This window comes from Vombatus ursinus, unplaced genomic scaffold (assembly GCF_900497805.2).
Source record: "Vombatus ursinus unplaced genomic scaffold, bare-nosed wombat genome assembly UNPS02014168.1, whole genome shotgun sequence".
NCBI classification, from domain to species: Eukaryota; Metazoa; Chordata; class Mammalia; order Diprotodontia; family Vombatidae; genus Vombatus; species Vombatus ursinus.
Window position 1 is genome coordinate 1,065,971 of NW_020953946.1, and position 72,089 is coordinate 1,138,059.

At 35.2% G+C, this 72,089-nt stretch overlaps 2 pseudogenes; both read left to right on the top strand.

Annotated features, from left to right (window-relative positions):
• Positions 1–24,851: 24,851 nt before the first annotated feature.
• Positions 24,852–25,206, top strand: LOC114041157 (annotated as a pseudogene).
• Positions 25,207–56,528: 31,322 nt separating this feature from the next.
• On the top strand, positions 56,529–56,873 carry LOC114041178 (annotated as a pseudogene).
• Positions 56,874–72,089: the final 15,216 nt, after the last annotated feature.

The window sequence follows — 72,089 nt, forward strand, 5'->3', positions numbered from 1 at the left end:
AAAGAGTGTGTTTTGTATGTCCCTTGACTATGGTGGGAAACAAGAATTTTGAGTTCAAATTCTTAAGTCTCCTATCTATAAAAAATGCTTTACATCAATTGAGAGGATGCTCATCAATTGAGGAATGGCTGAACAAGTTGTGACATATGAATGTAATGGAATACTATTGTGCTATAAGAAATGATGATTTCAGATTTCAGAAAAACCTGGAAAGATTTACATGAACTGATGCTAAGTAAAGTGAGTAGAACCAGGAAAACATTGTACATAGTAACAGTAACACTGTGCAATGATCAACTTTGATTAACTTAGCCCTTCTCAGCAATACAATGATCCAAGACAATCCAAAATACTCATGATGGAAAATCCTATCATATCCAAGGAAAGAAATGATGTAGTTTGAATGCAGATTGAAGCATGCTATTTTTACCTTTTTTTGTTTTTTTTGTCTTTCCTTCTGTTTCTTCTTTCATGACATAACTAATGTGAAAATATGTCTTACATTATTGAACATGTATAACTTTTATCAAATTGCTTGCCATCTTGGGGAGGGGGAAGGGGAGGCAAGGAGGAAGAAAAATGTGGAACGTGAAATCTTTCCAAAAAATGAATGTTGAAAATTGTCTTTATGTATAACTAGAAAAAAATACTATTTAAAATGTCTTACATCAAATTCTATTGAATATGCATTCAGAGACCTGGATAAGACTTAAAAATTTAAAAAGAAATGTCTCATCCACATGGAGCCTATGTTCTGGTGGGGTTGGGGGAGGGAACATGCACAAGTAATTCTAGCATAAGAAAGGCCATGGAAGGTACAAAAGAAAGGTATAAATTGTGTTGTGAGGTTCCAGGGGATATAAATCACTATGTGCTGGGGAGATTGAGAAATTTAATTCAAATCAATCCACCAAATATTTACATTAAACATCTATGATATCAGAATGTTGGAAAATTATAAAGACTAACCTTGGCTCCAAAGAAGAGAAATGAGAAAGTATCATCTTCTAATCCTTTAAGGAGATGAGAATCCAAAAGGTATGTGTGTGTGTGGGGTGTATAATAGCCATTTTTAAATGTAAGAATTAGTTTTGCTGAATTGCCTTTTCTTACGTACTTGGTTCCCAACTTTCCCTTCATTGGCACTGGCACCATTATATTTCCAATTAACCAGGCTAAAATGTTTGGGATTATCTTTGAATCTTTCCTCCATCATTATAATTATCATCACTGACATTTTGTTATACTTTAAGTTTACAAAGTAGTTTATGTGCACTTTAAAAATTTTAATCTTACAAAAAGGCTGTGAAATATATATACAAATATACATTCTAATTTTACTCTTGACAAAACTAAAGCATTGTAAAGTTAACCGACTTTCCTAAGGACACATAGCTCATAAGTGTCAAGCAAAATACTTGAACCTAAATCTTCCTGACTCCAAGTTCAGGACTGTATTCATTATCCTGTACTGAGGAATGGAACAGTAAGAGGCAGGGGGAAAAAGGAAGAAAAAAGAATGACAACATTTAATCCTGGAAGTAGGTGCCCAATGGAGGTGATTCTGGATGAGAGAGAGACACACAGAGAGAGAGACAGAGACAGAGAGGAGGTTAAAACAAGGCATCTCAGTGAGTTTTATCAGCTCTGGTCAACAAAAAAGGAAAGGAGAGCATACAAGTCCTGAGCTTCAATTGCCCACCAGACCAGCAATTCACACTTCTTATAACCTAGCCTGTGACTCAGCAATATAATCCACTTTTTCTGATCCTCACACCATACACTCCATCTCTAAACTCCCATTATTTTTACTTACTGTTCCCCATGCCTAGAAATCTCTTTCCTCATTTTCTAATTTCCTTGAATTCCTTCTTCTTGGCTAAAATCTATTTTCTGCAAGAAATCTTTCCCAATTCCCCTCTATGCTAGTCATTTGTTGTTGTTCATCCTTTGTTCTCAAAGAGGACCAGTGACATCACAAGGGCGATGTTAACTAGCTGCTTCTCTCTGTTGATAATCTCCAAATTTATCTTGTCCATATATTGTTTGTACATAATTATTTGTGTGCTGTCTCCTCCATTAGACTATAAGCTCCTTAAAAGCAGAGGCTGTTTTACCTTTCTTTATATTCTCAGGACTTAGCACAATGCTTGGCACAAATAGGTGCTTAATAAATGCTTCACTGGCATATCATAAGAATCCTCTCTACAACATCCTTGATCAATTATCATCCAGCATGTGCTCAAGGACCTCCAATAGAACTAACTGATTTTCCCATGAGGTAGCCTGTTCCACCTTGGGGCAACTTTAATTGGAAGTTTTTTTAACTTCAATCAAACTCAAAGCTTCTTTATATTTTGTAATTATTGCTCCTAACTATCCTCTGCAATCACATAGAAAAAGGTCCAATCCCTCTTCTTCATAACAGTTTTCAGGTATTTGAATAGCTGTTATTTGATGCCATCCCTAAATCTTCTGTTCTCCAAACTGAATGGAACCCTAGTTCTAAAGATATGGGATTCTGACATTGGTGAAGATGAATGAATGCCTTGCCCTACATGAATAATGGGGTGGAATTGACTGGAGTGGGAGAGCTTCATTCTCTTCAGTTCTCATTGAGTCTTCTTCATGACTCTTCAAGTCACTTTGGGCTTTTCTGGTTTCTGTCTTTGAGAGCGAAAATAGAAAAGGCCAACTTCACTTCACGATTCTGAAGGAAAGTCTCCAAGAGGACATGAGAGAAGGCAGAAGTTGCTATCATGTTCTTTAAACCTAGCTTGTGACACTAGAGACTACATGGAACTTCCCCTTAGATGAGAGAAATCCAAGACTTTCTTTTGATTGAGCTAAGTTAATTCACTCTCAATGGGAGAGCTCTGTATTCTCTGGTATATATTCTTCTATGTATACCTTTGCTGATTTCTGCTTTGCTACCAATCTAGATAAATGTATTTTCTTGACTAAGTGTTATGTTCACTATGGAATTGGTATTTGGTAGGACAGGTTCAAACCACAGATATAGAACTTGGGGTCCTCCTTCTCCCCACTTAATGACAGTGTTCAGAAGTTAGCTTGAAGCTGATGTCCCACAGACTAACAATATTTGAGGGAGCAGATAAATATTATTCTGGCTTGGTATTGCCTCTCTCTGAGGGTCAAATTTCTGCCTCCAACCTCTTGCTTCCTTTCCCAGAATGAATTAAAGTATCACTTGGAGAAGCAGGGCTGGGAAAGGCTAGAGATGACCACACAACAACACTCTGATGCTACATGTGGAGGGTGGAGCCCCTCACAACACATAGTCCTCACTACAAAAATTAAACTTCATAAATTCTTTCCATCTTCAAATGATCTTCATATCTCTTTATCTTAAGGCATGTTACTATCCTGGAAGCCCTCTTCCAAATGCTCCTTATTCAGATCTTATTCAGGTGTGCGGAACCTGTGGCCTCAATGCCACAAGTGGCCCTCTAGGTCCTCAAGTGCAGCCATTTGACTGAATCCAAACTTCACAGAACAAATCGTCTCAATGAAAGGATTTGTTCTGTAAAACTTGGACTCAGTTAGAAGGCTGCACCCAAGGACCTAGAAGGCCACGTGAGGCCTTGATTCTTAACTAAGACTTCCTTAAACAGTGACACCTGGAACCAAACAGAATATTCCCAATGTACTCTAACCAGAGTGTACTCTAACCTGGTGAAACTATTGTTTCTCTACTTCTAGGTATGATGCCTTTCTGAAAATAGCTTAAGAAGAAATCGTATTGTCACACTGCTGCTTCGAATTGAGCTATACCCTAGCCCCCCCACACCCTTTTCAAATAAATTGTTGTCTAGCCACACCTTCCTCATCTCGTATATCTGAAGTTACTATTTTTTTTTTTGGAACCCAACTGTAAGAATGCATTTATTCCTATTGAATTTCATCTTAGTAGATCCAGTGTAGTGATCCATTTTGCAAAGATCTTTTTGAATTCTGATTCTGTCATGCAGCATGAGAGCTACACTTTCTAGTATTTCCTTATATGCAGATTTAATAAACATTCCATATAAGTCTGAGTTGTTGATGAACTGTTAAATAGCACAGAGTCAAACCCAGCATTGAGGTTCAACATAGGAGACTTCTATCCTGGTTGACAGAAAACCATCAATGACTAATCCAAATTACATGCATATTCCATTCCAGATACATAGCCAATCTCCAGAAGACTACACACTTACTTATTTTAACTAAAACTGCCTCATGGGCAAAAGACAGAAATGACAGCAGGTGACTGATGGATTAATTCAGGAGTAAAGAGGTCCAGTAAGAGAAGTCCAAAAATAAGGTGAACCTAGTAATATGTGTTAAGAACAATATCAGAAAAGGAACCATTTATTTCTACTAGGGACAAGAAGATCTAAGAATCAGTCAATTAATCAGCAAGCCATTATTGAGCTCCTAGCAGGAGTTAAGAGCTGAATATACAACATCAAAAGTGAAACAGTCCTTTCCTCAAGGAGCTCTGTCCTTTACAACATCTCCATAGTCTAATGGTAGACAGTATGGACAGAGGAGATTCCAAATGAATACAAGGGAATTTGGGAAAGAAGGTTACTAGTTGCTGGAGGGATGCAAAAAGGTATCGTATAAAAAGGAGGTACTTGAGTTGAGTTTTGAAGAATACCAAGGGGGCAGCTAGGTGGCACAGTGGATAGAGCACCAACCCTGAAGTCAGGAGGACCTGAGTTCAAATCCGGCCTCAGACCAAACACTTGACACTTACTAGCTGTGTGACCCTGGGCAAGTCACTTAACCCCAATTGCCTAAAATAAAAAAAAAATGAGAAAAAAAAGAATACCAAGGAAGATAAATGGTATAATAGGTAGAGTATTGGAACTGGAGTCAGGGAGACCTGATTTCAAATCCTGCCTCAGACATTTATCAGCTATGTGACCCTGAGCAAGTCACTTAAGTTCTCCTAGTCTCAATTCCTCATTTATAAAATATGAATAATAATGACACTTCCCTTGTAGGTTTATTATGAAGATCATATGAAATAACATGTGTAAGGTGATTTACACCAAGTGCTTTGCACTTAAAAGTGTTATATGAATGATTCTTCTTGTTGTCATTGTTGTTATAAGTGGTAGAGGTGAGAGGGAAAAACATTCCAAGAATGAGAGACAGTCAGTGCAAAGTTATGAAGATGATAGAGGAAGTGCCATCTGTATGGAATAGAAACTAGAACAATGTGGCAAGAAAATAGAATGTATGAAGGGGAAAGTCTACAAATAGGGAGCAAAGCAACAGGTTGTGAATAACTTTAAATGCACACAAAGGAGTTTACATTTGTCCTGGAGGAGCCAGGAGTTTTTATTGATGGGGAGGGCAAGGGAGTATGACACGATTAAATTTCTGCTTTAGTAAAGTCATAAGATGTTTGGATGGTGGATCTGAGTGAGGAATTTGAAATGGAAGACTAAATAGGAGACTACTGCAGTAACACCATGTGATGAGGATCTGAACCATGGTGGTTTGTGTTTGTGTGGACAGGAGACGTATCTAAGAGGTGTGTAAAGAGAAATGATAAGATTTAGTAATCCTAAAGATGGGCAAAAGGAGCTGAAGTTGACAATGCAAAAGTAAAATGCTGTGAGTAAAAGGATATTGGCACCCTCAACAAAAATAAGGGACTTTAGAAGAGGAGTGGGAGCAAGGGTAAGGAAAGATAATGAATGCCACTTTTGACATGTTGAGATTGAGAAGCTTATAGTACATCCTGTTTGATGCAGAATTGGAGCACATGAATGAAACTAGGGCTGAGTCTGGAATTCATCTGAATAGAAATGCTTAAGGCAGATAAGATGATCATGATAATTGTCTACTAGATGCCAGATATGATAGTATTCATACCAGATACTAGATAGTGATCAGTTTCTAGAAGTGATAAGTTTCTGATTTGTTTCTTTTCTTCCACCAAATTGAATAATCTTCAGTTAAGAAAGGATAGTTTAAAAATTAAGAGGAAATTAAAATTAAAAATAAGTGAAAAGATCATTAGAAGGCAATTAGCTATAAAAATGACCTGAAGTCACAACATTTGTGTGAACAACCTTCATCTTCCAGGAGATTACCTCCTATGCCATTCCTTTTTTCAAAAATCTCATTTCTATTGTTCTACTGACTCCTTTCCTCAGAGATACAAATATATTCAGAGTCCCCTATTCTTAAAGAAACAAACAAATCCCTTCACTTAACATACTATTCCCTAAAATTATCAGCCTGTAACTTTTCTCCCTCTTATAAACTCCCAGAAATAATAGTATCCATTAGTGCTTCCATTCCCTCAAGCCACTATGTGCCAAGCATATTATGCATTTATAATTATTTAAAATAGTTTTCCTTTTTATTATTTCCTCATGGATTTTGTTATTGCAATATAGTATCTTCATAATTTGTAGAACTATTATTCTACCTATTATTACTGGTATTATTCTGAAGATTTTTCACTTTGGTAGAGAAAAAAAGAAACATAGTATAAACTGATCACTTCTGGTAGCTGATAATTATCAAGCTCTTCTTAACTTTGTGAAGCATTTCTATTTATTTTTATGGATTTGTTTTGAAAACAGCTGTTTCTGTGAAGCTATTAATAATATGCATGACTTTATTTCCTCATTCTTTTTTTTAAATAGATCATGTCATCTCTTTCCATTTTGACAAATTTGTCTCTAATTTCCTTCTCTTGACTTACTGATTTTACAAAAATTTTTATAACTGTGTCAGATATTAACAGAGAAAGAGAACATTTTTATTTTGCACATTTAGTGATAAAGCTTCTAATATTTTCTCTGAAAATATCACGTTTTGGGTTATACACACATGTATATATGTATATAAACACACTCACTTATATGTACATAGATATTTTAACAAAATTAAAAAGTAGTCCTCTGCCTAGGTACTGTAGAGCTTTTAGCATTAATGAGTATTGTACTTTGTCAAAGGCTTTCTCTGCATATATAGTCAAGTATTTCAGGATATTTTTGGTATGATTAGTTATATTAATTAATATTCCTAATTATATTAATATATTATTGGGGTCCTCCTTCTCCCCACTTAATCACAGTGTTCAGAAGTTAGCTTGAAGCTGATGATGTTCCACAGACTAACAATACTTTAGGGAGCAGATAAATATAATTCTGGCTTGGCATCTCCTCTCTCTGAGGGCCAAATTTCTGCTTTAATATATTAATATTAATTATATAATTATATTAATTAATATTCCTAATGCTAAATCATCTTTGTATGCTTAGTGCAAATACAAGTTGATTATACTGAATAATTTTGGATATAGTCCTGTAATCTTTTTATTTAAATTTTTTGCATGCCTATTCATTACTGATATTAATTAATAGTTCTCTTTCTTTGCCTCTTCCTTTTATGGTTTGGGTATTGGAATTACATTTATCTCATAAAATAGAGTTTAATAGAGTTTTTTCTTTCCTAATTTTCATGAATACATTGTGTGAATAGTTAGAAATTAATTATCCTTTAAATATGTAATAGAATTCATCAAGAAATGTATCTAAGATGAAGTGATTTTTTCCCTTTTGTTGTTAATAGCTAAAGTTCAATTTTATTTTATATAATTTGGTTGTTTGACATATCTATTTTATATTCTATAAATATGAGTATTTTATATTTTTATGAATAATCCTTTTTTAAACATGACATTTAATGATTCACTACAAAAATGTAAATATACAAATTAATGAAACAAAAAATAGAGGTCTAAAATAGCCCAATTTAGTAAAGTAGGATTAATCAAATCACAAATAAAGTCTCAAAGGAAAGATTCTTCTCCTAATGAATTCTACTAAATATTTAATGGACAAATCATACCTACTTTACAAAAAATTAATCTAAATAACTAAGAAAGCAGGTACTTTGCAATACTCTTTCAATGAAACAAATATGGTCTTGATATTCAAACCTGGAAGGGATAAGAGTGAACAAGAGAATTATAGACTTTACTAATGAATATTCACTAGATAAAACTTTACTATTGAATATTCATGCATGATTTTATAAGAAAATCTTAGTCAAGAAGCTACAGCAATATATACATATGTATATATATAATGTAAATATACATTCATATATGTATGTATGAAAATTCACTACTGCCAAGTAGTAGTAGTAGTTGTTGTTGTTATTCAATCATTTGTCACGTCTAACTCTTCATGACCCCAATTGCAGTTTTCTGGGCAAAGATACTGAAATGGTTTGCCACTTCCTTCTCAGTTCATTTTATAGATGAGAAAACTGTACAAACATCCTTTTTAAAATTCAGCAAGGAAAGATCCTCCTTTATGGCATGCCAAGAGCTAACACTATCAAAAAATAAACATTGAAAGCTTCTTTGATAAACACAAGGCAAAGTATGGACACTCCCTATCCCCAGTATAATTTGATACAGCACTAGATAACAGTAGCTGTAGCCATAACAGAAGAGAGAAAAAATTAGAAGTATAAACATTGACAAATAGGAAATATTCTAATCCTTATTTGCAAATGATATGATGGTTTACTTAGGAAACTCCAGAATATTGATTTAAAAAACCCTAAAAGGTTTGTAGCTTCAATAATGTAGAATGACATAAAACAAATTTATAAAACAAAGAATATTTCCTTATAGTACTAACAAAAATCAAGGGAAAACTACAGAAAAATAAATTCTCCTGAAACAACTATAAATGCATGAAGCATTTGAGAGTTAACCTACCAAGACATAGTTAGGATGCATATAAAAAAATACAAAGCACTCTACAGAAATAAAGGAAGATAAATGATTGGAGGGAACATGCCATAACAAAAAGTATAATATTATGTAAATTAATTAATTTGGTGTTATGTCATTCAAAATACCAAATAACACTAGAAAAAAAGTGATTTTGAAAAACTAAAAGATCTCGGGGCATCTAGGTGGCACAGTGGATAGAGCACCAGCCCTGAAGTCAGGAGGACCTGAGTTCAAATCTGGCCTCAAACCTAACACTTGCCACTTACTAGCTGTGTGACCCTAGACAAGTCACTTAACTCCAATTGCCTAAAAAAAAAAAACACAGCAAAAAAAAGATCTCAAAAGAAACAATAAAAAGAAATGAAGAGTAGTTAACATTAGGAGATTTTAAACCATATAAAAAGCATCAATCATCAAAATTGTTGGTAAGTATTTAAAAAAAAAACAAAAAATGTGAATTAATGGAAGAGAATTGAAAAGCAAGAATTAGAATCAACAATACCCAGTGAAGCAATGGTCAAGAAACATAAGAACATAAAATATTTGTAGAAGAATTCCTTATTCAATAAGAACTGCTGGAAAAACTAAAAAGCAATTAGCCAGGAAATAGTTTATACCAGAAACATATACCATACAATACAACAAACTACAATTAGTCAAATATGAAAATTTAGAGAACAGGTGTAATTTTGGGCAAGATTTCATAACCAAATTCATATTGGAAGAATTCATAACCAAAAATAGAGGAAATCAATAGATGTATAGCATAATTATATATGTATATATACATGAATATATATGTATGCATGTACATACACATACATACACATACATATATATGTACATATATTTTATGTGTATATATATCTTTGTGTCTGATGATAGACATCTCTAGGGTGGGAGCAGAGAGAAAAAAAGAGAAATTTACATGATAATTTTGTTTTATATTTGAAAGGTATAACAAGCTGTGAATTATAGATTTGCATTTTGAAGTACAATCATATTTTTGTTGTACTGTGTTATTGAAATGCTTCTTTTTTCAATAAATTAAAAATAAAAAAATAAGAAATTATAAAAATAAAATAATCTTAATTATATACAATTTGAAAAAGGTTTTTTTCCAAATTTTGTTGCATAATCAAGACAATCAGAAAAGAAATATTAAGTGAGGAGAGAATGCATCAAATATCTTTGAAAAAATTATATCATAAATATAAAGAAAATACATATATGTGTATATATGTTTATATATGAAAGACAAAGAATTGTTTCCCAGTAGATGTGAGCAAAAGATGTTTAATTTTTAAAAATCAACAACCTTAAAGAGTAAAAATGTTTCAAATTCTTAAGAGAAATGTAAAACATAACCACTAGGTGAGTTTACTTCACATCTATCACATTCACAAAGATTATTTATTGAAAAGCAGAAATAGTCTATGTTTAAAGCACATGGAGCAGGGAGAGGTACACTACTACTCTCCTCTTGAAATTATAAATTGATTCAACTCTACTGGAAAGCAATTTAGAATTGTGCAAGAAAATTCACTAGACTGTTTATATTCTTTGATCCAGCAATACTACTACCAAGTACATACCTCCAAGGAGATTAGAGTGAAAGAAAATTCTATATATTCTAAAATATTGCAATATCAAATTTTGAAGTAATGTGAGACCTGCAGGTAGAAGGCATAGCAGGAGAATCATAATATCACTAGAAGATATCATTATTATTGCAGTAAAGGAGGCACATATTCCATGTTCTGACACCATGTGTTTCTTATTTGTGCATACTTCCATGTGTATACACAAGTGTATTCTATGTTTTTTTCTCTCCACATGCATTTCCTAACTGTAGCCATTTTTCCCACTGATAGTTTATGTATTTGTGGGAGAGTGTAGTCCAGATCTATAGGGGAAATGTTCTGTTGCTACTTTTCTTTTGCTATCTGATTAAATGCTTTTGCTTTGAAACAATTATATCCTCTGGATGACTAGCAAAAATAAATTCATCCCTGAGGACTCATAAACTATGATTTATTTGAGTAGAAGCAGACCCACAAAATACAGAAAACTTGGGATAGCTTTTCTGTGTACATTGAGTGAGGAGTAGATGACTCAGATACTTAAAGTATAGTACACTGCTTCTATATCATTGGGCAAGAATCAAAAGTGAAAGTACAAGCTCTCAACTTGAGATCTGAAAAGAAAAGAGAAAAAGAAATGAATATATGATTCAAATAATTATACAGGAGTGTTTTCTCTGAAGTCTGGTCTTCCACATTTCTTCGGTATTCAGAAAGTAATTTGTCACTTTATTCAGCAAGGCAAAACAGTCTATTTAGCCAGATAAAGCTACTGGGATAGGGGGAACAAGAGGAAGGGAAAGCTATAAAGAGGAAAGATAGACATGTGTATTTTTGCCCCCAAATCATTTACATTGAATATATGCCATCATTATGAAAAAATGCTCCCTGTTAAAATTCTCTTCCAACTTGTCATCAAGGTGTGGAGGTAAACCTGGATTTTCCAAGGCTATGTCACTAGAGTGAAAGTTTTGACAAATCTTACCAAGCAGGAAAGCATTTGAGTAAAGGCTTAATGACAGAATGTATTTTGAAGATCTACGTAGGAAAATTCATTGAGTGCCATCATCAGTTGACTGGCCACTGGGCAGTTGTGAATATTGGTTGGTTTAGCTACTGAAATTCAGTAGAACTATCTAGTAAAACAAGGAAGGACTAGAAACTATGCTGGTGGAGACAGTACCCACACCAATGAAATCATAGATCTATGAAGTAATGGGAAGAATGTGCACCCATTGCACATTCTGTTTGGTTTCAACAAGAAATTACCTGATTCCCAGTAGAGTGACTCAGATAATGACATGGTGATTTAAGTGCCAGAGGATTTTTATTTCAAATCTCCAAGAAAGATCAAAGATTATAGCAGGGAGATTCTTGGATTTGGCTTTTTTTTTTAAGATCCCTTCTAACTCTGGCCATCCTGGTGATGAGTAGAGACTAAACTAGTGGTTCAAGACCTGGAGGTAGGCCCTTTAAGAGTGTCCTTGAGGTCAAAACTATTTTGTAATAACAGAGATTTTTAATGTCTAATATGGTAATATCAATAAATATAATCCACATAAACAAGAGCTCTTTGGGGGATTGACAATAATTTTAAGAGTCTAAAGGAGTCCTGAGAACAAATAATTTGAGCACTGCTAGACTAGATTCACAAAAAGTGATTCAGTAGGCTTGAGAAAAACCTCTTAAGTGGAAAACTTCCCAAGGGGCATTTAAATCCAGCAGAAATGCCCCTTCATCTAAACAGTGGCTAAGAATGTATTGCATCACTAGTAGAAAAATATACGCTGAACAACCTGGATATAAAAGCACCAAAAAAAGAAACTTCTGTTATGCTCCTGATATCTCTGCCCTCTGTTTGTTTTCCACTCCTGACTGAAGGCAAATTATTCCACTGAAGTGGAGGTAGTGGGTAGCCTGTACCTCATAGTCAGAATAGCATCCTCTCTTATTCAAGGTGATATTTTTTTATATGTCAGTTAATGTCCATTGCTGAGTAGACACTCTGTTCCATGGGAGAGACATACTTCATTCTGCCATATTTACAGGGAGTAGAATTGTTCACTGACTTTCAAGCTTTCCCAGAAATATTCTCTCTTTCTACCCTTCCTCATAAGATCATTGATGAAGAACTCTAAGGGGTCATGAAGATATCATGAAGATACCAGAATTGTAGAGAGCTAGAAGAGACTTTAGAGTCATCTAGCTTCATTTCCTCATTTTATAGGTGGGGAAACTGAGGCCCAGAAAGGTGATATGACTCTTCCATAGTCATACAAATAGAATGGTACATTGACTTTTGAACATCTGATAAATATCTTTCCTTAAAAATGCTGGAGGAAAAACTAAAACTAAAACTAAAGATTTGATTCCAAGAATCTTAAAAGAAGCACAAACCTAATCAGAAGTACTTCTCTGCAGCCAGAGAGAAGCCTGTGGCACTGGGGCAGTCTGAATTGCCTCTCTTATTCAGGAATAAATCACCCATGATTCCAGAACATGTCAGTTCTGTAAACCTGTCATTCATGATCTGCAAATTGTTAGACATTAGAATACAGAAGAACATGGCTTTGATACACAGACCTTTGATATAGGTGCTGCAACTTCAACACCAAAGAGGTATGGTTTCTGCAAGCAGGTGGGTTGAAATTTCTTGCCAAGAAAAGCCTCCACTCTTATTCCTTGAAGACTTCTCAGCAAGGATTAGAATATACATATTTCATGCAAAAAATCAGACATAAAAACAAAATGGCTCTTATTTATGAGTGGGGAAATTCAAAACCTGGAGCTGCAACCTCTACTTAATGCCGAGGCCATGAAAATGCAATGATCTACAGAAATTCACACATTCATCTCTGGGGGCATTGTTACAGGCTCATAAAAAGTCAAATTGCTGTTACTTGAGCTTGCAAATAATTCATACGTATCATTTGTCTTATAGTCCTAGCATTTTCCTGCTGTGCTGACCACCTACCTACAAATGCGCACTGTAGCACTCCTGCTCTTGACACAGGCACGGGAAGAGAGGAATGTGAAATTGGAGGAGATTCAGATTGCCAACATGAACCTGCCCAGCAAATGCATTCTGACCCCAGTGCAAAATAGTTAATGCTTGCCCGATGCACCAGCTTGTGAGTTGTGAGTCCAATAACCTTTGGGAAAGGTGTTAGCCAAAGCAACACATTGATGAAGAAAGATCCAACCGGATTGGTTTTCTTTTAGTATAAATACACTTCCAAAATCTAATAACTACAGAGAATTGAGAACAATAAAGTCTATCTTGATATGGTCCTTCATGGTTTCTGCTCATATGGACACAAAATCAACTCCACTAAATTGCTTCAAGTCAAACGAAAGGAAACATTTTGATTTCATAAATACCCCACTTTTCTTCCTTCTTTGTGTGGGATCAGAAATCACAGGTTACTGAAAGCAACAGGCTCTAACATACATATGACTATGACTCTCTCCTCTTTTCTTCTCCCCTCCTCTTCCCTCCCCTCCTCTCCCCTGCCACCCCTCCCCTTCCCTTCTCTTTCTTTCCCTTCATTTCCCTTCCCTCTCCTCTTCTCTGTCTCTCTGTCTCTCTCTCTCTCTCCTTCCTCTTTTCTTTTCAATTTCCTTTAAGTGTCCTTCTCTTTTGCACCATTTTAGAGTGTTTGATATATCTGTTTAACATCATTCAATAAAAACCATGCTATTTCGTGGCCAGAAGGGTAGGTATCTCTTATTTCACCCTCTCCTTATTGTGGAGTAAGCCCAGAGAAGCCAATCAGCAACCTTATGTAGAAAACATTAGAGATGTCTTATTTGATCCTCTACATTGCTGCACATATTATTTCTACCTTTTAAAGCTTTAGTTCAAGACAGTGTTTCCTTAGCACATTCTACCCACAGAGAAGGATAAAAAATAACAATGTTTGACTTTCTTTTTTTTTCCTTAGGGAGCTGCAAGGTCCTTGAATCAAAAATGAAAGAAATAAGGTTGGCCCTAAAGGAGAGGCCTCAGGACTGAGCTTCTTCCCTTCCTCTGGATTCAGTCATTGTTGATGCATAGATGGGTTTAACAGTGATGTCAGCCTTAGAGCTGGATTGTTATCTTCAGCACTAAAAGAAAAGCATTAAACTTTTATTGAATCAAGGAATATTGTTAGGTGTGGGGAAGGAAAGAGTGAATGTGTCTGTCTATGTGTGTTTGTGTGCACATTACAATGTCTCCTAAGGTTCAGTTTAATTCAACTCTATGCCACCAGAAAAAGGTAATGAGAATATAGCCTTGTTGAATTGCTCCAGTCCTGCTCTTTTTCCCTCCCCCTGAAAACTCTGAAAGGAAAAAAATTGCTGCAAATCAACAATACTAGGATTTCCACTTTGTCATTCAAATGGTGACTGGGACTGCTGAAAACAATTTACTTTCACAGACATTTTCATCATGCAATATCTTACTGGATTTTATTGGGGGGGGGGACCTGTACCATCTTTGCATTTAAAAGAGATAGATGAAGATTCTTATTTGCTGAATGAAATATTGATGTCAATAATTGCCACAGTTCCAAGGAGATATTAGTCCCCTTTTCTTTAAATGCTGCTAAAGAAATCTAGCTGTTGGTTAGTGGAAGGAAGGCAATAGGCCTTCACCAAAAAGTTATGTCATTAAAAACTCAATGAATCTTGAAAAGTGTCTACTTTATGATATGTTTTGTTGTTGTTGTTGCTTTGTTGTTTTATATAAATGCAGTGGTATTTTGATTTGATCTGTGTTTTTATTTGAAAAAGCACCACCCCTTCCAATGGAGGTTTTGTCCTCTTCTGGGTTTTCTCAAGGGACCTAATGCCATCTACTCTGCCATAACCTACTCCAAACTGCTAGCACCATGACCAAGAGGCCAACACTCATCAACCACCAGCTTCCTGAATGCAAAACTCAACAAATGAGCCAGGTTAGTTCTAGGCCTTACCACCATAACTCAAAATGAAGTTTGGAAATTATTTTTCCATTCCTACCTGATGGCCAGAGACCAAAGTGACCTAGAGCCCACAGTGAAATAAGTTCTCCATCTGAAGAATATCTCAAAGCTCAGCATAAAAACAAAGGATCTTCAAAATAGAAATGTTGCATTCATAACACTGGTTTTCTGATTTGCTAGTCTGGAGACCCATTCCAGTGTGGCTTTGCAAATCTAATTTCAACAAAAGCAATACAATCCCCTAAAAGCTTACTGAAGTTTTCTTCAAGATAGGAGGGAAAATGAGAGATTTGTTCCAGTCTGTCTGATTATGTCAAATTATCCTCTAAAATTCATGGCTATTTTATCCTCATTCACACTACATATGTCAATAAACTTTAACCTTACTAAATCATGGTGTTGTAGCCTATGAGAAATGGCCAATTTCCATGGATATTTTATAATCATTCACAATATATTAATATAATTTAAATTTACTAAGCCATGATTTTGGTAGCCAATCGGACATAGCCAGTATGTTGTTACATGTAAATTGAAATGCTAAAATATTCATTTTGCTCAACTTTTAAAAAAATAGACATTTATTACTACTCACTTCCTTTGGTTTAGGGCTTTACGTATTAATGGAAAATCAAAGGAGCAGTAACAGGCATTTCAGTTGCTTAGCCCTTCTTTATTCATTCTTTTCACTCCCTTAAAAATTCATTAGGAAAAAATATAAAATGCAGATTTACTACTGACATTTTAAATTCCAACTCAAGACACACATCTGCACAGTATGAACTTAAGTAAAGATACTGTCTGCTGTAACTAAAAAAAAAAAGTCAAGCCAATCTCTTCCCTTGGAAAGTTGCTTAACCTGTGAAAGAAGCAGGAAGAGGCTATCAAAGGTAATACTGTGAATCTAATCAGATAGTTAATTTTCAAAAGTTGTATGTAATTTTAATGTTTTGTATTTAATGATCAAAATTTCTGCATGGTCATCAAATAAATTTGGTTGAGTATAGGATATAGGGATGTATAGACTTAGAACTTTTTAAGGATAGAAATGAAGTGAGGTTCTTGCCATTCATTTTAAACACAAAAATGAAATCATCCGAAATATTGACAATTTGTTATCAACAGGTCAATGACATGGAATTTAGGAGAATATGTTTTCATGACTATGGGGGTTATGGTCGTGATTAATTTTTGCCATTTAAGTTTTTGAGGTTGATAAGGGAAAGTGACCTAAGTAGATAGAAAATAGTCCTGCTTTTCAACCTCAGGAGTTTTCATGACGTAAACTCATTTTCAGAGAAACCAAAGATCAAATTCATATTTAGATCTGAATGTTGTTTTAAATAAAATAAGGGTAAGAAAAAAGTGCAGACTAGTGGAACAATATGTCAGGCTTTTCTTTTACTATTCCATGTCAGCCTGAGAAGTTCTCAATAAGAAGATATTACAATTTTCAAATGCATAAATTTCTGACAAAGATTAAATTACCTTGGACAAATAGGTAAATGGATTATAATCATCCTGTTGCTACTTGTTGTGTGCTTAAGGCATTTTTTAAACTACTCTGGGGCTTTCTTCATCAATAAAATGAAGGTGGTTATCAGAACATTTCTCAAGGAAAAGGATCATTATAAAAATTAACCAGAGAAAATGGCTATAAAAAGGTATTGAATATGTCTTAAGAATTCTGGTTTATCACTTAGGATTCAACATGAAAGGGTAGCCCAACATTTGCAGCACATTTTGATAGTATACTGTGAAAAAGAACATCTTTTGGATTTATAGTGTGAAATAATATCTGCTAGGAAGATAAAATGAAGAGTCTGACTTTTTATCTCTCTACATAGTTGGTCATGGTAATAACCCTTCACCTTAATGTCATTTTCAGGTATTAATGCTAGCATTTATAGAAATTTGTATTTCTTAAACAGTTTTAGATGTAGGTATATCATCACCATGTTAGCATGTGGTAGGAGAAATATATAAGTTTTCTGAGTATAATTAATTAAATAAATTATGAGTATAAATGATATGAGTGTAAAATATCTAAGCCTAAATTATATTCATTTTCCCATATATCCTTGGAATCTTAGTATATTGCAAAGCGGAAATTATAGACGTGATTTTCATTACCAATTCTATGTTGCATTCTATATATGTGTGTGTATGATGTTTTATTTTTATGTTTCTGATGCACACAGCTTTTCATTATGTAGATGTTTATTGCAGTGTATTACAATAACTTCCAGTAGGTTGTGATTGCAATGGGTGTTCCTATTTGAGGGTTAGGGCTTTTAAAATGACTTTTTTAGTGTTTTGTGAATTGCAAGCATTTCAATAAATAACTACAAAAAATAAAAAAGTGATAAAATATGTCTAAGAGTTGGAAAAATAGAAAATGAGGACAGACAAAAAGAGAAAATTATAGACTTTTTAAAGTCAAAACTAAATTTAAAAAATCCAAAATGTTTAATGACCAGAGTCTGCCAGTTTTTCATATTTCTTAGTTTTCATCAGTGTGTCAAGAATCTCCAACATAATTGACATTTTATCTGTTCTCGGAAGAGTTGAGATATGCTTTGTTTCAGAGATTTCTACAAATTGATATTTCATATGTTTTCATGCTCTCAAGTTTGATCCCTAAAACAGTAATTAGGCCTCTGTCCAAAAATTTAACATATAATTTTGCTACAAATGAAGCAATACCTACTTGTTTATTTTATCACTAGTTCAGTTTAAAGGTTGCTGCTCCAGTATATCTCCCTGCTTCATCAAAAACTTTGTCAGAATCTATAATCCCACACAAAAGTTTTGGGTGCATTGACTAAATTGGCCAAAGAGCTGATATACTTGACCCCTTTCTCCCAGGCCTGAAGTTAGGCAGAGTGGTATGAGAACAAATTAGTCTTCTAGTAGTATACTTGCAGGTTGAAAAGGAATGGAAAAAGAGGTCCCTCCTTTCTCCAAAACAAAGAACTCTTGTAGAGAACTTTGGAGGTGAATTAAGAGGAAGAATTCATAATAAAATTTTAGTGATCTTTCTGTAGGTGTAGCTAATTCCTCCTTAAGGTGGATATCTCAAGTAAATTTAAAAAACGAGTATGAAGTACAGGGAAATTTACTAGAAACATAGTGGCTGGAGATAGAAGATGAAAATAACCTAACACCTCACTGCCCATAAAAGTCTGACAATTAAAATCATCCATAGATGACAAAGAGAGTAACCGAGAATCCTTTGTCTTTTGTAAATTTGCAAAGAGTGGGTGATATACCCATTAGGTAATGGAATGTAAACCAAGGAGAAGAAAAGATTAATTGATAAATACTCATTGACCCAACAATTCTAGCTGAAGGACTGCAGATCACAGTAACACAAGAGTATGTCAATATGTTCTTTCACCATTGCCCCCATATTCAAAAGTGAGAAGAGAAAACATCTGTTCGTTTACTGTAGAAGAAGGCTGTTAGAAAGAACACTAAGTGTTCTTCCTTCTTTTTTAAAAAAATGTAAATTGTTTTCTTTTTTTTCAGTGGAAGAAGATGGTGTAAGGGAACTTTAAGATAAAGTAATACATAGACTGTTAATTCCAGCTGGGATTACGCTATGGTTGGTGTTTGATTTGTAGCCAAAAGAGCAAAGAAAGGGGGGTGGGGAGAAACAACAGTGAAAAATTTTTCAGAGATTGGAAAACATTATAAGCCAGATTCTTCACTCAGTGCCTATGCTACATGATATGAGAAGCAACTTTCTTCCATCACCATAAATCTAAGAATATGACTGCCTTGAAGAATCCTTAATAGAAGCAGAAAAGTTAGAATATTTTAACATATTCCCAATTGTAAAGGGAAGAATTTTGTTTTTTGTCTCAGGAGTCCTTTTCTGAATCTTTACAATAATGTGATCTTTTTTTTTCTATCTGAGCAAAGTGAAATATAGATTTTTTTTAAAGGATAAGAAAATCAAGTAGTACTGAAAATTCAATGATCTGTTATCTCTTCCTTTAATATGCAAATGTGCTTCAACTAGCTTCAGTTTATTCAACTTTATTTCAACCAATGACTATAGAAGATGGTACTTAAATGAGACTTAAAGAAAGCTAGGAATTCTAAGAGGAGGAGGTAAGGAGGAAGTACATTTCAGACATGGGGGCAGCCAGTAAAAGGACAGGGAGATATGAGATGGAGTGGTAAGTATGAGAAACAGTATGAAAACCAGTTCAATTGGGTGAAAGAGTGCATGAAGGGGAGTTATGTATAATAAGGTTGGAAAGATAGGCTGAAGAAAGATTGTGAAGGGCTTTAAATGACAAACATAAGAGTTGATATTTCATGCTAGTGGACAGGGGGCATTGGAGTTTACTGAGTATGGGAGAGATATGTCAAACCTGAAAACACTTTGCTAGCTGTAGAGAGAATGGAAATACATATATACATATGTGTCTATGTATGTATGTTTATGTGTCTGTATAATTAAATGACAATCAATTTTATTTATCTGTGTAGAAGTCAACATCATGGAAAAAATACATTTTTGAAACTAGAACTGAAAGGCATTACTGTATACTGTTAAATGAGACAGTGAAAATATTTCCCTTAATTTAAATACTTTACATTAAATATGACCTTACACAAATAACTCATATTTAAATTTTTATTTTTAAATATTGAAGATTAACCTACATTTATGAAATAAGATTACTGAACAAAAATTAAAGTCTGGACTATAGGCATATACTCATTTATATTCTATTTATTGGACAAAGGTTCAGTTCTTCCTTTTCCCCTTCTGAAGTATTCCACCCTCCATACTATCTTGTTTTCAGTTTGGACAGGGGAATGGTACAGAAAGAAATATCCTGTATTTTCTATGTGGAGGTTCCTAAGAAGAGAGACTAGTTATAACACATTCAGAGTTATCACAACCATCTTTTTCCACACAAAGAACAAACCTAGTAGCATGTAGGATGGAGAAAAGTCTGATGTCTATTCAATGAAAGTTTCTTCCCTATCCATCCTTGGATTTATACTGAGCCACACTTCCTTTCGGACCACTCTCGGCCTAGTTATCAAGCAGAAGGTTACGATCCATGTGCATTTAGTTATAAAGGAAATAGTATTTCCGCCAATCCCATTTCCCCCAAGTTAAGCTCTGTAATGACAGGCTGTTCTTTTTTTCATATGCTAGCTGGGAGGCAGAAGAGAGAAACCAGAAATGGCTATTAAAGCAGAAATGAATGTATAGATCCTTAGATACATTAATAAGAAGACCTATTTCTGAAGAATAAGTCTGTCCGTAACAACAACAACCAACTATTGATTCAAAGGTGTAAATCCTTTCAAATCAAACTACTTACAGTTTCAAGAGGCATGATTGAAAGGCTAAAAGATAAACTTTGTAAAATTCCTTAGTAAAATACGGAATCACTTTTTTCTCTGTCCGAAAGAATTTGACAGCCAGCACACAGCTGTCACCACTTATGAGACCACTCTTATGTGTATGCATGTGCTTTATGGCTGTAAATATCAGTGTAGAATACGACCACAAATTCTTCTAAAAATTAGTTTTTAAGTGAAAGTTCTGCAGGTAGTATACCATTGTGGGGCAATTTCTTGGAAGCATTTTTTTTTTCATGAATCAAAGATGACCATGATTGAAATTATAATATGTAAATGAAAATCAGAGGCCACATGATCTATTGGCATTTTAGATTCAGCAAGTAAATAAAATACTTTTGGTTGAGTCTTTTTTTTTTTGCCCTCTTTTTTAATTATGTAATATGCAGGGCAAAGAAAAAATCATTTAATCCCTTGATATCCAGTTTATTTTTCACTTCTTTTTGACAGTTACCTTATAACCAAGATAAATCTTAAGTCTTTGTTTTCTTAAAGAAATTATATTTGTTTTGCTACAGAAGTTATATTTGTTACAGAAATTATATTCAGCCTTTAAAATAAAACATAGTTTCAAACAATATGAGTAAATTTATAAACTCAGAGACCGAAATGTGCAAAGCTGCTTTTTCTTATAAAATGAAATTGTTTTTTACAATACTTTCATTAGTCTTTTCAGTCAAGTTTTAAATTTAATTTTGCCTAGGTTCACCATTTAGTAATAGATTTGCATTTTAAATGATAAATGAATGCTATGACTTCCTTATATGATGTGCATAGTCACATCCATTTTTACATAATGAACTTTTCTATATATTTCAAGTCTGCTGTTATATACCTGTGTATGTTGATAGTAGATTATATTCCATTATTTATAAAAAGTCAACATAACATTAAAATATAGTGTCTGAAAAGTTTATCATAAAATTGCATATTTATAATTATTTAATTCTCTGTGTCCATATAGACCAGAGAAAACTGCTACATTGAGTAATATTTTTAACTATGTTCTTGGTCCTCCTTGGTTTCATGCTATCTACCTATAAAAGCACTTTGTTTATTTTTAGATATGTGGCAATTATATGGAAATCAAATCAGGGCAAGATTGAGAGTAATCAAACTTCAAGTAGACAAGTTTATAAATTTTAAGATAAATACTTTTTTCTTTTAGTGATAACTCTAAATTTTTTCCTCAAACCTACGCTCACTAACAGTTATTTATATGACCTCTTACCTCTTCAACCACCTAACACTTCAGAACATGTTAGCCCTCTTGCAATTAAGACCAGTAGTGTCTTACATAATCAATGAATGAAAGGATTAATTTATTTCTTTGCATTTGAAAATACTACTTGGCATTTCACCTAACAGAGGATGAACTTTTCCCCAGAAGGAATTTATCTCTTTGGTGGTATAGAGAAGGGGAAAACAAACAAACAAGTTTTTATGCACAACACATATGTACCATGTTTGAAATTTAAATGTAGAGGTAAAAGTGTTCTCGGAGATACTTTTGCAGAATACAGTATCACCTTGTTCATCTCAGTTACTGACAATTTCCTGCTGATAATAACTGATTATCTCAACTACTGACAGTGAACCAAACCGAATTATAATTTAGATCTGAGTCTCCTGTAGTATTGGGGATTTTTGTTTGAGGGTTGTTTTTGTCCTTTGGACTGTTTAAGGCAGCTGAATGGGGATCACTTTATCCCTTCACGTGTGGGACTTCTGTTATTTATGCAGCCTGATCTTATTATTTTCTCCTTTTACAAATTTCATTCAGAGTCTAGGGGGCATCTTGAGCACCTTAATATTCACTTAAATTCTGTTTTGATTGGAAAGAGAAGAGCAAACTCATTTGGAAATGAATTTGTCACTTCAGAGTGCATTTGAGGTTTTCTTGAAATGTGTAAGACTGTGAGAAGTCATCCTCATCACAGAACATGGGAGCTCATCTTAATTATGTTCAATTGCAATACCATACTTACATTAATACATTTTTTATGTTAAAGATATTTTTTTGACCTTTTGAAGTACAGAAATCAATGAGAAGTTGATAAAGCCAAGTTCATTGCTGCCGAAAGTAAAACCAGGCTGATTTGTTTACTTACCTAAGCCTTCATCTGTCAGGCCCATTCTGAAATGATTTATAGACCTCTACCCAATGAAATCATTTAAAGTAGATTAGATTCAGGGAACAATCACCTCTAATATGACAAGCTGATGGAGGCTGACAGGTAACCAAGTTGCTCTGGATGGCAAACAAGTTCCTGAAATTCTGATTAAATTAAAATATTAATGGTACCACTGGGAAAATAAGATTGAATCATGTTAGGCGAATTCAGTATTAGAACCAAAATGCAAATACAGAGTCACTCTGTGTGGGAAGAAAGCCTGCATCGGTACCAGGGGAAGTTACCTTAGTAAGTGAGAAAGCAGGAAGTGAATTCAAATGAAAAGCTTGGTGTCAGGAGCCCATCTTCACCTTTCCAAGGTCTGTGAAACAACAAGGCCTTCCGGGCTCTAGGGGTGGCTGGAAGACTTCTGAGAGCCTTCATATTTTTATGGACTTGCTGCACCATGTTAATGAACATCTCTTGTCTCCTTCAGGTTATAAAGGTTACTCCTTTGCATCCTGGTTTCCTGCTCTTTCTACCTCCCCCCTCCCAATTCTACCTTTGTATTGGTTTAGTTCATGCTTTAAATTTGCCTTGATAAGCTCTAACCTGGCACAGAATAGTTCTAACTGCATCATAATTGCCATATAGAACTGAAACTTTGGGGGCTTATGTATTCAGAGGCTCAGAGTGTGATTTTCAAAATTGATTTGTATAGGGTTTTTTGAGGAGGATTTTTTTTTCTGGTTCAAACAACATATGTGACTCTTCTGCTGGCTGTCAGAGGAAAAAGTTCTCTTTATTAACAAGAGCTTAGTTATACATTTTTGTGCTTTTAATGATATTAGGCACTTTCTAATTGAGTCACCCAAATCTATTGCAAGTTCCAAGTTCTGGACTAGCAAAAATCAAAGGAAATAAAAGCATCATTGTTATCCCAGAAGGGTTTAACTGAAATCACCATATAAGATATCACTGATCATGAGCTCTGAGATGGTAGTGCACCTTTGACTAGAAGGTTTGGTAACATGCGCTAAAAAAAAAAATTGGAAAATTAAATAGGTACTTCCACATATAACAATAAATTATATTTCTTCCCCAAATTTAAAAGAGTGAAATAACATTTTTGTTTGATGAGGAATTATCCCCCGGCCACAACATAAATATATTTCATTTTTATAAGGGGAACTCTTAAATAAACTTTTTTTACATGTACACATTAAAAACAAAAACAATAAAACCTTGGCTTATCCAGATATTTAGAAAGCACAAGGCAATGATAAAACCTTAACTGTAACTTTTAAGCTGTAGGTTTTCATACATATTACAGTTTTAGTATCACTGAATCCAAGTAACAGAAAGTAGTCCTGGTCTAGTTTTCAAAATTATTTTTAGAAACAAATTTACATAGACTCACAGACACTCACACACACGCACACACACACACACAAACATACACACATACACACACCACAAACATCTTTCATTTATATTTGAATATATGGGCAATTAAAATTAAGAGGAATTATTGAAGTAGTCTCAAAACCTTATAAATTCTGGGAAACTTGGCATGGCCAATTCAAAACAGGTACTCCTGAAATTTATGCCCTAGAATTTATAGTCCAATTTAAGGCGCACAGTATTTTCTAATTCCATTAATTTGGAACAATACATGATAGTCCTAATAAGAATCCATCTGTTATTGTTGGAATTTTCCCACCCATAAAATTAGTCTTTAAAAATTTAAAATTGAGACATGTAGATGGCACAGTGGATAGAGCAATGGCCCTGGAGTCAAGAGGATCTGAGTTCAAATCCAGCCTCAGAGACTTGATACTAGCTATGTGACCCTGGGCAAGGTACTTAAGCCCTATTGCCTCACCCACCAAAAAAAAAAAAGAAAATTTAAAATTTATGTGGGACCTCTCTTAGAGGCCAATGAGAACCCTTAAAGAAGGCTCCATCCCCTCAAGCCCTGCCCTTAGGAAGAGCAGCCACAGCCATGGAGGAATATCATCAGCCCCACAATGATGAGCCTGGCTTCAATGCTGATGAAGTACACAATATTGTGGAAGAGCATACAGCTACTATATTGGGTGATGTGGATTATAATACAAATAATGTCAATAAATAGATTGCAATTATACTGAAATAATCCTTAACACATTTGGTAAGTTTAGGGAAGACATATAAATATATTGGTACTTATGCAGTGATGCCAAACAGTAAATCTGGTTTATACACAACCAGCTTGTGTTTTTTTGAATACCATATCTGAAGTAACCTGTACCATAAGATGGGAGAATCAAACCATCAATTACATCATCAATGTTCTTGCCATTGCTATTATCCTATAGCTAAATGGAAATATTAGTATAACAAATTATCAAAAATGTTCTTGAATAAAACTATTCATATTTAATCACCTTATTGTGTTAGAAGTGAAAGTATGTAATTGGCTTCAGAACAGTAAAAAGTGAACATTATAACTAACTAGTCTTATAACTCATAGCATACTTGAAAAATTTTCATAGTTAGAGAAATATCAAACCCAGAAAAATGAAACATTAAGTCTAAATGATATATGTATTCTCACCAGCTTTTCATTAATATGTATCCAGGAAAATGAAGGAATTAAGTTTGGGATAATATTCTCTTGAGTTGGAAAAATAAAATTCTAATCTACCTAAGTCTATATAAATTAAACCAAGTTCTAAGTTCTATAATTATCAGTGCCTTGTTTGGTTATACATGCAAAACACTGTAAGTATTATATGTTGTTTTTCCTTTTTTATCAAGTACTCTTATGTAGTAACTAGAATTGGCTTGTTTTGAAAGTAATTATTTAATGATTTATTGTCCTTTATTCCAAAATGATGATGTAAGAATTGAACAACATTGGTGGATTGATTTCTCTAGTCCAATAAAGTTTACTGTAGAATAATAATAGATATACAAATTTAATAAAAGTTGTCTTTCCAATCATTCATTCCATGTTCAACAAATATTTGTTGATCACTATGTGTACCATACTGTTTAGTTGCCACATTGCTGGTGCCTTTCACCCAGTTTGGAAACTATAACATTTATAATATGGGTTATGGACATGCAGAAAAAAATCTTTTGATCTGCAATTTAGATTACATAAGACAGTGATAATTAATTTTAAGGGGAAAATAAAATGAACAGAAGCTATGCAGAAATTAGCTAAATAAAGTTCTTACTGTAAGTAGATTTTATTTAACATTGCAGACATAACTTTGAGGACTATTTAAAGAAAGTTGGTCAAAATAAAAATGCAAATTTTATTTTGGTCTTATTTTCATAACTAGTAAGTTATGTTTATTGTTATGATTATTAATTGGCATTTGTAACTCACCTACATGAAGTTTAAAATGTATAGAGTAAGTTATAAATGTAAAGTATACTTTCATTAGCAGGTTATATAATAACTCAGTGATTATAAAATGTAGAAAAAATATATTGAGAAGCAAAGGCTTTAAATTAGTATATACACAGATAGGCTACCAAATGCAAATTTAGTCTGCTCTCTAAGCAAGAAAATAAAGTAATAAATGCAAAAAAAAAGAGAAAATTTAAAATAGTGTTCTCACACAATGCTTTCCCACAAAGGTAAAATTGTGAACCCCATTCATAATGAAAGAAGATGTTTGGGAATCTACCAAATTACCATTTTACTCTTTTGCATCTCTGTTGACTTTGGCATACTGTGTAGGCTGAATGGTTGGCTAATGATGTAGTTCAGTTTTGGTTTTAGAGGTTTCTTTTGGACACTAGTCTTTGGTATGAAATAGAATAATATCTTAGCAGAGCTAAGGAAAGCCCAATTTACCTTGTTATAAAAGAAAATGAACTTTCTTTATCCTTGGTTTCCTGTCTCTACGGTGTCATCAATATTTTCCTAGTCAGGCTCTAGCACAACCAAACAAGAAGATGCTAATAATAAAATTTAAAGAGAATATACCTTGAATACTAAAAAAAAAACCTTAATCTCTGGAAAATGACAAAACTGTAAAGGGAAAAAACTTGGAGAAAAACATGAATGAAAGATTCAGTCATTCCTTTTTCCAGTAGCTTATAAAGATGTCCCAATGAATATAGGACCTGTATTCAATGAGAGAAGTCATAGTGTGCAAGCCATACAAATAAACCATGGAAACTGTTTTGATCATGTTGATTCAACCACATGCATAGACACACTGATGTTTTCATGGACAAGACTACTAATGGCATTCAGATCATCTAACTTTAAGTCCATGTCCCTAAACAGTGAAATATAAAATATTCAGATCAAATGAATTCAGAATTTGTAATAAATTAGACATGATATTTGCAAAGCTGGTAAGTGAACTAGTACAAAAATGCTGTAGCTATTGAATCCAAAATAGGAAATACCTACTAGATACTTAAACGTATGGGAAATGGGCAAAAGTGATGGTAAAGGCTAGTTAGGATGGCATATACACAGACTGGGTAAAATAACTATATCAAAGAAAATTATTTGAATTTTCTTCAAACAAGAAAGAAAATAAAGAAAACTAGCAAAAAGAGTGACCATTGTAATACTTAAAGGAGAGACAGGAAATTATTAAGGCATGAATAAGAAATAGAGGAAGGGTCATGGGATAAATGCTATTTGCCATGACTAGAGAATTAGGAAAAGAGAGATTTATAGACAAGGGAGGTAGGGAAGGGGAGTCTATTAACACCTACACTAGTTTACTCCCTTATCAGGAAAAGAAGAATTCAATCCAAGAAACTTTGATGAGAACTTGCCCCAGTATATATGAGATTTAAATATTCATTCGTTAGCTTAATATAATCAAGGCTTTTGTACACTGTATGCTAAGCGGGAAACCCTGGGATTAAGTCTCCATTCTATTACATACACAAGTCATTCTATCTGGGTCTCAGTTTTCTCAAATGTAAAATGAGGAGTTTGGATGACATAATCTCAATGGTTCCTTCCACCTCTGACATAATGTAATACTATACCCCTAGTAGGTGGTTTCAAATATAACCTTTGGACACTAGCAACTATCCAAAAATAAATCATTTATGAACAAAAATGTTTTATTTTTAATCCTAATATAAAACTATAATTTTAGAAAGCCAGCTCTAAAATGTGATCTATAATCTATGAGAAATAAATTATCTTTTTCTATAATAAAAAGCTATTTTGTTTCCCTAACCTCCACCTCCATTTGAAAATAATGAAAAACTCTCAGTTCAAAAATTTTCAAATTAGAATGAAAGTGCTACTCACAAAGATCTCTTACTTTCCATATTTTGAAAGTACATGCATCCCCAAATAAGCTATGATCTTTTTAATTCTATACTGAATACATTGGACATTTATTGAATGCCCTTGGTGCTCAGAGCCCTGTAATTGCCACTGACCAATTGTATACATCTCAGAAAATGTCACTGGCTCATAGAGGTCTATTTCAAAACATCCCTTCAACAGTCAAGGAATAATTTTGTATTCATATGCATGTAACCTTGCTACATAAAATGACCCAACTGGGTCTTCAACTAGCTGTGATTATTTGTGACATTCCCTAATGTTTGGAAATGGATTATTTTACACCAAAACATTAAACATTACAAAATATATGGTACATTTAGGAACAATGTTTTTAAGAATAATTTGTCGTTAGATATCTGAAAATTTTGAACTTAACCTAAAAAAGCAACTCAAGTTTCATATCCCTAATTTATAAATGATTAATCTGTCTTTCCTAAAATACCTTGTTCTCTAATATTAATCATGCAACATAAGTATAGCAAGGTTTCATTTTGATCAGGAAACAGAAAAAGAACTCACCATTTTGGAATAAAGCATGGGGCAGGGGATAGGGCAGTCTGCTATTTGAAAAATCCAGATTATTGAATATTTTTAAAAATAGTTTTAATTATTTTTAAATAGCTCAAATTCTAAACCAAAATATATTGTTCATCTATGAAGCAAAAATAAAATTAGCATGTTAGTTAATATAATATAATTTATAGTCTGACTACATTATGCAATAATTTATTGTAAAAAAAGAAAAAGTTATATAACTTATTGTTTAATAAAAATCACAAAATTTAAGTCACTAAATTATTTCATATTCTGAATAAGCAGAGCCTACATTCATGCAATTTTACTGGAGAGTGAATAAAGTATTAAACTGGAAGTTAGAAGGCTTGAATTTCATTGTTTGCTCTTCCACTGACTGTTTGAATCTATATAATTGTGGTTGAATCCACATAACCAGAGTTTCCATGGCCCAACCTTATAGTTTCACAAGCTGTTAGTCACAAAATATAGTTTCTTCATTCATGAGTGAGTGTTACATAAAAAAAGGGAAAACTGAATATTTCAGTAATATCCAATCTGATCTCATGTACATAGATGTTACCTCTGAAGATAATACATTGACTGGTCTTTAAGAAAAATAATATTAATAAATTAATGGATCACTTTTTTATTTGATCTTCTATTCCCAAAGGTAATTATTTGTTGTAAGTAAAACATTTTTCTTTTATTACTATCCTCTGGAACTAAAGTATTGACCTGGCTTTGATCCTTGGTGTGACATGTAAGACTTGGAGAGTGTCAGCATGTGTGAAATACAAACATATGTTCATTGAAGAAGCACAGTTACAAGAGGCTTTATTTTTAATATATAGCTTGACTTTGAAGGGAAGGTATTCACGCAAGCAGGATTCAGTCTTCAGTTGACTGAGCCCCTATTTAAAGCTTTATTTTGTCCTTTGTGCTCAAAGGGAGGGAAGAGTAAGACGTTTGATTTCAGCAGCTGCAGCTCATTTACCTTTCCAAAACCTCAACAACATCTTTCCCCAGATACATAAGAATGCACTCTCAACATCTTAAACAATGGTCCTACACTACCAAGGACCTTGCCAAGAATGATAAAGTCTTCAAGGTAAGACACATTTTTTTTCTTTCTATATCTCCTGGGAAATATTAATGCGGGCAATAGGGATTAATGCATTTTCTTCATACTAAATCCCAATAAATTTACCCCAACCCACCAAATTAAATGGGTAATTTATATAAGTGGTCCTTGCAAATGAACTGGACTCACATGTCTCAGCTACAGCAGCTACATGAGTTTCCACAGGGAATGGTACAAATACTAGAATTAGAAAGGATCTCAATGACCACTTAGCATAGTCCCTTTGTTTTATAGATGAAGAATCTGTGGCCTATCAAGGTCAAATGACTTGCTCAAGGTCACATAGGTGATAGGTAGAGATCCAGAACTTAAAGCCAAACTCTCTGACTTTAGATGTAATACTTTTCCCACTATAATACACTGCTTACTATTGATCAATTAAAGTTACAGCAAATACAGGGGATGATAAGGAACTGTTGAGCCTATACCCCTCAGACCCACTGTTCCCTATACAGCACTAAGTCCTGTTTTATTCAGTAGAAGACAGTCTGATATTACATTGCTTCAAGTTTATGAATGGGGGGGGACTTATTTTACCCCTTTATAATAATAGATAACACTTATATAATGCTTAAAGGTTTGCAAATCACTTTATTTATATTAAGGCATTTGATCTTTATCAGATTCCATGTGAGTTACATCCTCTGGTATCCAGGGGCAATACTTCCTAAGATGAAGAAGGTACAAAGAAGACCTCAGAGTTAAATAGCTCCAGGAAACCTGCCTGAGAATCCAGCATGATTCTGACATCATGTTCATTAAAATGTTGTGGGGATGGGGAGAGGGATGGCATATAGACACATCCTTCAAGGTTCCAGAGGTAAGGGATTAAGAGCTTTACTAACTTTTCTTAAGGGAACATGATGGCCTGAGAGACTAGAGGTCTCAAAGATGAGAGCCACAAAGAGGAAGCCAATTCCTGGAATTTATCTGCTGAAGTGGTTCCATCTTGAAGTATACAACACAGAGGGCCCAAAGAGAATGGTGCCATGGTCTTAAACTACTTGTAATGGGCAGATGTACAAGAGTCCTAATAAATTCCCTTAGCATCCCTATTTTACCTACCATTAAGCTAGCTAATGAACTTATGGAATTATCGAGAATATCATCACCAGTATCGTCATTCACTGTTTACAGTTGAATTCAATTTATAGTGTTAACATCCTAGTGAGCACATTGGGTTTTTTTATTGCTGAACTGTGCTATCTACCTTGCAATGATAAATGGGAGAAAATAAGCATGTATTAAGAGTCTACTATACGCCAGACACTGTACTAAGCACTTTACAAATATGTTATTTTCACAACAAATCTAAGAGGCAAGTGCTATTTTCCCATTTCACAGTTGAAGAAAGTGAGTCAAACAGAGGTTAAATTACTTGTCAATGGTTACATAGCTAGTAATGGTCTAAGGCCAGATTTAAACTCAGGTCTTTCTGACTTTAGGTTCAATATTCTATTCACTGTGCCACCAGCTGCTTCTTAGAAGATTCCTTAGGTGACTACTGCAGAATTGCCTTCTGCACAGAAGTCAGGATAAATTCCTTCAACAGCCTCTTACCATTGAACCAAATTCAATATGTATAACAGCTTGATAACTCCTTAAGAGTAAGTATTCTTGCATCTCTCTTTGTATTTGTATTTCTTTGTATTTGTGTTCTAGCATAATCCTTAGGAAATAGGAGATGCTTAATGTGTACTCATTGACTGATTAATCACATACTCAACAAGCAATTCCTAATACTCACAATTCAGGCAGAGAGTTATTTCCAGCAGGTGAAGTGGACCACAGAAAATATGTAATATCTGTGAGTCAGTTCAGATATGCCAAGTCTTGCTCAGACTATGGAGTAGGATGCTTCTGCCTGTAGTAGATTCAGAGAGAAACTTCAAGAAGTAACACCTTTACAGGTTACATCATTAGAAATTATCAAAATGGTCCATACAGTGCACTTAATAAATGCTTGTTAGTGGATCAATTCATTGATTGATGAAAATGAAGTTCAGAAACTGGCCACAGTCGTTCACATCTGCCATCCAAAAATCTTAATCATTCACATGACAGCAAAGGCACAGTTTTATTAAATATCTGTCACAAGTTCAGTAGTTGTTTGTTGTTCAGTTTTGTACAACTCTTCATGACCCCATGGAACACAGAACACCTGGCCCTTCTATCCTCCACTATCTCCTCAAGTCTGTCCACAGTAATGTTCATTATTTCCATGATACTGTCTATCCATCTCATCCTCTGACATCCCCTTCTCCTTTTGCCCAATATCATCTTTCCTACATCGGAATCTTTTCTACTGAGTACTGTCTTCTCATTATGTAGCCAAATATTTAAGTTTCAGCTTCAGTATTTGACCTTCAAATGAGTAGCCTGAATAATTTCTTTAGGTATTGACTCATTTGATCTCCTGGCCATCCAAGGGACTTTCAAAAGTCTTTTCTAGCACCGTAATTTGAATGCATCAATTATGTGATGCCCAGTGTACTACAGAATGAGTTATATTAGACAAGATAGTCAAAAGTACAAGATGAAAGTCCTGATATATATATTGGTAAAGTCCACAATATACTTATACTAAGCCATTTCCCAGAGGTGATCAGCCCATCACATATTTTCTTTTTTTTAAACCTATTTCCACATTAGTCATGTTGTGAAAGAAGGATCAAAACAAAAGAGAAAAATCATGTGAAAGAAAAAACAACAAAAGCAACAAAAAACAACAAAAAAAGGGAAAATAATATGCTTCGATCTGCATTGAGACTCCATGGTTCTTGTTCTGGATGTGGATAGCATTTTCCATCATGAGTCTTTTGGAATTGTCTTAGATTATTGTATTGCTGAAAGGAGCTAAATCTATCAAAGCTGATCATCCCACAATGTTGCTGTTATTATGTACAATGTTCTCCTGGTTCTGCTTACTTCTCTCAGCATCATTTCATGTAAGTCCAGGTTTTCTTCTGAAATCCTCCTGCTTATCATTTCTTATAGCACAATAGTATTCCATTACATTCATATGCCACAACTTGTTCAGCCATTCCCCATTGATGGGTATCCCCTCAATTTCCAATTCTTTGTCACCACAAAAAGAGGTGCTATAAATATTTTTGTACATATGAGTCCTTCTCACTTTTTCATGATCTCTTTGGGATACAGACCTAGAAGTGATACTGCTGGTCAAAGGGTATGCATAGTTTTATAGCCATTTTCCAAATTGCTTTACAGAACCCATCACGTATTTTCAAAGATTATAATTCTCTTCTACTTGATATTGATTGCCAAGAGCCATCTTGCTAATACATACTATGGCTCCTTCACAAAGAAGAGTCCACCTATCATTCTAAGCTGCTTAGATAGGAGCTGGTTCAAATCATTAACAACTCAAAATCACGTAGTACTTGAAGGATTGTAATAACTCTATGAGTCAGATAGTGTTGATATTATCATTCAAATTTTACAGATGATAAAAGGAGACTTCTGGGGGTTAAGTGACTTGCCTAATGTTTCACAGCTAATAAGTTTTGCAACAAAGATCAGAAACCAGGTCTCCTGACCCTAAGGCCAGGATCCCTCCAAATGCACCACTCTGTTTCATTGAAAGGTGACCATGTAATTAGAGTAACTCAATACAGGATATTATCAACAAATGTCTAAAGATCTCCCAATGTGCTCTTTGAGGAACTGGGAACTTGCAGGGGGAAGCAAGTTTCATTTCATCTACATCCAGAACAAACCATTCACTTGAAAACTAGAAATGAGCCCTTTGTTCTATAATTTTTTTTTAATCTTGAACATCCAATCAAACAATGTGTCACTGGAGCAACCACACACACACACACACACACACACACACACACACACACACACAGAGTGAACTACATCAATTTTACTGCTACTAAAACTCAATGGTAAGGGGAGACTGGAGACTACAAGTCCACTGAGAATAAGGTACTTAAGCTGTTCTCCTAGCCAGTGACTTGTCAGTCAAGCCCTTGCTGTTCCTTATGGGAAAAGGTCTTTTCATGAAGCTGATTAGATTTATATAGCCTTGGTACTTAGTAAGTATAGCCATGCACTTTAACTGGATAAGTGTTTTCCATTTGCTTAAAAAAAAAGGAAGGGGAATTTTCTTTAACCATATAGAGAATTTAAGCCCTTTTCCAAAAAATGGTAGTTCTAATGGAAATAATTATTAAGTGAACATTGCTTGCAACTCTCCATGGTATATTAAAGAAACAGCATGGAAATAAAGATATTACCATGTTATTAATGTTTATTGTTGAAATATGAATATACAAAATATATGACTGAGTATAGTATTTAAATTGCAAAAACGCAGAGCTGTTTAATAAGGTGGCAGCAGTTCTGGGTTTTTTTCCTCATAATTTTCAATATAATCTAAATTAAGCTATAAAAAATCATTACCTTTAGCCATTTTTAAAATCATCTTACATCTGAAGAAGCCTAACTCACAGCCTACTGAAAATATTACAAGTAATACTGTATTAAGAACATTGATTATTTTCCTTAATCAAATTGCAGTACTATTGAAACTTTAAAGCAAAATTACGGAAAATTATAGACATACCCAATGGGATAGGGAGATGTACTTAATGCATCTGTAAGGGAAATATATTCTCTATTTTAAGGTACACCTTTCAATAAATGATTATTTCCTGCAAGTCATCTCTGGAAGTACATATCTGTGAGCTATAGTGACGAGAACTGAATTGATGGCAGGAGGTTTAATCCAGTTCTGAACAGGAGTTTGTAGAAATTTAGAATATTTCAGGAAGATATACAGTAGTATTTAGGATGCAAAAGCTATTTTTAAGTCATTCTGTGTAGATGACAACAAGAATGAAAAACCATGTTTAATAGTTCTTGTGGTTATATACCACAGCTGTGGAACAAGTTTGGAAGAGAAGTTCTGCCTCTTTTTAAAGTATGTGCCTGGCAATTTGGCACTATGATTAACTCTCTAAACACAAAACACAATGCTATCTGGTTGACTATTCAGGCAAACACAGTGACAATTCACAAAATTAATTCATGGATCACTTAAAAATATTTATTAGGCACTTAGTATATGACAGATACTTTGTTCTGCAAAGAAAGGAAGACAATGGTAGTTGATGGATAGAGTGCTGGACTTGGATGTAGGAAAACTTGAATTCAACTTCTGCCTTAGGCATTTAATAAGGTTTGTATTTCTGGGCAAATCACTTAATCTCTCAACAACTCAATTTCATCATTATTAACATGAGGATAATAATAACATTTAACTCATAAAATCATTATGAGGATCAATACTTATTTTATAGAATTACTATGAGGATCAATTAGATTACCTGTAAAAAGCACTTTGCAAACTTTAAGGTACTATATAAATACTAGCAATATTCTCATAGCCCCTTGAGGCTATTAAGGAATTTGGAATTTAGCTGGGGAGTTGTGATACATACATATTTATTCTATACTTCAGCCAAACTGTTACCTCCAAATCACACTCCACATTTCCCCATCTCCATACCTTTGCTCATGTTATTTCATATATCTGGTTTGTGCTCCTTTCCCACCACTACCTCTAGTTGTCAAAATAATAATTCCTATCCATACTTTAGAGTCTAAACCCCTTAATAAAAGGATTTGTTCTGTGAAGTTTGAATTCAGTAAAAGTGCTGCACTTTAGGACCTAGCAGGCCATATGTGACCATGAGGACACAGGTTCCCCACCCCTGTCTAGACCCTGCTCATATTCTATGAAACTTTCCCAGATCAGGTCAACCAGGAGTAATAGCTCCCTTTTTTTTCAAACTCCCATGGCTCTTTGTTTCTTCTCCACTTATATTATCATATTCTGTTATTGGTTATTTATCTACTTGTCTTTTCCCCTTTATTAGACTGGAAGCTTCATGAATTTAGGTACTAAATATTACTCATTTTTGCAGTCTCCTCAAGACTTATTACAGTGTTTTGCCCTTAGAACTTGGAGGCATCAAAGTTCTTTCATGCAGGTTCTTGAAATATGTGCATTGAGAAAGGGAAGGAAGATGGAAAGTCAGTCTACAACACAAGGCAGTAAATAAACCATAAAACAATCCTCAAAAGTGGGGGACGTAGTAGGCACTTAATAAATGTCTAGCGACTGACTCACAGAATAAATTGAAGCTTGCAAAAGATGCTAAAGACAATAAGGTAAGTGTGTGTATTTGTACTAGGGTGTATTGTCAATAAATTTAGAATAAGAATAAATATGTCAAAATCTTAATAGATAATAAGAAAATGGAATTACTCAATTTCATTTTTTCTTTTTATTATAACTTTTGGTCATGAACAAGATTTTTCACAGTGGAATGGGTAAAATCAATGTGGTTACTTGAAATCACAGGTGGGTAAAGGAATAATAAGAGAGCATATGATAGCTCCAAGTGAGCTCTGGTCTCTTGACCTAGATGCATTACATACATCTCTTGGTGCTAAAAATGCTCACCTGCATATTCACAGAACTCTTATCAATGAATTTTGAGGAATTGTAGAGAGGAGAACCTATGCTAGCAGACTAGAGATAGGAAGATACCCCAATTTCCAAAAAGAGGAAGAGGGTAGAGGGCAAAAACTCTCCATTAGCTTGAGGCCAGTCCTCAGCACAGAGTGAGATTTGTTATTAAAAATAAGGTTTGTGAAATAGTAGTCACTTAGAGTATGGAGTCACTTAGGAAAAAAAAGTCAAGCTAACGTCAATTCCTTTTTTTGATAGAATGGTGAAAGTGAAGATGAGAGGAATACTGTAGAAAAAGTATAACTATTTCAGCAAGACATTTGACAAAGTTGTTCATAATATCCCTGTGTACAACAAGTGAACCTCACATGATCAGGGAAGGTTGGTTAGGGGACTTGAGGGCATCTCATAGGAACCAGCACAAGAGAGTCAATAAATAGAGCACTGAATTTGGAGTCAGAAGACCTGAATTCCAATCTCAACTTTATTACTTCATCAATCAACAGGTATTTATTAAATGCCAACTATGTGTCAGGCACTGTACTAAGTGTTCGGTGTGAAAAGGAAAGGAAAAACAGCCCCTGCTCTAAAGGGGCTCATAGATTAAGCAGGAAACAACATGGAAGCAATGAAGTACAAACAAGATATATAAAGGATAACTTGAAGATAATCAACAGAGAGAAGACACTGGCATAAAGCGGAATTGGGAATAGTTTTTTGTAGAGATGGGATTTCAGCTTGAATTTGGTATCTCTGGTGCAGTGGATAGGGCACTGGGCTTCAAACCAGGAAGACTCATCATCTTCCTGAGTTCAAATCTGACCTTAAATGTTAGCTGTGCAACCCTGCACAAGTCATTTAGTCCTGTTTGCCTCAGTTTCCTCATTTGTAAAATGACCTGGAGAAGAATATGACAAACCACTCCAGTATCTTTGCCAAGAAAATCCCAAATGGGGTCATAAAGAGTCAGCTACAACTGACATTACTCAACAACATTAGCATAATTGACCATATCATTAACAAAAACAACACAAATCATATGATTATTTCAGCAGGTCTAGGAAAAGCCTTCAACAAAGTATGACATCTGTTCTCATAAAAAAAAACACTAGAAAGCATAGAAACTAATGGACTACTACTTACAATGATAAGTAGTATGTATCTAAAACCATCAAGTATTATTTGTAATGCACAGAAACTAGAATTTTTCTCAATAAAGTCAGGATTAAGAGAAGGATGCCCATTATCTCTACTATTACTCAATGTTATAGGAGAAGCATTAGCTTATAGCAATAAAGCAAGAAAAATTGAAAGAATTAGAATAGGCAACAAGGAAACAAAACTAGCACTTTTTGCAGATGATTTGGAGAATGTACAGCTAGTAAGTGTCTGAGGCTACTGAACTCAGGTCCTCCTCTATCCACTGTACCATCAAGCTGCCCATCAATTACGCTAATAGTTTTCCTAATATTGAACCAGTCCTGAATTCCTGATACAACTTTCACCTGGTCATAGTGAAGATCTTTGTGATATATTGTTGTAATCTCCTTGCTAGTATTTTACTTAAAACTTTTGCATCAATATTCTTTAGGAAAATTGTACTATAGCTTTCTTTCTCTGTTTTTGCTCTTTTTGCTTTAGGTAACAGCAGCATATTTGTTCTGTAAAAAGAATTTGGTAGAACTCCTATACCTATTTTTTCCAAGTAGTTTCTGTAATATTTAAATCTTTGGTAGAATTCACTTGTGAATCCATTTGGTCTTGGGGAATTTTCCTTAGGGTTACTTTTCTAAGATTAGGTTATTAAAGTATTCTATTTACTCTTATGTTAATCTGGACAATTCATATTTTTGTAAATATTCACCCATTTCCCTTAGATTTCAGTTTTTTGGCATAAAATTGGCAAAACATCTAAAAATTGTGATAATTTCATCTTCATTGTTGGTATATTTACCCTTTTCATTTTTTATACTGATAATTTGATTTTCTTTTTTTTCTCTTTTTAAAACAAATTAACCAATGGTTTATTAGTTTATTTATGTTAGTGGGTTTTCTTTTAATAAAACCACCTTGTAAGTTCATTTATTAGATCAATGGTTGTTTTGCTTTAAATTTTATTAATCTCTCCTTTGATTCTCAGGATTTCTGATTTGGTATTTAATTGGGGATTTTAATTTATTATTTTTCTAGTTTTTTAATTCATTGATCTGCCCAATTCATTAATCTACTTTTTCTCCTTTAGCTTTAATTTACTTACTTACTTACTTAATTATATTATTTAATTTAATTTAATAGTGGTTAGGGTCCCAACTGAAATACTTCCTAGGAAAGTGTTTTTTGTTTGATTTTGAATAAAGGAATTCTTTGTTGTGTTGTATAAATAAACATATCCAATTACTGTAAATAAATAAACATATCCAAATACTGTAAATAAATCCTCAACAGAATGACTAGTAAAGTTCAGAAGGAAAAAAAAAAAAAAACTAACATCTCATTCAAAGTCCTTTGTGCTCCTTGTGTTGTCCTGGTCAATTTGTTCCATCTTTGGGGCTGGATATCAACCTAGCAAAAGGCAAAGATAGTTTTGCTGCATCACTAAGTTGCTACATCCTTAAAAGTCACAGTATTTATACTCCACATCTCCCCTCCCTATTTAACAGCTTCACTTAGCATGATAACAATGAACACTGTACACTGCTGATGTTCCCCTTCTTTTCCTTTTGGTCTCCAATTTCACATAAAGGAGTAGAAATGACAGTTTTTAGGAAACATCCTGTTGCTCCTCTTACAAAGCTTTGGGTAGTTGGGATTCTTTTCCTTCTACCATTGTATACTCTGGGTCTTCTCATGAACTATTACATTGATTAATACCTTCTCTCCCTCCAACAGTTTATCCTGCAATTCTTTCTCTGGTTCTTGCAAAGTGACTTTTTTGTTTGTTTCCTCAGTTTAGACTCTAAGTCTTCTTATTCTTCCAGAATGGTCACTCTTGCTTTCTTGTATGTTTATTTGTTTCCTCCATCAGTTTAGACTCTATGTCCTCCTTTTCCTTCAGTATGATCTTTCCTGTTTTTGATTCTTTCTTCTGCAGCTGACCTGCTTCTTCCTCTTCTTTCGTTTTGATCATTATTTTTACTTCCTGCAGTGTTTTATTCTCTGTTTCTAACTCTACTTTCAACATTGCCACTCTTGATTTTACATCATCCAACAGCCCAGACCCAATCTTTTCCATTTCTTTTGGCTTTGATTCACATAGTTAGATCTAATTTTGCTTTTGCTTTGTCTGAGATCATGATAACTATTTTTGTCTTTTGTTTACCTCAACTGAAGTATAATAGATTCTGCATCAGCCCCCTTTTTATAGTCAGTGCTTATTTCTCTGTTTCAAGTGTTTTACTTTTAAACAACATATTGCTGCATTCTGGTTTCTAATCCATTCTGCTATACCCTTCTGTTTTATTGGTGAATTCATATGATTCACATTCACAGTTATGATTACTGTGTATCTTTCTCCATCTTAACTTTTTTCCTGTTTATCCTTATCTCTCTGTTTTTACCCTGTCCCTCCTCAAAAAATCTCTTTCACTTCTGACCACTGCCTCCCTTAATCCACCCTCCCTTCTATCAGTCCCTCCTCCTTATCCCCTTCACCTCCTATTTCCCTAGTGGACAAAATGTGTTTTATACCTAACTGAATGTGTGTTACTCCCTCTGACCCAATTCTGATGAAAGTACATTTCAAACATTGTCCATCCTCTCCTTTTTCCCCTTCACTATAAAAGCCCTTTCTTGTGCACCTTTTATGTGAAATAATTTTCCTTTGATTTCATCCTATCATAGTAAACTCACACCTCTGCTTTCTAAATAAACTTTTAACTACTCTAATAATGATAAAGTGCTTAAGAGTAATGTGAATTATTTTCCCACTTAAGAAAGTAAATGGTTTATCCTTACTGAATCCATTATATTTCTCTCTCATATTTACTTTCTTATAATTCTATTGAGTCTTATGTTGAATGTCAGATTTTCTATTCAGCTCTGGTCTTTTCAGCAGGAATGCTTAAGAGTCCTCTATGTCATTAAATATACATTTTTGCTACTGAAGGATTATACTCAGTTTTGCTGGGTAGGTTTTTGTTTGTATATTATCTTTTAAATTTGAGGTTTATTTTGTAACTTAGTTATAATTATCATGCTTGTAAAATTAGCCTTTCTTACAGTAAACTATATATCAGAAAATGGCCTTTTTCCATCTTTTTTAACTTATAAATTAAGATTTTTCTTTTTCTCCACTTATTTTTATAGAGTATAAAGAGTATAATTGTTATTGATTTATTTTTAGTTTTCAACAATCACTTCCATATGCTTTTGAGTTTTAAATTTTTCACCCCTTCCCTCCCAACCTCCCTCCCCAAGACGGTGTGCAATCTGATATAGGTTCTACATATACATTCCTATTAAACATATTTTCACATTAGTCATGTTGTAAGGAAGAATTAGAACCGATAGGAAGAACCACAAGAAAGAGGAAACAAAACAAAACAGAAAAAAAAGAGCAAATAGTATGTTTCAATCTGCATTCAAACTCTGTAGTTCTTTCTCTGGATGTAGATAGTATTTTCCATCATGAGACTTTTGAAGATGTCTTAGATTTTTGCATTGCTGAGAAGGGCTAAGTCTATCGTTAGTCATCACACAATGTGGCTGTTATGGTATACAGCATTCTCCTGGTTCTGCTCACTTCACTCAGCATCAATCTATACAGGTCTTTCCAGGTTTTTCTGAAGTCCTCCTGCTCATCATTTCTTATAGCACAACAGTATTCCATTACATTCATATACTACAGCTTGTTCAGTCATTCCCCAATTGATGGACATCCCCACAATTTCCAATTCTTTGCCACACAAAAAGAACTGCTATAAATATTTTTTGTACGTGTAGAATCTTTTAGTTTTTTATGATCTCTTTGGGATACAACCCTAGAAGTGCTATTGCTGGGTCAAAGGGTCAGTTTTATAGCCCTTTGAGCATAGTTCCAAATTGCTCTCCAAGATGGTTGGATCATTTCACAAGTCCACCAACAATGCATTAGTGTTTCAATTTCCCCACATCTTCTCCAACATTTGTTATTTTCCTGTTTGTCATGTTGGCTAATTCAATAGGTGTGATGTGGTACTGGGTATAGTTTTTTTTAAGGTGTTCTTTGCTTCGTACTTCTTTGCCTCTTCTGCCAAGCTGTTGACTCTTTTTTCAAAATTTTCTTGCATCATTCTCATTTCTTTTCCCAATTTTTCCCCTACCTCTAATTGGATTTTAAAAATCCTTTTTCAGCTCCTGTGAGAATTTTTGGGCTTGTGTCCAATTCCCCCCCCCCTTTTTTTGAGGTTTTGCTACTAGTTGTTTTGACACTGATGTCTTCTGAGTTTGCGTCTTGATCTTCCGTGATCTACTGTCACCATAGTAGATTTTTATGGTCAAATTCTTTTTTAATTGTTTCCTCATTTTTCCAGTCTATTTCTTGACTTTTTACTTTATGTTAACATTGGATTTTGCTCCTGGAGTGAAGGAGGCACTGTCCCATGCTTCAGGTTATTTGTGTTGCCATTATTTCTAGTGGTCCGTGAGTATTCTGTTCCTCCCATGTGTATGATCCAAGGAGCATGTTGGTCATTGCTTTCCTGGCCTGTGGTCTTGCCTTTACCCAGGACAGATCCTTACTCCCTTGAAGCAGCAAGTGCTAATGCTCCTCTTGGCCCTGTAACTGTAACCCAATCCCCTGCTCTGCTGAAGGTTCAAGTGCTAGTGCTCTTTTCTGCCTTGGAACTGAGACCTGGACCCCTGCTGTCTTGTGAGTAACCACACCCCTCTCCTCCTCGGATCTGTGAGCAGGGCACCTACTCGCCGGCAGTCACAAGTTCTATTGTTCTTCTTGGCACTGGAACTGTGATTAGGGCCCCTGCTTCCCTCCTGCTGTAAGTGCTAACACTCCTTTCTGCCTTGGCACTGAGGCTGTGTATAGGCAATGCAACAGGGTCCTGCACCCAGTTCCAGCAAAGGGTCTCCTATCATTTCTTTCTGTCCAGTCGTCCAAATCTCTTACAGTCTCTGGATTGAGAGCTCCTGAAGCTGCTGCTGCTGCCGCTGCTGCTGTTGCAGTTTCCTCAAAGCCTTGCTGCTGTGGTTGCCCTGGTGTGCACTGTATTCTAGATTGACCCACACTGTGCTGTCACAGCCCTCTCTTGCTGACTTCCTAAGTTGTCCTGGCCTGGAAAAATATCTCACCTCAGCATTTTATTGGCTCTGCCACTACAGAATTAAATTTGAGGTGTTACTCAAAGTTGGCTGGAGGGGAATGTTGAGAGAGGTCAGTTGAGTTGCTGCCTGTACTTGACTGTCCTGAATCCACCTTTTCCTTCATTTTCTTCGTCTTACTCTGGGCTCAATAATCAAATCATTTCTAGCATACGGCTGACATTGTTCCTGGAAGAAGTATATCATTTGACTGCCCTATGTATCAATTCACTATCTCTGTGATTCCCCAGATGTTCTTCTCTCTAGACGTTACTGTCATATAAACATTGGCTTCTCCTATTAGAATGTAAGCCTCTTTGGGGCACAGACTATTTAAATTTTGTTTCTGTATCCTCAGAGCATAAAGTAATGGCTGACATATTGTAAGTGATAAAAAGAAAAGTTTTTTCATTCCTTCATTCCACTTTTCCCAGTGCTACAAATTTCCCTGTAGGGGAAAATTATGATCTGTAGTCTTTGTTTGGTCATTAATGTTGGAACAATTACATCAGAAATACTCATCAATGTATTTCATAGCTTTAAGGATGAAATAAAATAAGATATATAAAGTGATTCATAAACCTGTAATCACTAAACAAATATCAACTGTTAAGAACAATAATAGTAATAATTAATTGTCTACTGCTGTGTTATATTTAATACATTGTCTCCTTTCATTGTCTTCTCAATAGTTGGGAGTCTATGTTCCACCTTCCCAAATAAAGCTCTTTAATGGCAGAAATGTTATTTTGCACATCTTTATAGCCTCCACAGCACCAAGTCCAGCACAAATACTCAGAAAGTTTGATGATTTGATTTGATGGCACTTCTTTTCTTGAATTTTCTCAAAACAAATTGGTTGACCCTCTTTATGTACTTAAGTATATTCTAGGGTGGAATATATTTTAAAATCTCCTTTTCAGTGTCACATGCATTGCTTTGGTTAGATATCCTGGTGCATAACCCTTTAGAGTTCTCATGTATTCTGAGGGGGTTGGAGTGTGTTTTTCTCTGCTTTAGGCTCTAGCCTCCCTAATTGTACTTTTCCCATTTTAGGAGGCTAATACCTAGCGCTCTAGTTTTATTTAAACATTAAACACAGTAGCCTCGGCAAAAGAATATTCATTTCAGAGATGTAGCAAGAACCAATGTACCCTTTCTAGCAACTCCTTCCTCACTTTGTTTTCTTGAGATTGGGAGGCTAGGCTCATAACTTAGCTCACTTTCTACATGGGATTTGTCCCAGCAAGTTCAGGTCCAAAGGTGATACTGTTTGACATGACCTCTCCATGCTTCTTAAGGCATCAGTGCTGGACTGGCTGCAAAAAATTGGCAATATTCCAACTCCTGAATTTCCATGGATTGTACCCCTGACCTATGAAATTTCCATGGTCAAAGACTCCACTTTCTGCACCTAGAACAGAAAAGAAGGAAATAAAAGGCAAGTGATCCAGATCTATTTCTCAGGGATGATATCACCTCAATGGGGAAGGAAGACCTAAGGTCCTTCCCTTATACTTACTTTATGGTTTTGCTATGAGAAAAGGAGTCACTTCACTAATCCAGACTTGAGTACAGCAAAGAGGCAATTGGAACTGACTTCTGACCCTTCTGACCCTTTCAAAAATGCTAACAGTTCTGGCTACATAGTCAATGTAAAAAAGTCTCCTACCAACTATATGATAGTTCAACCAGAAATATTGGTGGCTAGGTGATACAGTAGGTAGAGTGCTGGGCCTAGGGTCAGGAAGACTCATTCTCCCAAGTTCAAATCTGACCTTAGACACTTAAAATAGCTATGTGACCCTGGGCAAGTCACTTAATCCTGTTTGCTCAGTTTCCTCATCTGTAAAAAGAGCTGGCGAAGGAAATGGCAAACCACTTCAGCATCTTTTCCAAGAAAACCCCAAAAGGGGCATAAAGAGTTGGACACAACTGAAATGACTGAACAGCAACAGTTGATCTAGTCATCACTATTCTCCCAGAAGCCACTCCCTAACATCATCCATGCGGAGATACCATCTTAGCCAGCAGATGAGATCTGCACATGTGCCAGATCCCCATTGTCCTAGTTCTTCTAGAAATATTAGGAAATAAATATTTCTCCTGTTTAAAAATCCTTTAGAGACTTGTCTCTATAAGAAGAAAGACAGTAGGTCAAGAACAAAAGGCCTTCCCATTAAAATTTGCTTATGGATGGAAACCCAACTTTGAACAGAGTTTTTATCTGGTTAGGATTGTTGCTTTCTCTACCCCCTTAAATTATTGGGCTGTTGATATATCTAAGAGGAGGCATCTTTTACCCCCATTTCCTAAAGCATTTTCTTATGACCTACTTAAGGGAAAGAACTTATGTTCCATTCTGAGAAATTGACCTTCTCTTTTTATTGTGAAAGGATTACACTATTGATTGCAAGGGAAAGAAGCCACTTCAGTCTTTATTGGGGTTTGTTTTTTGTTTTAGTTTTTGCTAGGCAATGGGGTTAAGTGACTTGCCCAGGGTCGCACAGCTAGTAAGTGTTATGTATCCAAGGTCAGATTTGAACTCAGGTCCTCCTGACTCCAGGTCTGGTGCTCTATCTACTGTGCCACCTAGCTGCCCCCATTTCAGTCTTTAAATGGAGTGGTCAAGGAAGCAATTTATCAGTTCTAGTTGAAGATGAAGTGATTCTTATTATTCATTATTCTTCTGAAATGTTATCTCTAATAGCATTATTAATATATTATGACCTTTTTGTTATTAAAGACTCCTATAAATGTTACATTAAATTATTATGAGAAAGAGACATGTCCAAGGTCACAGGACTGCTAGTTTGGGCATTTCTGTCTTTAAGCTAGAATTGTGTGTAGAACAATGCTACAATGATGATGATGATGATGATGATGATGATGAAATCCTAAAGACACAAAGTGAAATGTTCTCAATGAGGAGGAAAAATAGGATTTATATAAAGCTACTGATGTAGGTGCATTAGACAATTTAGAGAATCATAGTTTATGGCAAATATGCCTAAAATACAAAGTATAGTATTAATATTTTTTCAACACTAATTCTGAGTCTAGCTACTTGTGTACATGTCTAATTCTACACTCCACCTATATCCACTAGCTTGTAAATTCCTTGTGGGCAAAAACTTTTTCATTTTTCATTTTTGTGTTCCTAATGCCTAGAGCTGGAAGAAACCTTAGAGGTTATCTAACCACCCTCATCCCCCTCTTTATGGATGAAGAATATGTGACAGTGAGAAGTTACAAGACTTGGCCAAAGAAACACATATAATAAGTAGCAGAGCTGAGGCAGCTAGGTGTTGTAATGGATTAAATGTTAGACCTGGAGGTAGGAAAATATGAATTCAAATCCAACCTGAGACACCTACTAAATAGGTTACCCTAGGCAAGTCACTTAACATTTCTCAGTCTCAATTTCCTGTAGTATGAGGATAATAATGGTACCTACCTCCCAGGGCTGCTGTGAGAATAAAAGGAGGTAATATGTGTAAAGCACTTGGCAAAAATTTAAAGTGCTATTTAAATTCTTGCTATTGTTATTATTATTAACAGCTTCTGAGTCTAGAGTTAGTAGTATTTCCATTGCACCATGATGTTTATGGATGTAAATTTCTAGAACCAAGTGAATATTCCAAATAACTTTTAGTAGGCTCTACACAAAGTGAAAGAAATGTTTTGTTGAGGAAACATTTAAAATATGTCAGAATGATTTGTTTTATTGTTCAGAGTAATGCTTTGAGAATGGTGAAGGGTCTGGTATTTATGTTATACTATATGAGAAAAAAAAGTAAGGAACTGAGGATGCTTAACCTGAAGAAAAGATTTAGGAGGAGATGTCAACTGTCTTCAAGTATTTAAAGAACACCTCCAAAGAAGACTTTTTAGACTTTTCATGGTTGATTCCATAACTAAGAACTAAGAACAGCAGATGAAAGCAGCAAAGAGGACAATTTTAATTTGCTATAATAGAAAAATTTCCTAAAAATTAGAGCCATTCCCAAAGAGGTGTAATTTCTTCAAGAGTATTTCTCCTACTGGAAATCTTTAAACAATGCTGGATGATCACTTGAGTATAGATTAGAGCCTCTGAGGACCATTTCAACTCTGAGATTCTGTGGTTCTGATTCTGCTTAAACAGTGTGCAAAATTTCACGATGGTATAATGAAAATAAAGAATCATACATGTTCAATGACTTCTCAAGCATTTAAAACTATAGTCAGCACATTTTTTTCTTCAACTGATAAAATGATGATTTGCAAATATACTCTATTTATCAAAGTTTACAGACAGAAAGGAGTTGAGTGACTTGTCTGGAAAATAAAGATAAGGTACAACATTTTGACCTCAGAGGTAGTGTAGTGGTATGAACACATATGACCTTAGTTGTGGTTCTGATATTAACTATTTGGGTGGCTTTGAGTAATTTAATTAATCTCCTTAGGTCCCAGGTTTCTCATTTGTGATTAAGTGTGGGGAGTGGACTGGTTTATCAGGTAGCATCTTTTCAGTGAAACCTTTCCTGACATTTCCCCCTTATTCTTCATTCAAAATGTCCTTCCCTTCCTCAATTTTTTCTAGATCATTTTATTAGGATTTCTCCTGTGCCCACCACCCACTCCAGATCCTGTTCCTAGCTTCCAGACTTCCAAATCATGCCCCTGACACTATGTCATCCCCAAGCTTCACTTGCTGCCTGGGGTTTTCTCACTCTGGAACATTCAACTACCACTGTAGCCTTTTCAAACTGGAATATCCCTGTTTAAGGCTCACCCCTTTCTCCTATTTATGAGTTCCCCCTGAAGCCTCTATTTTGTGGAGGAGTCCAAGATGACCTTCAGTAGGTTCTGTTCCTGGCTTCCTGTCCATGACTCCATATGGGGTACCTCCCCTCACCTCCTGCTTTTCTTGTCTTTTTTGTGTGTTGTCTTATCCTATTAGAATATAACTTCCATGAAGACAGGGACTGTCTTTCTTTTTGATTGGACACAGTACCTGGTGCTTATTTAGTTGTTAAAGTTATTAAATGTTTATTTCCTTCCTTCTTTCTTTCTATCACACATTTCCCTTCTATCACAATCTTGCATTATTATTATCTGTTCACATGTCATATCTCTCCTAGTAAACTATAAGCTCAATGGGGTCACAGATTATGTCATTTCTTCAGATTTATAACCCGAGAGACTATCACATTGGTTACATGTATGGGTACTTAGTGAGTGTTCTTGAATATGTTAGATAGAATTCAAACTCTAAAACTCTTTGAACTTAAATAAAATTATGAAATTGCATCAAGCCATTATTAACAAAATAACTCTTAATACAAAGAGACAAATTTGATTTCATACATAATACATGAACCAGAGCATGGAATGTATAATAGAGCATATTTGGGTATAGGTCAGAAGAGAGAGAAATTGAAGGGATTTTGACACTGTGGTACAGACCACATGAACAGAAGGGGGAAGAAGATAAGGGGCACTGAGAAACAAATTATAAGCCTGGCATGGAGGCATTGACCTCTGCTGAAGTTCTCAGTCAAAAGCAAAGCTGCTAATAATTTCTTGTTGCCTTAGCAATAAGATCAACAGTAGAAATTATAAGATCTCTGAGGAAAATTGACTATTCCCCTGCAAGAATTTATGATGGAGATGGGGAAATCCAGGCAGAATCTGACATATATCCTATATGTTTTGGAAAAAGGAAAATTCAAAGACTTCAATTAAAAATTAGTTTCCCATGGTAAAAAAAAATACAACAGGAAAAGTCAGCACAAAAGTAAGAGGAATGAGAGAAAATAATAAAATTTTAAAGACAAAAAGCGAAACACTCCCAATGAAAAGGAAAAAAAAAAAGCAGAAATTATATGAAGTGACTAATTTGGATACAATGAAAACTCACCAACCAAGTCAGATTTTTTTAAGCAATGTAGAGAAGAAGGAAGCAAGGCAAGATAACAGAAGACTGATATAAGAGCATGGCAGTGTTAAAAGTGCTAAAGCTGAAGAGTAGTTGCAGTCAGTGAGGGAGAATAAAAATTACCAAAAAACACAGTATTTGGTTTTTAATGCTACATTGAGAAAAAATAGAAAAAGAAGGATCAAAGAATGAAAACATTTTTCCTTGGGATGAATGGACCAAGGATAAATGACAATAGAGAAGGCAGAGCTGCTCATTCCTTATTCTGTTTCTGTTTTCCTCTGTCAAGGAAAATGACCATTGTACTAGAAATGACAAAGGGAATAAATGACAAACAGGGAATTGATATGCACAATAAATAAGGAGATAGTAAGAGAAGACCAAGCTGAATTGATGATTTCAAGTCACCTGATTTGAATTAATTATAGTATTAGGTACTTGAAGAACTGGTAGATGTGATGACTGAACAGCTGTCAATGGTATTCAAAAAATCATGAAAAATAGGTGAGATACAAAAATATTTGGAAAGGGCAAATGTCTGGATTTTTAAAGAAATGAGAGAGAAGAATAGGGTCTGAAGATTATAAGCCAGTGGACTTAACCTCAGTTCTTTAGAAAATCATAAAATGGATCATCATTGGCAAACATGTAGAAAGAAGAACAGTAATTACGAATTGCTTCTCCAAAAAATAGCTCATAACATTTTTAGCTCACCAGCTTACAAAAACAGACCTCCTTGATCAGGTCATAGTTTTCCAAACTCTGTGCTAGACTATAATCCAATTAGATGGTTCCAGAATATGGTAGATGGTCATACTCAAGAAGTCTCCATTGGAATATCTCAAGGACCTGTGCCTGGCACTGTGCTGTTTAATATTTTTATCAGTGACTTGGAAAAGGCACAGAAGACCTGTTCATCAAATTCCCAGATGACACAAATTTGGAAGAGATAGATGAGAAACTGGGTAATAGAATCAGGATCCCAAAGGACCTTGACAGGCTAGAATATGGGGCTGAAATCCAACAAGATGAAATTTAATGGGGATAAATGCAAATGCTTACACATGAGGCCAAAAACAAAAGCAATCTCAAAAGTACAATGTAGGGTAGGCATGGTTAGTTAGTAGTTCTGAAGGAAAAAATATATATATACATATATATATGTGTGTGTGTGTGTGTGTGTGTGTGTATATTTATATATATACATATATATATATATATATATTCACAGAGAGAGAGAGACAGAGAGACAGAGACAGAGAGAGAGAATCAGTAGATGCAAGCTCCAAGTGAGTCAGCAATGTTAAAAATGAAATCTTGTGTTCCATTAAAAGAAATATAGCTTCCAGGGACAGAAAGATAATAGTATTACTGTATTCTTCCTTTGTCAAATCTTATCTATTGAATTATATTTAGTTCTGGTCATAATTATGTAAGAAGGACATCGATATTCTGGACAGTGTCCAGAAGAGGGCAACCAGGATGATAACAGAAATTTAGTCTGCATCATGATGACTAGTTTAAGGAATTTGGCATGTTGAGCCTAGAAAAGATAATACTCAAGGAAGGACATATCAGGTGTCTTGAACTAAACAGATGGCTTTCAATGGCATGAGGGATTAGACTTTTTCTTTTTGGTCCATAGGGCATAACCAGGTACAATGGGTAGGAATGACAAAGATGCCAACTTCATTTTGATGTCATGAAAATCTTCCTAACATTTAAAAGTATTGCAAAGTCAAATGGTCTTTGCAAAGAAATGATAGGGTTGTCCTCCTTGGAAGTCTTCAAGTAGAGACTTTATTATCACTTGTAAGGTAAAGTATTGTAGAGTTTCCATTTGTATAGAGGTTGGAGCAGATGAACATTTAAATCTCTTCCTACTCTCAAATTCTTTGATTCTGTAAGGGCTCTACCCTCTCATGATCAAGGAGGAAACACTTTTTGAATATAAAGTGTTCTCATCATGGAAGATAAATGAGAGCTTTTCAAGGCTAGAACACATAATTTAGTAAATTAACTCTTCTGGAGAATTGAAAGGTACCTTTGGAGCAAGGATTTTGTCTTATGATTTCCATTAATCAAAGGGAGTGTTTTCTACAATGTTATGCCCCTTTATGTAGACCAGTAGGCTTTGTTGCAAAGGAAAGTGTGCTTGGACATATTTACATTCTTATTTCCTGGGTCCTTGTCATTTTTTAGTATTATGACAACTTTCTGAGACTATTCTAGTAATTGTAGGGTAAAGATGTATAGTGAGAAGGTACCTTAGAGGCTATCTAGTTCAACTTTCATATTTTCACACATGAGGAAATTGAGAGCCAAAGATGTCAAATGGTTTGGCTAATATCACATAGGTAGTAAGAGACAGAACTGAAATTTGAACGAAGATTCTATATTCCAGTGCTCTTTTGACCATCCCGAAAGATAATGAAAGCTACAAATATGGTGTAGGGGAATGGCAGTGGAGTTCATGGAAGAGTTGAAGAAATAATATGAAAATAAAACTAAAATAAGATGACAGCTGATGGGATGTTCAGGTAAAAACTCAAGGAGGAGTCAAAGGTGTCTCCAAAATTACAAGTCAGGCTGACCTAGAGAATGTTGATTCCATCAAAAGAAATGATAAAACTAGGATGTCCATTATCACCACTGTTATTCAATATGATACTAGAAATGTTAGCGTTAGCAATAAGAGAAGAAAAAGAAATTGAAAGTGATAGAATAGGCAAAGAAGAAACAAAGTTATCACTCTTTGTAGATGATATAATGATATACTTAGAGAATCCCAGAGAATCAAGTAAAAAACTACTTGAAATAACAAACATTAGCAAAGTTGCAGGACATAAAATAAACCTACATAAGTCATCCACATTTCTATATATCACTAACAAAGCCCAATAGCAAGAGATAGAAAGAGAAATTCCATTTAAAGTTACCATAGACATTATAAAATATTTAGGAGTCTACCTGCCAAAACAAACCTAGGAACTATATGAACACAATTACAAAACACTTTTCACACAAATAATTAGTCAGATCTAAATAATCGGAAAAACATCAATTGCTCATGAGTAGTATGAGCTAATATAATAAAAATGACAATTTTACCTAAATTAATTTACTTATTTAGTGCCATACCAGTCAAACTACCAAAAATTATTTTATAGAGTTAGAAAAAAATAATAGCAAGATTTATCTGGAAGAACAAAAGATCAGAATATCAAGGGAACTAATGAAAAGAAATACAAGGGAAGGTTGCCTAGCCATACCAGATTTTAAATTGTATTATAAAGCAGCAATCATCAGAACTACTTGGTACTGGCTAAGGAATAGAGTAGTATCTCAGTGGAATAGGTTAGGTACACAAGACACAGTAATCAATGACTATATTAATCTACTGTTTGATAGGCCCAAAGACACCAGCATCTGGGATAAGAACTCACTATTTGACAAAAACTACTGGGAAAACTGGAAACAAGTATGGCAGAAAATAGGCACAGACCAACATCTTACACCATATACCAAAATAAAGTCAAAATTGGTACATAATTTAGATATAAAGCTGATACTATAAGCAAATTGGGAGAGCAAGGAGTAGTTTACCTGTCAGATTTATAGAGAATGGAAGAATTTATGATCAAACAAGAGACAGAGAACATTATGAAATGCAAAATGGATAATTCTGATTCCATACAATTGGAAAGTTTTTGCACAAACAAAGCCAATGCAACCAAGATTAGGAGGGAAGCAAAAAACTGGGAAAGAATTTTTACAACCAGTGTCTCTGATAAAGGTCTCATTTCTAAAATATATAGAGAACTGAGTCAAATTTATAAGAATACAAATCATTCCTCAACTGAGAAATGGTCTAAGGATATGAACAGGCAGTTTTCAGAGGAAGAAATTAAAGCTATCTATAGTCGTATAAAAATGTTTTAAATCACTATTGATTAGAGAAATGCAAATCAAAACAACTCTGAGGTACCACAACACACCTATCAGATTGCCAACATGACAAAATAAGAAAATGATCAATGTTGGAGAAGACGTGGGAAAATTGGAACACTAACGCATTGTTGGTGGAGTTGTGAAATGATCCAACAGTTTTGGAGAGCAATTTGGAACTTTGCCTAAAGGGTTATAAAAATGTACATGCCCTTTGACCCAGCAATACTACTTTTAAATCAAAAAGATCATAAAAATGGGAAAAGGACCGACATTTACAAAAATATTTATAGTAACTCTTTCTGTGGTGGCAAAGAATTTGAAATTGAAGGGATGGCTGAACAAATTGTGGTATATGAATGTAATAGAATATATTGTGCTATAAGAAATGATAAGCAGAAGGACTTCAGAAAAACCTGGAAAGATGTGTATAGACTGATGCTGAGTGAAGTAAGCAGAACGAGGAGAATGCTGTACACAGTAACAGCCACATTGTGCAATGACTAACATTGATAGACTTAGCCCTTCTCAGCAGTGCAAGGATCTAAGATGTCTTCAAAAGTCTCATGATGGAAAATGCAATCCACATCCAGAGAAAGAACTATGGAGTCTGAATGCAGATGTTATTTGCTCTTTTTTTCTTCTGTTTTGTTTTGTTTCTTCTTTCTTGTGGTTCCTCCTATTGGTTCTAATTCTTCTTTACAACCCGACTAATATGAAAATGTGTTTAATAGGAATGTATATGAAGAGTATGTATATGTAGAGCCTATATCAGATTGCACACCTTTGGGGAGGGAGGAAAAGAAAATTTAAAACTCAAAAGCTTATGGAAGTGAATGTTGAAAACTTAAAATAAATTAATTATTTAAAAAAAGAATCAACCCAAATGCCAGCAAGAAGATATTATCTCCTTTGAAAAGACTAGAAGAACTAACTATGTCCTGAATGTTTCGGCCAGATAAGAGCTAAAAGAAATAATTCTATTTTGGTGTGCCTCACTTTGAGTAAGTAAGTAAATCAATGCATAGTGTATGTTCAATGTCAAGTATCAACAAAATTAATTAAAATGATGTTGAAACTATTTATTTTTAAATACATTAATTTTCACAATAAAAAATAAAAATAAATGAGATTTAGGAAGAAAGATTGATTTGGGAGTTTAAATATAAGGTTTGAGGAAATGACAAAGGAGATACCTAACAAGTAGCTGGACATATGGAACTAGAGCTCAGTAGACATTTCAGGGCTAGATTTATCCATCCCTCAGGTTATTTGCCTGGACTTCAAACCATGAGAATGAATAATATTAGCAAAATCTTAAAGAAAAGAAAAAAGGACATCAGACAGCCTAAGTCACAACTGAACAACATCAACAATAATAGAATTATCAAAATGCACTGTCAAAAAAATACTAGATTTAGTAGAAAAACAAAAGCAACTATTAATTTAGAAATGCAGAGAGATAGGACTAGAATATAAATTTGTCAGTAGCCATGTAATTTGGCTAAAATATAGAATGAATAGCAAAAAGCTGAGGGATGAAAAGCCCCCCCCCAAAAAAAAAGAAAAGAAAAAAAAGGCTCACAGCATAAGTGAGATGGAAAAGCAGATTTGAGGATGACTAGATGCCAGGGTGGGGAGAGAAAAAAAAGCATTTTAATGTCCATTTTATCTGAGAGTATTTGAAATAAACATTAGTGATATGAAATAATACCCATAAGAAACATTATATTTCAAAAGGCTTGTTAGCCTAACTATTTTTGCATTTTCACATGAACTTTTGTTGAAATTAAAGGCCAGCTGCTTTGCATTATTTTTGACCGCTAAAGGGTATTTTTGATAATTATCATTAACAAAGAACTGAAACTTAAAAAAAAAATTGTTTTAAACATTTTTTGAGCAGAAGTCAATTTTCCAAATAGATTTTCAAAGAAGGTTGGGTGTTTCAATATATTTAATTTTAATTTTTTTTCTCATTTTATTTCAAGTAATAACAACGACAAACTTTTGTATGGTACTTTAAGGTTTGCAGAGTGCTTTACATGTTATCTCATTTGATTCTTACAATAGCCTCAGAGGTAGGTGGTATCCTTATTTTAAAAATGAGGAAACTGAGCCTGAGAGAAGTTGTGACTTACTCAAGGTCACACAGCTAATAAGTGTGAGAGGGAAGATTTAAACTTAGGTTTATCTTGATTTTAAGTCCTGCACTCTATTCACTGTGCTGGCAACAGCTTCTTCCTCCAAAAGGAGCCTGTGCTTGCCAAGAAGAGAAGAAATCCCACAGTCCTCAAGTTAAAATGAAATCCCACCCCACAATGGGAACAGATTTTTTATCAGAGAAGTCAACATTCCAGATTCTTCTTGACACAACAGAATGCCAGGGGTATAATTTCTTGAAATCATCATTTTCGTAATTTAAAGTCTTTTTTAGCGTTTTGTAGCTGAGAGACAATACTAGAACTGCTTTCCCCCACATACAAGAATGGCTATCTCTACCTTCCCATCCACCCTCTGTTCCCCTCCCCTGCCAAAAATACACTTCAATAATACACTTTTGATTATAGAGAGTAAGGGCCTAGATTCTTACCCAAGAGAAATACAACAAAACTGTAGTTGGCCTATCAGTAATAGAAATGAGCAGTATAGCTGTCTGAAATGATTCTGAGTCATCCCATAATCAAATTAAGCTTCAAGATTCTAACCCAAAACACAACATTCATAGAGTTATAACAATGCTATTTGGAAGATTGAAAAGGCAATTTTACTGAGGAAAAAAAAAACTAGTTTCAGTACTTTATACTTTTCAATCCATTGCTCTTTGGACTGAAAGTTGGTTTAACTCAGAAGTGATTTTCTTGGGAAGTTTCAGAAAATCCATTCATCTATTTTTGAGCTATCCAACCGTAGGGGAAAATGAGGGTTTTATACATATTAAGACATTTTTCAGATGCCTTTCGGAAGTCTTGGTTACACTAAAAAATGACCTGTATTTTAAAAATGCAGACTTTCCATGTAAGGCATGCAAAATGGCAAATTCAAAATTCTTATTACTTAGAGACTTCATTACAAGTTAGCTATTCTGGGTATCTAAAATTAGCAAAAAAACAAAAACAAAAAACCACTCTGCACAATATATGTGATCCTTCTATTAGAATTCATTTGCTAATTCAGCCAACAGAGCCTCACTCAGTACCTACTATGTACATAACATTATTCTAGGCATTAAAGGTAATAAAAAGATGACTAAGATATTGTCTCTGCTCTGTAGGAGATTATAATCTAGAACTTATTTTCATTGAATTACAAAAATGAAAGAGGTTCAGAATTCATCTAGTCTAATAGCCATCCAAAGGATGCACACTGGCTATTCAATGGTTCTTCTCCTCTAACAATTAGTATTACTAATTACTAGTTATACTATAATATATACCAAGTTAAATGTGCTATATAATATATGCTTTATATTATAATTATATTAACAACTACTAATTATTAATTATACTAATTGCTACTCATTGTATTAATTGTGTGTTGTTGATGTTCCCTTGTTTCAGTTATGTCCAACTCTTTGTGACCCCATTTGGGGTTTTCTTAGTAAAGATACTGGAGTGGTTTGCCATTTTCTTCTCCAGATCATTTCACAGATGAGGAAACTGGGGCAAACAAGGTTAAATGACTTGCCCAGGGTCACACAGCTAATAAGTGTCTGGTCTTCCTGACTCCAAGCCAGACACTCAATCCAAAGCGCTGCCTATCTGCCTGCCTAATTATGTATTTTACTAATACTAAACTCCTCCCAAAGCTTTCCTTTGTACTGAGCAGTTCATCCTCCATTTTCCATCATCAGCTCTGTTTGGTTTGAATTCAATATAATTCAAACTCATTCTCAACTCCCTCAGTCTCCTCTCCTCTCCTCTTTGATTGGAAGTCTAAAAGACGGAATACTAAACACCACCTCAAAGCTTTCAGAGGCAAGAGTTGACGCCACTGAGTCAGGCCAGAGCCGCTGCCATCTCCATGACCCGCAGTAACCAGTGTGAGCTTGCCTGCCAGAAGTACATGAAAAAGCAAAGCTATTCAGGCAAGGGGAAACGCCGGGAAGACAGGCTCTCTGCAGCTTCCTGAAAGCAGAGGGGCTCAGAGATCATGCAACAGAAGCAGAAAAAGGCCATTGAGAAGAAAGAACAGTCCATGTAACTCTAGGGCTCATGCCCATCTCTGTTGCCCGTTTACCTTGTGCCTGGAGTCAGTCCCGGCACGCTCTTGCCTCCTGCTGTAGCGCTCACAGGTTCCAGAACTGATGGCATTCCCGTCACCTGGTGTCTGCAGTGGGTTCTCTCTGTCCATCCTTCCCCCAGGTAGCCTTGCTCTCTCCTCCAGGACATTCCTGTGTTTTTTCTTCCTATGAGTCTTACCCTAGAGTCTTAAAAGTAGCTTTGTAAGCCCTCTGGAAAAAATAATAAAATAATGAGGGCAGGATCCAGATCACTCTTCACTTTACATCTGCAGCTCTGCCCGGTTTGAACTCCACTGAACAAGGAACAAGATGCCCTTCTCAGGGTATGCCCTGGTGTTCCACTCCCCCTCCCCCTTCCATTTTCCTTTTATATGTTGTCTTCCCACATCAGATTGTAAGTTACTTTGAAGGCAGGGATTGTCTTTGTTTTTATTTGTATCCCCAGAACTTCCACGGTGCCTGGCACATTGTAGACATTTAATACATGTTTTATTAGTTGAACTGAATTAAATTGGATTGGACTGGATTGGATTATGTGACCAGTATGTATGCTGTGGTCTTTTGTTTTGTATTTCTGAGTCATATATTTCTCTGACCAATTTCATACTTCTTTTCCTGCAGATTACTCACACTTCCCATGTATCTCTCCATTTCCCTTTAGGGTAACTCTACTACAGTTCTTCATTATTCCATAATTCACGGTCATACACAATTGGTGAAACACACACACATACATACAAATATACATATTAAAGATGAACCTTTATTTCAGGGGTCTTTAAAAGAACTATGCTATTTACCAAAGGAAGGCCACCCTGTTCTTGATCTTCAGTTCAATTTTGGGACCTGCTTATTGTCTGTTTGAAGATTCTGTTCAAAATACATATACTGGTGGGTGAGCTCTATCAGTTTTCTATCCAATTGTTTCTCTCTTTTCTTCTATGAGCATTGTTATTATAATGTCCAAAATATGATAATAATGCTCATAGCAAGAGATAAAAGATAGAATTAACATAAGTTTTTTTTAAATAAATCACTTCCATCCGTAATCCATTTATATTTAAAATAAGGTATCTGTTGAGCTTTTTAAAAACTTGGTGCATAATACTGTGAATTAACAATGTATTTAATGAAATTGTTTGTCCAGAAGGGCATTCTAATATGAACAAATCAAGGGAGTTAGAGTAACACAGTAGGTTTTTATAAAAGTACTTTTTAATGTTATGTCTACATAGATAGACTGGAGTGAGGAGTTGAAGTAAGCATTTAAATGACACACAAAAAAAATGGTGTTATGTGAAAAAAAATTGGAGCCAGAATATCACAAGATGCCTGCTACTATCATTAGGTCTCATTCAATAATTATCTAATGTTTCATGTCATTTTGCTTATGTCAATAATGGTAGTGTTAAATTTGGAGATAATCTATTATCTTTCTGTTTCCTCAAATTCAAAAAGGCAATGTGTCATAGACAAAGTAAAGACCTGGGAATAAAGGGAAAATGTTTTTACTCCCAGTTCTGCCATTAATTACCTGAATAAATTTGAGTATGAGAATGTGGAACCCATTAGCCTTGAAAGAACCTATGAGGTTCTAAGAGGTGTTGTTAAGGAGCAAGTTCATTGCAGGAATGAGGAATACTTGATCAAGCACATGGAGACAGGAGGTGGAATGTTGAGTTTGGGGAATAGCAGGTAGGCAAGTTTATCTTCAATAAAAAACTAAATGAAGAGTAATATGAAATATGCCTAGAATTAGGGTCAAAATAACTAGGGCCAGACTAAGAAAGCTGTTAAATTCTTGGGTTAGCAGAAATAGGGAACCATTGGAGGTTTTTGATCAGAGAAATGGCATGGTCAGATCTATGTCTCAGGAATATTATTTTGTTGGATGCATGGTATATATAGATTAAGAAGGGAGAGGATGAAAGTAGGAAAACAAATTAGAAGACTATTATAATACTCAAAGCAAGAGCTAATGAAGGTCTGAACAAGAGTACTGACCATGTGAAAGGAGAACAGGGAAATGAAATGAGATATTGTGAAGATAAAATTAATAGGATTTGTCAACTCACTAGACACTGAGGTGAATAAAAACATGAAGGTATCTTCCACAGAAACAGTGAAATATGGGGATAATTCAGGTTTAAAGGCCAAAGACTCGGCAAAGAAACTATGATATTCCTAAGGGAAACTTCTTGAGCACCCCATGAATGGGACAAGAGGAATTCCAGAGTCCAGGAGTTTTGAATTACCACCTTGTTATCTCTATGTGGTATCTAAGTCTAAGTCTACTTTCTCCTGGACTTTGTATGTACTTGTGGGATAGTATGTCTACAACAACATTGTTGGGATAGGGGGATTTATTGTATTCATTGTTCTTACTGTTGTATCTTAAAAAAATACTCACTTCTAAAAGCTCCTTAAGGCTGAGTGACAAAGCTAATCTCAACTGATCATCTTAGGAAAGAAGCCTACCAGTGGAGCCTAGAAACTAAGTATGGCTCAAGAGAAAGACAGCTCAAGCTGCTTTATCAGAAAAAAGATAATTCTAGAATATCAAATCCTGATACCCTAGGGCTACCAGCCTTCTTCCAGGACCCCAGATTCATCTCTGAAAGTCAGACTTGGGATAAGGATCCCCTCAGGTTATATGGGTTCACCTAGAATGTACTCCATCCTTACCTCCCCCTTATAAAGTTCTCTTACTTCAAGAGTAATTCACTCCTAGTTACATGCATGTGTGTGTATGTGTGTGCAGTTGTTGTTCAATCATTTCATGTCATATCTGACTCTTTATGACCTCATTTGTGGATTTCTTGGCAAAGATACTGGAATGGTTTGCTATTTCCTTCTCCAGTTCATTTGACAAATAAGAAAACTGAGGCAAACATGGTTAAGTGACTTGCCCAAAGTCACACAACTAGTAAGTGTCTGAGGCCAGATTTAAACTCAGGAAGATGAGTCTTCCTGTCTGCAGATCTAGCACTCTATCCACTGCACCACCTAGCTGATACACACACACATTTTACATAATATATATTTTCAATTACTAACTTCGTATTTCTCCTGTACATTTTCAATATATACTTGTCTCCTCCAGTATATTAGCTCCTTTCAAGTACAGATGGTTTAATTCGATGTACTTGTAACCTCAGTGTTTAGCCCAATGCCTAGAATGTAGTAGGTACTTAATGAAGCCTGATTGATTAATTAACTCTTGTTAATGCAGGGCCTTCATTGGGAACTCTAAAATTTACATAGTTCAAAAATCTCTGAGGTTGATCTTGAACTTGCAGCCTGTCAAGTTACACTGAACCGTCTGGCCCCACAAACAACAAAATGCCTACCACATGCCAAATTTTCATGACTAGTTTCAATTTTGTGAAACCAAAGAATACTTCATATGAGGTTTTGGAGAGCAATATCCTTCATTGGGCTGTGTATCATACTAAATGGAAGATCAATTTTCAATATTTTTGGCAAAATAGGAGAAATGCTTATCTGGATTATAAACAGTGTTGAAACTAGAAAGGACTTTGTGAAACCTTCCCCTTCCTTTTACAGAAAAGGAAACTTGTGATGACTATAGCTGTTATTTTGAAAAAAGTAAATGCGTTGCTATTACCTCTCAATTTTTTCCCTCAAATTATCTTCTGACTCTAGGTAATTTAATTTTTAAAACTTGTAAAAGCCTCTTGGTGGCTTCTGTCCTCCAGGAACCTAGTTCTGTTAATGGTCAAGCACAATGAAGCTTAGTAAAAAGTAAAATCCTTGGAAAGCTGGGCTTATTTTTCCCTTTTTGTCTTATATTTCTAACCCTTTAGTATAATGCCTTTGCACAGGAAAGTCACCAAATTGATAGTTATTGTTGGAATGAAATTTAATAATGTTCCATAGACAACCTGTCAAATATTTGAAGATTGCTAGTTCCTTTGACCAACTCTCTTATTTCAGGTCAAGCCAAGTCAACAAGCATTAATTAACTCTTACTAAGTACTGGACACCATGCTAACTGCTGAGGATACAAATACAGGCAAAAAGAAAGACAATCTCTCTATTTGGAAAAGACTACACATGAAAAGCTGGGTCATGTCTGGACAGTGAAACACGGCTGTTTTGAACCTGTCTTTAAAAGGTGCCAGGAAGAACTCATCAATAAGAGAAGATGGCCACAAGGCATGTGAAGCATGGTGGCAAAGTCTGAGGAGATTCCATTTTTTCTTTGATCATTTTTTGGGGAGTATGGACCTAATAGCAGTATTACTGGGTCAAAGGGTATATAGTTGTATAGACTTTGGTGTATAGTTCCAAATTGTTCTCCAGAATGGAGATGAGATTTGAATCACTGTTCTGTGACTTCATATTTTCATGCTGAACCATTAAATATGAGAAAATGGGCACAGGAAAGTGAAACAAACAGAGGTTAAGTTGCTTAACAAGAATCACACAGCTAATAAGTGTCCAAGGATGAATTGAATTCAGGTCTCCCTAATTTGAGGCCCAGCACTGTAATTCTTGTTATTGTTGTTGTTCAATTGTTGAGTTTTTTTGTCATATGTGGATTTCTTGGCAAAGATACTGGAGTGGTTTTCCATTTCCATCTCCAATTTACTTTACAGATGAAGAAACTGAGGCAAGCAGGATTAAGTGACTTGCCCAGAGTCATACAGCTAATAAGTGTTTGAGGCTGAATTTGAACTCAGGTCTTCCTGACTGCAGGCCTGGTGTTCTATCCACTGTACCATATAGCTGCCCCAGTACTCTATCTACCGAGCTACCATATCAATAACACCAAGCAGCCCCCAAAATGTATATTATTGCTCCTATGGGACCTCTGCTCATTATTTGCCACCAGTCAGCATAATTTTCTATTGAAATTTATAATTGTAAAGCCTATCTACCTGTCTTTAAAAGCCTATCTAGTGGCATTAAAGTACTGGTCTTAGAGGGAGGAAGACCTGAATTCAAATCCAGCTTCAGAAAGCTACTAAATGTGTGACCCTAGTTAAGTCACTTAAACTCAGTTTTATCATTTCTTAAATGGTGCTTACCCTAAATCATAGTGCTTACTTCATAAGGCTGTTATGAGGAACAGATGAGATAATATTTGTAAAGTGTTTAGCACAGTGCCTGGAACATAGTAAAAACTTAAATGCTCGGTTACTTCTTACATTCCTTCCTCCCTCCATCTTTCCTACCTTCCATCCTTCTTCCCTTCTATTCATATTTCATCCATTTATTCAAAAAGCATTAATTAAGCACCTCGTATGCACCAAATGTTGGTTCTCAAAGACAAAATGAAAAAGTCTATCTCTTTTAGGAACTTTCATCTCTACCTGAAGATTCTTCAATAATCTTTTCCAAGAATCCATAAAACCATAAAACCTATTTTCACTATTATTTCTTGCTCTCTAAAGTAGAACCACCATTAATTAATTTTTTCCATTCTTTATGTCATGCCAAATAAATTTTTACAAAATCGTCTGGGAAATATTTGCTACTTGGCTACCTTTGGTTAGAAAGAATCTTGCCAGGTTTGAAAACTAGATTGAGTTAGGCCAATTGAATTTTGAGCTCATGGGGTTTCCCTTGATAAGTGTGTACTTTAAAAAATGGACTGATTACTCTGGGCTGAAATTCTGAATTCATCAGAAGGAGTAAAAAAAAGCCCATTTAAATCTTTCAGTTCTTTGATTGAAATTGGGCTGTGGGGATTAGTGTCTCTAACATTCTTAGAAACTGTTCTGTTTTCTTTGGGGGCAATAATAAAATTGTGTATTAATAGGGGGTTTTGGAATAAGACAACATTACACCATTTCCCATTTTATTAGATATTTGCCAATTTTCTGCCTTTGTTGATAAGTCTGCTTTTTCCCCTGGATATACTCCATGGTATAACAAAGATTTCTGAATCTGAACCAAAGAAATGCTAAAGAGCATTTTCAGTGATTCACTGATTCATTTGTCAAGCATGGAATAAGGATCAGTATTTCTTTAAAATAAGCACAAGGAGAAATCTGGCATACAAGACAAGGACAGACAGCCAAAGCTGACAACAATATAAGCAAACCATTCCTTGCATCAGTCCGTGACATTTCTGTCACTTCAAAGGGGATAAGTTCCTAGGGTAAGTTCTTCCCCCTTGACAAATCAGTGAAAAAAAATCAACCCCAAAGCATTTACAAAGTGCCCAACTAAGTGTCAGGTGCTCTGTTTGGTGCAGCAATGCAAATACCAAAAAAAGTAATAATCCCTACTCTCAGCAAGCTTAAATTCTCTCAGGGCAGGGCAGATAAATGTTGGGCATGCATAAAAAGAAATCAGGCAAACTTTTTGGAGCAGAAAATTAAGAAAATCAGGGATAATCCATTGTAACACACTTGCTTTTTTTTTAAAGACTATTGAATATTTTTAAACAATTTCATAAGATAAGCATCTCAGTCTTGTAAACCACACACACACACACACACACACACACACATACACACGGACATACACACGGACATATAGTTCAAGCATTAAAAAGAATTTTTAAAAAAATCTTCCTGAGTTCAAATGGTAAAATTGACGGCATAGGTTTGCATACAGGGTTGCTAGATGTGCCCAGACACATCCAAATATCTTATTTTTTAATGGAATTCTGCATCTTTCATATCTGTATTTTAAAAGAAAAATTTATTTGTTAACTTAAGAAATTAAGTTTTTGTTTCTTTTGTTTGAAGTGGCACAATGGGTAGAGTGCCAGGTTCGGAATTATGAAGCTCTGAGTGAAAATTTGGCCTTAGACACTTACTAGCTTTGTGACTCTGGGCAAATCACTTCTCCTCAGCCTCAGTTTCTTCATCTGTAAAATGGGGGTGGTAATAGAACCTACTTAATAGAGTTGTGAGAATCAAATGAGATAATAATTGTAAAAGTGCCTAGCACCTAGTCAGAGCAATATAAATGTTTATGATTATGATTACTATTAATAAAATATTTTTATGATTGAGTGTTTAATAAACATTCACAATTTTAAAATTCCATTGTTGTACATTCTAATGGAATGTTCTGCACAAGCCTATTTTCTCTCTCTCTTTTTTTTTTTGGTAGGCAATGAGGTTAAGTGACTTGCCCAGGGTCACACAGCTAGTAAGTATTAAGTGTCTGAGGCTGGATTTGAACTCAGGTCCTCCTGACTCCAGGACCGGTGTTCTATCCACTGTGCCACCTAGCTGCCCCTAGCCTATTCTTTTTATTAACATACAGTTTTCAGCTTTATTTAGAAAATTATTTCATCTTTTTCTCTTTTTCTATGTGCTTAACCAGTCCATTTTCATTAGTGGGAACCCCTCACACCACCTTTTTTTTTTCTTAGCAATGTAGGACCTTTCTGCTGCTCACTCTGAGCAGTGAACATCCTCAACCAATCTTAAATTCAACTATCTTAAGTAATCTCCCAACATCCATTTCGAAGACATCACCCTCTGCGCTCAGCTACCTTTCTCGCCAATGGTTCTGAGCTTTTTGTTATGTGTCTGTGTGTTTATAGAGAGACACCTAGTGTTTCTCTAACTACCTCAGTAATGCTACACACAACTTAGTTTGCTCCAAAGGGGCCAAACCCTTATTCCTGAAGTATAAATTGTTGCAAACTAAAATGTGAATATCAACAGCTAAAGAAAAGTTTTTCACCTCATCACTTATATACTGTGTGTTAAATTCAGAAGGTATATTAAGTGCCTATTTAATATGGTGTTATGCCCTGGAGGTATAAAGTTGCCTGTGACATGTACTCTTCTCTCAGGAATGTACAGTGGAAAGGAAAGGAGGAAGATGTACACAAATAACTATAATTCAAGGAAAGATGGGATGTGTGTGAAGGGGATGTATAAGTAAGGTCTTCTGAGAAATGTAAAGAGGAAGCAATTACTTTTGGCTGGGGTTGGAGATTTCAGAGAGGAAGTGTTAACTGAGTTGAGTCTTGAAAAAAGAGAAATACTGCAACAGAAAAGGGCATGGAGGTGGGGGGAGTCTATACTGCCCATAGGGAACAGCATACCCAAATGGTCCAAAACAAGAGAAAACAGAATAAAAATAGCTCATAGTTATTCTTCCGGTTTGCCTAGATAGGGATGAGGAACCTGCAACCTCAAGGCCACATGCGGCCCCCTGGGTTCCCAAGTGTGGTCCTTTGACTGAATCCAAACTTCATAGAACAAATCCAATTCAGTCTAAAGGCCACACTTGAGGACCTAGAGGGCCGCATGTGGCCTCGAGGCTGCAGGTTCCCCACCTCTGTGCCTAGAATATATGAAGTCCAGTAGTAATATCACAAAGCCTAAAAGCTGACTAGAACCAGATAGCTTTGAATATCAGAGTCAGTAGACAATGGGGAACCACTGAAGGGAAGGCTTTTCACTTGCTACCTCTCAAAATATCTAGTGTGAATTTTCATGATTATCTAGAGCTGAATCTTTCCAATATCCAGCAACACTAGTCTTCAGAGCAGGTTGAAGCAATATAGCCTCGTACAACTTCCTTCAGGGATCAGTTTAAAGTTGATGCAGAATCTCTGGGATTTGATCTATGTTTGGGATTGCCCACCCCTCCATCACCCACCTACCCACTTTACAAATGGCCTGTTGCTGACAGAAAATAACAACTTATGCTGGATGAATAGCAAAGTAGCAGAGAATGGTGATTTCATTTATTTTTACTACCTTTTACCTCCATCCAATCTGGTACATTTTTTGGACTCAGGCTACAGGCTATATTAAATGAAAGAGAGTGAAAACCTAATTTTAGGGTAGCTTACAGTCACCAGTAAGAGTGATGATAGGGCACTCTTTTCAGGCATTTTGGTTATGGGATGTTATTTTTTTCTTTTTTTTGCCTATTGGCAGCACACACAAATCCTGGGTATGCAAAATGCATAATAGGCTGCTGCTAAGTAGCAATTAACTCATATCCATAGATCACTGGGGAGGTGAACTTGATGCCTTAGAAAATAATCACCATCACATAATATTTATTAAATGCCCTCTCACATATGGTCCTCTTTTAGGGGCTAGGCCAAATGCCAATGCTGAAAAAAAAATGTTTTTTATTCTAAGGTACACCAGTGCTATTCTCAGCCCCATCTGTGATCTTTGCAAAAAGGCTATATAAAACAAAAACAGCCTATCTATCTATTCACATATATATATATATATATGAATAGATAGATATAGATATAGCTATAGATGTAGATACAGATATAGATATAGATGACAGCACATGGCTGATCCACACACGAACTCTACAATATTTTTATCAGGTTTCAAATTAGCTGTTACCTCAATTTCAAATCCAGACATTTGAGTTGCATCAAGATTCTATTTATATTAAAGCAAATCACTTAGACAAAAATAACATAAATGAAATAGGCATCTGTCTATTGGGTAATGAATAAATTGTGCTACATTAACTCATTAGGATATCATGTGCCGTAAGAAATAGTAAATATGAAGAATCCAAAGATGGCTGAGAAGATGTATATAGTAAATGAATGCAGGGTGAAGTAAGCAGAGCCAGGAAACTATGCATACAATAATTACAATGGAGTGGTTGGGTAGTACAGTGGATAGAGAGCTAGATCTGGATCCAGGAAGACCTGAGTTCAAATCTGACCTCAGACACTTATTAGCTGTGTGACCCTGGACAAGTCACTTAACCCTGTTTGCCTCAGTCTCCTGATTTGCAAAATGGGAATAATAATAGTACCTACCTCCCAGATTTGCTGTGAGGATATAATGAGATAATAATTATAAAACATGTAGTACTGTGCCTGGCACTTTGTAGGTGCTATATAAGTGGTAGGTATTATTATTATTGTTATTATTATGTAAATGGGAAAAACAGGTAAACAAAAATGAAACTATGATTATAATAACCACATATGAACTCTACAATATTTTTTTTGGTTTTCTTGTCTTTGGATTATTTTGTCTCTGAAGAAAATTATCTTGTCGCTGAAGAAAATTAGAGAAAATATTCTTTCCTTCCCTTTTTTCTCAGAGGTAGAGGGACTACAAGTGTGGAATATTACATTATTACCAGGTAGAATTTATGTATTGATTAATTCTCATAAGATGTTCTCTCTCTCTCTCTCTCTCTCTCTCTCTCTCTCTCTCTCTCTCTCTCTCTCTCTCTTTCTCTTTTCTTTGTTACAAAGGACAATGAAGACAATGAAAAGCAGAATGGCATGCTAGAAAAAAAAAGCTGCTCTTATTAATATAAGGAAGATCTGGGCTCAGATCCTATCTTTAGCATATACCAGCTATGTCACCCTAGGCAAATCACTTAACCTCTCATTTTTCTAAGCAAGACTCAAAGACAGTAACTTTCAGAGAAAGTGCTGACCTTCAATGGTAAAGGGAGCTTCCTCACAGGGAAGTTCCCTATGCCAATGAAATCATGGGCCCAGCCCTATCCATATCTTACCACAAATGGCTTTCTGGTTAGGAGAAGAGCAGGGATATATTCAAAAATAAAGGTGGGAGGGGCAGAGCCAAGATGGCAGAGGGAAAGCAGTGACTATCTTGAGCTGTCTCCCAAAACCCTTCAAATACCTATAAAAATGACTCTAAACAAATTCTAAAGCAGCAGAACCCACAAAAAGACAGAGTGAAACAAATTTCCAAAAAGACAGCCTGGATAGTTGATCGGGAAAGGTATATTGTGCTGGGCAGGGAGAAGAGTGCAGTTTGGCTTGGGTGCGCAAGCCTCAGAGAACTGAATCGGGGGCAGCCATGGTGGTTTCCAGACTTCTCAACCCATGAATGCCAAGACAACTTAGAAGGCCAGTGGGAAAATTCTGTGACTGCAGTGAGAGAGCAGCTAGGTCTCAGCTGCAAGTCTCAAGCATGGCCCGGGGCCAGGGCTTTTTCCTGAGCTTCTGGCCCACAGACTGAGGGGGAATCGAGTGGCTGATCAGAGGGAGATTGCAGGGATATCTTTGACAGTGTTGAGGCAGGAATCTCTTGCTTTACCCATGCTTGGATCTAGGTCGCAGTTCTGAGGGGTGGTCCTGGGGCGAGGAAGAACGCTGGTGTGGTGAAACTTGTTGTGGCAGTGGAGAGAAAACACCTCCCCCCTTATCATACCACCTTGGAAGAACTGAAAATTTACAGGTCCCTAGAAGTACCTCTGGAAACAGCTGTACAAACCCCCAAAGCTTGGGACAGTACACTCTTCATTTTGGAAGCAGACTTTTACCTTAACAAAGAGTTTAAAACTCAAGTAATTGGCCGGGATCATGAGTAAGCAGCACAAAAAGAGTCAGACTATATTATCTTACTTTGGTGACAAAGAAGATCAAAACATACAACCAGAAGAAGACAATGAAGCCAAAGCTCCTACATCCAAAGCATCCAAGAAGAATATGAATCAGTCCCAGGCCTTGGAAGACCTCAAAAGGGATTTTGAGAAACAAATAAGAGAAGTAGAGGAAATACTGAGAGTGATGCAAGAAAATCATGAAAAACAAGTCAACAGCTTGCTAAAGGAGACCCCAAAAAAATACTGAAGAAAATAACACCTTAAAAAATAGCCTAACCCAAATGGCAAAAGAGGTCCAAAAAGCCAATGAGGAGAAGAATGCCCTAAAAAGGAAAATTGACCAAATGGAAAAGGAAGTCCAAAAGCTTACTGAAGAAAATACTTCCTTAAAAATTAGAATAGAGTAATTGGAAGCTAGTGACTTTATGAGAAATCAAGATACTGTAAAACAAATCCAAAAGAATGAAAAATTAGAAAACAATGTAAAATATCTCATTGAAAAAACAACTGACCTGGAAAATAGATCCAGGAGAGAGAATTTAAAAATTTTTGGACTATCTGAAAGCCATGATCAAAAAAAGAGCCTAGACATCATCTTTCAAGAAATGATCAAGGAAAACTGCCCTGATATTTTAGAACCAGAGGGAAAAATAGAAATGGAAAGAATCCACTGATCTCCTCCTGAAAGAGATCCCCAAAGGAAAACTCCTAGGAATATTGTAGCCAAATTGCAGAGTTCCCAGGTCAAGGAGAAAATATTACAAGCAGCCAGAAAGAAACAATTCAAGTATTGTGGAAACACAATCGGGATAACACAAGATTTAGCAGCTTCTACATTAACGGACCACAGGGCATGGAATATGATATTCTGGAGGGCAAAGGAGATAGGATTACAATCAAGAATCGCCTACCCAGCAAAACTGAGTATAATCCTGCAGGGGAAAAAATGGTCATTCAATGAAATAGAGGACTTTCAAGCATTCTTGATGAAAAGACCAGAGTTGAATAGAAAATTTGATTTTCCAATACAAGACTCAGGTGGAACATGAAGAGGTAAACAGGAAAGAGAAAATCATAAGAGACTTATTAAGGTTGAACTGTTTACATTCCTGCATAGAAAGATGATATTTGTAACTCATGAGACCTTTGCCAGTATTAGGGTAGTCAGAGAGGAAAAGATTATATGTACTTACACATAGATATAGATAGATAGATAGAGGGCACAGGGTGAATTGAAAATGAAGGGGTCATATCTGGAGAACAAAATTAAGGGGAGAGAGAGGAATATCCTAGGAGAAAGAGAAAGGGAGAGGTAGAACGGGGCAAATTATCCCACAAAAAAAAAACAAACAGAAAAGAAAAGGCTCTTACAGTGGAGGGGAAATGGGGGAAGGTGAGAGGGAATGAGTGAATCTCATTCTCATAGGATTTGACTTAAGGAGGGAATAACATAACACACTCAATTGGGTGTGGAAATCTGTCTTACCGTACAGGAAAATTGGGGGAGCACAAAAGAGTAGAGGAATGATAGAGAGGAGGGCAGATTGCGAAAGGGAGTAATCAGAAGCAAATACTTCTGAGGAGGGACAGGGTCAAAAGAAAGAATAGAATAAATGGGTGGGCAAGGTAGGATTAAGGGAAATAGAGTTAGTTTTTCACAGCATGTCTACTATGGAAGTGTTTAGCATAACTGCACATATATAACCTATATTTAGTTGTTTGCCTTATCAATGAGGGTGGGTGGGGAGGGAGGAAGGGAGAAAATTTGGAACCCAAAGTTTTAAAAACACATGTTTAAAAAACATGTTTTCACATGCTACTGGGAAATAAGAAATACATGAAAAAAATAAAAATTCCTTGACAATAAAAAAAGGTGACATGAAAATAATAAAAATAAGATTTTTAAAACCACTATGTGTAAATTCAGCTGTCTTTGATTTCTTTACTTTGTATTGGTCCCTTGCTTTAGATGGTAGCACAACTTGGATTTTTAAATGCCTGCTGTGAATCAGTTCAGGAATTTTGGAATGCAATTTGTAATTCTGCTAAGTGATTAAAAGGTCCATACCCTTTGACCTGGAGATCCTAGTGATAGGCATATACCCCAAGAAAGTAAAAAACAGAACAAAAGGTCCCACATACACCAAGATATTCATAGCATCACTTCTCAATAATAAAAAACTGAAAACAAAATAGATGCCCATCAATTAGGGAATAACTAAACAAAGTGTGGTGCATGAGTATAATGGAATATTACTGCACAATAAAAAAAAAACAATGAATGTGTAGAATTCAAAGAATAATGGGAAAACTTATATGAACTGATGTTGAAGTGAAATAAGTAGAACCTAGAAACATATATTTGATGATCACAACAAGGTAAGTGGGAAGAACAGCAATAATAACAAAACAGAGCTCTAAATTCTGTAGAAATTATAACTGTATGTAATTATAAATGCTGTATAAATTATAACTAAGCTTGGATCCAAAGAAGAGATGAAAAAATACACTTTCCTCCCTCATCACCTCAGGTAGAGGATTAGGGGGAAAGTCATTTTTGGAAAAGAAAGTGATGAAAAATTAAATATATAAATATAACTTTAGAAAATAAAATGGTTTTTCTCTACTGTGCTTCCTTAATAAGCTTATTAAATATTAACTGACACACCCCAAGGGCAGAGATAGTCATCATTTTGAACATAGGACGCATGAAGTGGGAGGAGTTAACAGAACATGGAGGATCATGGGATGGGAGATTCAAGAAGAACATAACTCAGATGAACTAGACCAATCCTGGCCCTTATGGGTGGAGTATGGATCTTACTAACTATAAAGTTGATTCTACCACTGAAGCAGCACCCATGTGCTATTAAAGTGCGTTGTGAGTGCTTCTCTCACGAGAAGTGTAATAAAGGCTTTCCTTCACTCAAAAAAATAAAACAAAACAAATAAACAAAAACAAATAAACAAAAAGAAAAAGAAAAGAAAAGAAAACACCATCTTTTGGGGTTAAGGGAGGAAAAAAATTTACATGATAATTTTGTTGTATATTTGAATGGAATAGCAAATTGTGTGCATAGTAGATTTGCAGTTTCATGTACAATCATCTTCTTATTGTACTATGTTCTGTTTTATTCCATATATTAAAAATAAAATAAAATAAATGATCCATGTCATTATTCCATCTATATAATTTGAAACAAAACAAACTTTTAAACTGAATTCTTCATAGCTCCACTTAGACTCTGCTGGGTGCTAGCAGAATACAACTAACTGTATTCTTCATGTAGGACTCTGGATGCACCTTGCTTTAGTTCTATTTCTGTTTGCTTTCTGTGGATACTTTAGCTGCATACATGACAAAAGGTGTGTCATACTTAATCTCATGAGGTTTTAATGAGGTTTTCAAGGCTCCATTTTGCACCTGCCATCAAGGCATTCCCTGAAGAAGAGTAGGCATATGATAGGAAACAACCACTCATGGTAGTTGCATCTACAACTTCATAGAATCAAAATGTCACTCTATAAATGAATACATTTTTTCAAAGTTAAAAGCATTATATAAATATGAGATATTATCATTATGATGATGATGATGATGATGATGATGATGTTCCATGGGACTTCAAAGCATCAATGATCATAAATATCCACTAAATCTGCTTTCTCAACAAACCTGAGGCATCCTCATAAAGATATTTATTCTTATGCTGAGCATTAGTACCAGAAAACCCAGGTTTGAAGCTACATGAATTTATCTTCTGTGCTTATATCTATCATTATACGTCAACACATCTATTCATAGAGGTACAATTCCTACAGCATGAGGATGATCACTTGTACCCCACAGAGGACTGAACAAGAGTAAGAGGACCTAAATGACAACAAGACCAAGTCTGGGAGTCTGGACATGGTGGCACATATCTGTAAGTCCTGCTACTCTGGAAACCAAGCCTGGTGGAACATTGAATTTGGGAGTTCTGAGCTGCAGTAGAGCTAAAGCTGTTCTTGTGGGCACACTAAGTCTGGCACCGCTA